This window comes from Schistocerca gregaria, chromosome 1, assembly GCF_023897955.1.
Source record: "Schistocerca gregaria isolate iqSchGreg1 chromosome 1, iqSchGreg1.2, whole genome shotgun sequence".
In the NCBI taxonomy this organism is placed as follows: domain Eukaryota; kingdom Metazoa; phylum Arthropoda; class Insecta; order Orthoptera; family Acrididae; genus Schistocerca; species Schistocerca gregaria.
Genome location: NC_064920.1, coordinates 1,043,041,333 through 1,043,113,421, shown reverse-complemented (window position 1 = coordinate 1,043,113,421; position 72,089 = coordinate 1,043,041,333). Strand labels below are relative to the sequence as shown.

General features: G+C 42.4%; 1 protein-coding gene across 1 annotated transcript; it reads left to right on the top strand.

Moving 5' to 3' along the window:
* The first annotated feature begins 24,374 nt into the window (after positions 1-24,374).
* Positions 24,375-52,387, top strand: LOC126280525 (uncharacterized). Its single transcript, XM_049979773.1, has 4 exons — positions 24,375-24,611; positions 40,633-40,749; positions 45,889-46,165; positions 52,258-52,387. The coding sequence occupies exons 1-4, from the start codon at positions 24,548-24,550 to the stop codon at positions 52,271-52,273; spliced, it is 474 nt and encodes a 157-aa protein (XP_049835730.1). The 5' UTR covers positions 24,375-24,547; the 3' UTR covers positions 52,274-52,387.
* Positions 52,388-72,089: the final 19,702 nt, after the last annotated feature.

Here is a 72,089-nt window from a genome sequence, read left to right as displayed (position 1 = left end):
TCATTCATAACTTGCTTCTCGTTGGAGGCAATTTCACACGCTGCAGTCACCAACACTCAGAGTTTCACGGAGGTTTTCCACAGCATTTGCATATAGACATCTCTCTCCTTCTCCTTCTAAGGCGCAACTTGCGACATAAACATTAAAATTCGAAACCACGTAACTGCCTGCGGTGCTCTACATCCCATTTTTTGCTCTAATGTGCAGCTCGTTCACTGCGCCCCTCCGACTAGGGCGGTAAGACCACAGTTTATACAACCACAGTTTACCTGCCACCGATGGCTGTCACATCACTGGGTGTCCTTGGTACTCAGGGAAGTCCACCTGCACCAGTGTTCTGGAATTCCTGGTGGTCGCTCCCGAGAATCTGCGGTGTTTTTGATCTGCAAACAGTACTGCGAACTGTTAGCGTCACCTGCCCTGCTCAGCACAGAAACCCGACGTATGGAATCCAACTCCTCAGCATCTGTGATTTTTTTTAGTATTTGCACGGCAGGTTTGCATCGTTGTGGTGTACAGAACAGGATCGATGATTTACTTGACATATGAAGTGTACCTGTGTCGATCCTGACCACAGGCATGCGGTTTGCTGCGATTTATTGGGAATCGCCTACTAAGGAGTGCGCCCAAGGCAGCTGTTTAGCCTAGCGGCCTCAGCTCACGTTGGGGTTTCTGCCCATGCCAACACGACTTGAGGCTTCCACTCTTACATCATTGCCCATACATATTTCGACAGATTCACCTTCAGAATCGCTGCCTTCTGGGATAATAATACACTACTGGCCATTAAAATTGCTACACCACGAAGATTTGTGATTTGATGTGATTTGAAGAGAAGTAATATAAGGAGCTCTAACATGGAAAGTAAGCGTTTCCGGACACATATCCACATAACATATTTTCTTTCTTTGTGTGTGAGGAATGTTTCCTGAAAGTTTGGCCATACCTTTTTGTAACACCCTGTATAACGGAAATTGTACGTTTCCGGTCATGAGATCCTATTCAAACTATAACGCACTCCCTCTCCTCGGCAAGTCCTAATAGTTTGTAACGGGGATTTCCGAACACCCTGTATGCACTTATCTCTGTAACAACTAGCCTGTCTTTCGGCAGTTATGTGGATAGCGCGAATACATTTTGGTTCACTAATGCAACTCAACCGTCGCCGTATGGTTGACATATGCATTAGTCTTGTACCTTGGTTTTCGAAATGCAAGGTGATTATTATTGAACTTTTCCCGCTTGAAAGGGCCCCCATAAAAACGAGTGATCGCAGGGCAGTGAAACCTTTGGAAACATTTGTAAGGACATTTGGAACCGCACAAGAGATACCATTTCACAGTTGTCGAGGCACTTTTCGAGTGGTGGTCCTTGGAATGTTCACCTGTCGTGACACAACTCGTACTTTGCTTAAAGATCGCACATTGCCTCTAGTATTTTCAGCCATGTCAACAACAACTTCTTCTGCAGTTTGTGGCGAAACTGACCGTCCGCCTCTCCCAGGAGCAGTTCCCAAATTCACGAGTTATTTCGAACTTGAACCCCGCTACGTTAGGTGTACCTCTTCGTATTGCTTTAATGCGTCGATAATCGCGAAGGTCAAGCTCTACTGCTGTTGTTTTGGTAAAACAGCTTTACGAATAAATCCCTCCTCACATTGTCCAGAGCCACGTTGACAGTCTGCAACAGTACAACAGACTGATGTTTATGCTTCATCCCCACGTCGCCGTACCAGTACCGGCGCATAGTAAGACACGACACTAACAGTACTAGCAACACGAACCCTGCAGCGCACAGTCTGAACTTTACTCTTATAAAGTTGGGTGCCCATAGTGTCTACGTTGGCTGAAGTAGCGAAAATTTAACTACAACCACCCTGTAATTTCCGAAAGAAATAAATGTCAAATTGCAACGGCACTATTAAGTAGAAGAACGAAAGCAGTTCAGGCATTCTCTGACTCATTTCCTGGGCATCATGTCCAAAACACGTAAGTAAAAGGATTCGGATTAGTACACGACTGGCCTACACGCAGCAACAATGTATTAGAGAACAGCTGTATTGTAACTGAAGCAGTACGCACTGGGGGAATATCCTAATTATCGACATCGGTCTTCGTATACAATTATTTCTCGATTTCATGTACCGCCACTTCCGGGTAATTTGGACGACGTGTAATCGCCATCATAGCTCGCTACGAGTTCGTCCAGTACGCATCTGACAGTGAACGGTTTCTTAAATTACAGCTGTTAGGATAATACCACAGGTACACAGGGCTATATTTCCCTTTCGTAAATTATAGGAACGCCCTTGTAGTTTTTAAGAAACTCATAGTTATGTTTGTTCCTTTTGCCTCTAATGTCACCCTCCTCCCCCCCCCCCCCCCCCCGCAAAAAAACCACAAACACACACACACACACACACTCAACAGTACACTTTTCCTAAATGTTTTAGATAGTTTGAAAAACTTTTTAGCGTCATCTACAAGTAACGTTTAATACATGTCGAGGTTTTTCTTACGAATGGTTATCTTTTTCTACCATTACTGCCTTACTGTACTGCAGCGCACAGTCTGAACTTCATTCTTATAAAGTTGGGTGCCCATACTGTCTACGTTGGCTGAAGTAGCGAAAAATTAACTACAACCACCCTGTAATTTCCGAAAGAAATAAATGTCAAATTGCAACGGCACTATTAAGCAGAAGAACGAAATCAGTTCAGGCATTCTCTAACTCACTTCCTGGGCATCATGTCCAAAACACATGAGTAAACTGTCATCTACAAGTAACGTTTAATACATGTCGAGGTTTTTCTTACGAATGGTTATCTTTTTCTACTATTACTACCTTACTGTACGGAGAAGAACACCGAGAGAGGTGGCGCAGTGGTTAGCACACTGGACTCGCAATTCGGGAGGACGACGGTTCAATCCCATCTCCGGCCATCCTGATTTAGGTTTTCCGTGATTTCCCTAAATCGTTTCAGGCAAATGCCGGGATGGTTCCTTTGAAAGGGCACGGCCAATTTCCTTCCCAATCCTTCCCTAACCCGAGCTTGCGCTCCGTCTCTAATGACCTCGTTGTCGACGGAACGTTAAACACTAACCACCACCACCACCTTCGGAGAAGAAAGCAATTATAATACTATTCACATTTGTTTGTTCGGTCTTTGGCTATGGATAATCAAACGAGGGCCGTTTAATAAGTAGTGCCCCACATTTTTTCTTACAACGTATTTATTGTTAAGAGTCAGAATTTGGTGACAAAATTCATCTACATGTCTGGTCCATATCCTATTTTTCTACATAGTCTTCATCACGTTCTATGGCCGCACGCCAACGTTGTGGAAGAGCATGTACTCCCTGCTGGTAAAATCTGTTGACCTGCAGGCGTAGCCATGTTTCACAGCATGACTGACACACTCGTCATCTTCAAAGTGTGTTCCTCGTAGTGAATCTTTAAGCTGCCCAAACAGATGGAAGTCCGATGGTGCCAGGTCTGGACTTTAGGGTGGATGAGGCAATGATGTCCAACCCAATTTGGCGATGTGTTCCCCTGTTCTCAGACTTGTGTGTGGGCGTGCATTATCGTATTTGAGCATGATTTCTGCTGGATTCTTGTCCGATCGAACACGTCGGGAACGGTTCTTGAGTTTATTCGAAGTCTTCACGTAACCCATTGAATTGATGGTTGGCCCACTTGGATCACATCCTCGAGAATGACGCCATCACAGTCCAGGAAGACTGTCACCATGACTCTTCTGGCAGAGGTGGTTGTCTTGAATTTCTTCTTTTTTAGTGAATGAGGATGATGCCACTCCATGAACTGCCTTTATGTTTCTGGCACAAAGTGGTGCACCCAGCTTTCGTTCCCCGTCACGATCCGTGACAGAAAGGCCCCTCCGTCGGTCTCAAAAGGCTCCAACAGTTCGAATGAAATGACCTTTCTTTGAAAGTTGTGGTCTGCTGTGAGCATTCGTGGAACCCATCTGAGCATCTTTTTGAATATATGAGAGTCTCGATCATTGCAAACGCACTTCCAATGCTGACAAAATACTGTAGAGCCAATTGTAGAGATGAAACGCGCCGGTCGACACGAGTAAGACATTCGCACGAATCAGCATGTCTGGAGCAGTGGCTGTTACAGGACGTCCCGATCGTGGCTGATCATGGAGTTCTGTTTCTGCATTTCCTGAGGCTGTAACTTTCTTTACCCATCGCCCAACTGTACTCTTTTCAACTGCAGCATCGCCATACACTGCACTCAAACGTTTATGGATGTTCACCACGGTTCCTTTTTCTGCACACAAGAATCTAATAACAGCGCGCTGCTTGTGGAATGAGTTCTATGTAGATGGCAATTTGACGCTTTACTACGGCTCTGCCGTCTGCCAGAACGGTTCGAGTCTTCACCATCACACAGAAAGAACATCAAGTGTGAAGCATCAACAAGGACGTTTGTCTGTGTATATTAATGGCTTTTTAAAAAATGTGGGGCATTGCTTATTGAACGACCCTCGCAAATTTAACCCTCTTGGTGGTAATATTATTTCATCTTCGGCTGGTATTAAAAGAACGAGAGTTTATTTCAGAGTTGCTGTGTCTGTTACATAATAGCTGAATGCCTCCAAACTGTGTCTATAATATATCCCTGGCACACTATGAGGCAGCATTCAGAGGAGAAATAGCTGGCCAATCCATGGAAAATCCATGCGTCAGAGCTCGATTTGGTCACGCATTATCGTCCATGAAGTGGAAGTGTGGAACAACTGTACGTCTGAAAAGGCACACAAGCAGTTGTAGTGACTCTTCCACTGACCCATAGTGGTATTTCTTTTTATCATTAACTAAGTGCTGTAATTGCGTAAACCCATCCCAGTTAGGCCAGATGTGTGATGTGGTTACTTTCGATCAACTTTTGCCGCATCAGAACCACCGTGTGCAATGGAGGACAGGTTTGCGTACCATGCGCATCAGGTCTATTGGTTAGTTCGCAGTCCGCTTTATTCTCTTCATGTCACGTTAGATGCTGCTAAAATGCAGCTTTTGTTTTACTGCTTCAAGTATTTCGAGGACTACAGGCTAGCAAACCGGTTGAAAATGACGACTGTTTGACGTTAGGTGATACAGTTCATAAATAAAATCTCAACATGGTGCGTTATATGGCTCACGAAGTGATGTTCATTGTCTATGAATAAAGTGTCTGTTCGAAGCATCGAGTCCTCATTTCCTACACAGAAAACACAATTTAGTTTTATGGAGGATGCATGACGGTCATTTGCAGTGTCGACTATTCTTTCTTCTTCTCATTTTCTTCTTTACACGGTTATGCTTAACCACTGAATGATGGTGCATTTAATATGTGATGATCAAAATGGAATAAAAAAGAACCACCAGTACGACACCAGAAATTGTGTATTAGTGTAACAATAGCGAAGCAGCGGGAACCTACGTGGGTCGCTAGGTTCTATCGTCGTAGGTCGTAGTTACAGCAACGTGAAGTCTTCATCCAACTCTATAGGGGCAGCTCAGAAAATTAATACTGTCACCTGAAAATAACTGGAAAAGGCAATGACTCAGACTTCCCGCAGGGTCCTCCATCTGTTTTCCCCGAGAAAAAAACTTCTTAGTGGCTGAAAAACTTTTATTCGGGTGGCAGCTGCCTACATAGAATAAAATACACACTGCTGAACATTAAATATATTCTAGAAAACGCTTTAGTTTCATTGACAGCGATCAAATCATTCCAGCTGTTTATGCAACAATAAAGTCTAGTTCTCCTCTCGCAGTTCTCTCTTAGAGACCACTCTCACCGGTTACATACTGACGGAGAAGTTGCAAGTTATGTCGGCAAAATCATTTAACAGCACGCCACAAGTGGATTTTTGGTAAGATAAAGTTCAAGTGAAGTTCCTTACTAGGAAACGAATGTGCTCGTGGCGTGGTATTTTACGTTGACATTACACGACAGATAATTTTTAATGCTTACGTTGCAGCACATAAATCGAATACATTCCTTCCAAGTCCACCATTTAGCGTGATACGGTTTCCGAGGCAGAGCGTCCTTGTGTGCCAGCACGACTCTTCTCCAGCGGGAGAGGGGACGCAGCTGTCATGTGGCTGAACGGACGGCGTACGGGCAATCCGCCCTCAACTCTCTGGTGGCTGCTTTCACTCAGATCAAAATGTAGTTCGTTTTACCAGCTGAATCACTCAAAGCGTTCCCATTTGGGTCCCTGATAAGGCTCGACAATTTTTCAGTATTCGGGGATCTACTCATGAGTGAAGTCCAGCGGAAAGTGTCGCCCTAGTCTGCGTGACAAAGCCAAGGTAACATACTAAAGACACGACATTCTAGGGTTTGGGCTCTGAAAGAACTCCTAAAGACTTCATTTCCGGCAAGAGTAATAGTTTTATACTGTTCGGGAACCATAAATCACTACGAGTTTATACACTAAACAACATATAAAAAGGATACTGAGAACTTAAATCGAAAGGTAGTTAATGCCCTACGATGAATGATGGACCTTGCCGTTGGTGGGGAGGCTTTCATGCCTCAGCAATACAGATAGCCGTATCGAAGATGCAACCACAACGGAGGGGTGTCTGTTGAGAGGCTCCTGAAAAGGGGCAGCACGCTATTCAGTAGTTTCAGAGCCAACAGTTTGGATGACTGACTGATCTTGCCTTGTAACATTAACCAAAATGGCCTTACCATGATGGTACTACCAAGGGCTGAAAGCAAGGGGAAACAGCCGTAATTTTACCCGAGGACTTGCAGCTTTACTGTATGGTTCAATGATGACGGTGTCCTCTTGCGTAAAACATTCCGGGCGTTCTACGGATCGGAGCGTGGAATATCAAATGACTTAATCCGGCAGGTAGGTTAGAAAATTTAAAAATGGAAATGGATAGATTAAAAGTTAGATACAGTGGGAGTTAGTGAAGTTCGGTGGCAGGAGGAACAGGACATCTGGTCAGGTGAATACAGGGTTATAAATACCAATCAAATAGGGGTAATGCAGGAGTAGGTTTAATAATTAAAAAAAATAGGAGCTCTGGTAAGGTACTACGAACAGCATAGTGAACGCGTTATTGTAGCCAAGATCAACACGAAGCACACGCCTACCACAGTACTACAAGTTTATATAGCTGTGGACTCTGATCACAATCTATTAGTTATGAACTGTAGATTAAAATTGAAAAAGCTGTAAAAAGGTGGAATTGAAGGAGAAGGGACCTGGATAAACTCAAAGAAACAGAGGTTGTAGAGAGTTTCAGAGAGAGCATTAGGGAACGAATGACAAGAACGGGGGAAATAAATACTGTAGAGGAAGAATGGGTAACTTTGGTAGAAGAAATAGTGAGGGCAGCATAGCACCAAGTAAGTAAAAAGACAAGGGCTAGGAGAAATACTTGGGTAACACAAGAGATATTGAATTTAATTGACGCAAAGAGAATATATAGAAATTCACTAAGAGAAGCAGGTAAAAAGGAATACAAAGGTCTCAAAAATGATATCGACTAGTAGTGCAACATGGCTAAGCAGGCCGCAGGACAAATGTAAGGATGTAGAGGCGTGGATCACGAGGGGTAAGATAGATACTGCCTACAGGAAAACTGAAGAGACCTTTGGAGAAAAGAGAACCACTTCCATAAGTATCAAGAGCTCAGATAGAAACCCAGGTCTAAGCAAAGAAGGTAAAGCAGAAAGGTGGAAGGCGTATGTAGAGGGCCTATACAAGGGCGATGTACTTGAGTGCAGTATTATAGAAATGGAAGAGGATGTAGATGAAGATGAATTGGGAGATATGATACTGTAAGAAGAGTTTGACACATCACTGAAAGACCTACGTCGAAACAAGGCCCCGGGAGTACACAACGTTCCATTAGAACTACTGATAGCCTTGGAGAGCCATCTCTGACAAAACTCTACCATCTTGTGAGAAAGAATATATGAGACAGTCGAAATACCCTCAGACTTCAAGAAAAAAACAAAAATTCCAGTCCCAAAGAATGCAGGTGACGACAGATGTGCAATATACCGAACTTTAATAAGTCACGGCTGCAAAATAGTAACACGAATTCTTTACAGAAGAATGGAAAAACTGGTAGAACCAGACCTCGGGGTAGATGAATCTGGATTCCGTAGAAATGTAGGAATATGCGTTGCGATTCTACCCTACGACTTATCTTAGAAGCTAGGTTAAGGAATGGAAAAACCTAAGTTTATAGCACTTGTAGACTTAGAGAAAGCTTTTCACAATGTTGATTGGAATACTCTCTTTCAAGTTCTGAAGGCGGCAGGGGTCAAGTACAGAGAGCGAAAGGCTATTTACAATTTTTACAGAAAGCAGATGGCAGTTATAAGAGACGAGGGGCATAAAAGGGAAACAGTGGTTGGGAAGGGAATGAGACAGGGTTGTATCCCGATGTTATTTAATCTGTATATTGAGCAAGCAATAAAGGAAACAAAAGAAAAGTTCGGAGTAGGTATTAAAATCCATGGAGAAGAAATAAAACCTTTGAGGTCCGCCGATGACATTGTAATTCTGTAAAACACACAAAGGACCTGGAAGAACAGTTGAGCGGAATGGACCGTGTCTTGAAAAAGAAGGTAAAAGAAAAACATCAACAAAAACAAAACGAGTATAATGGAATGTAGTCGAATTAAATCTAGTGATGCTGAGGGAATTAGATTAGGAAATCAGACACTTAAAGTAGTAGATGCGTTTTGGTATTTGTAGAGCAAAATAGGTGATGATAGTCAAAGTAGAAAGGATATATAATGTAGACTGGCAACGACAAGTAAAGCGTTTCTAAAGAAGAGAAATTTATTATCATCGAGCATAGATTTAAGTGTCAGTAAGTCTTTTACAAAAGCATTTTTATGGAGTGTAGCCATGCATGAATGGGAAATAAAGACAATAAATAGTTTAGACAAGAAGAGAATAGAAGCTTTCGAAATGTGGTGCTACAGAAGAAAGCTAAAGATTAGATGGGTAGATCACGTAAATAAAGAGGAGGTACTGAACAGAATCGGGGAGAAGAGTGATTTGTGGCACAACTTGACTAGAAGAAATGATCGGTTGGTAGGACACGTTCTGAGGCATCAAGGGATCATCAGTTTAGTATTGAAGGGAAGCGCGGATGGTAAAATTCGTAGAGGGAGACCAAGGCATGAATACACTACCCAGATTCAGAAGGATGTTGGTTGCAGTAGTTACTCGGAGATGAAGAAGTTTGCACAGGATAGAGCAGCATGGAGAGCTGCATGAAACCTGTTTCTGGACTGAAGACCACAACAACAACAACAGTTAATCCTAACAGTTTTTTCATGGTTAATAAAATCGTTAATTTAAGAATACCTTCCTTATATTTAAAGACATTTCTAAATCGGCACAGGGAATACTTACTGTATATGAAATATATATTATTGTTGAGTTAGAGCTGTCTAAAGCCACTCTCTAGCGTCCTTAAACACATCGATGAAACACTAGTACCTCTAGTATGTCCCAGGCACATTGTGAGAAATGTCGAAGAGTTGTAGAGGGCGTCTCGAGGAACAAATTGGGGATAGGAACCCAGGTCCGGAAGTGGGCATCCAACGACGCTACAGAACGTTGAAGTTATAGGCATCGGTGCCTGCCACTAGCCCAACATTTCAGCAGCAAAAGTGGCTTTGTACGCTGACGAATCGTAGGCATAATGTCTGTTTGTTATTCAGTGATCGTGACTGATTGACACAATCGTCAGTGGATAAGATGGAACTAGCTGCGTATAGAGACCTTTTCTTCTGTGATTGCGATGCTCCGTTGCCTTTCTCCTCCAACAGAAATTCATTGGAGATTTTAAAGGTCACCAGGAGGAAAATAAACTTCGGGCGGAAACTAGTTTCCAAACTGTCATTCACTGAAGAAACAGAGCATCGCATTTGCCGGAGTCGTGATCTTCCTACACGGTAGCTAACTCCATCTTCTCCACTGGCGGTCGTGACTATCTGTCGCGATCACAACATTATGAGACGTTCCACCTACGGTCCGTCAGCATACAAAGTTACAAGCGCCGGCACTTGAAACTTCGACCCTCTGTAGCATCATTGGAAGACGTCACCGGACACGGGTTCCTGTTCTCGATTGGTTGCAAAGATGCCTTCTAGAGCTCCTCGAAGCTTACCGCAACATTTCGGGGACACTATGTTTAACTTCCAAGAAACTTCTCAGAACATGCTTTCTAAGTACTCTGTAAGCATTGACAATATTATACTATTTACAAAAACATTCTTCAGTGGATCTAAAGTGAGTCCACAAGAGATTGTGACCTCACTGCTGTTCTCTCGAAGCGGAAGTCTGGCTGCGTGGTTGGATGTGTGTCTAAAAATTGGTAGCGAATGAGAGGAAACCTTACTTGCTTCCCTAAAAACTGTCTCTATGGGTAAGAAAAGTCTAAATACTTGGCACCAAAAATGTTACAATTAAAGAGCATAAAGGGATCGGTAAATGAAAAAATTCTTAAGCCCTGTGCCGAAAGTGCGTAGTATGTGCGAAGGTATGCTTGAATAGAGGAAAGATAGATTGTGCACGAAGCAAAAATAAAAAGACGTTAGGAGGAAAAACAGGGAGCTGTAAGATATTAAGAGCTGAGGCAACAAGCAGATAGTAAACAAAGAAGACAAAGCAGAAAGGTGGAAGGAATACGAAGAAAGCGTACTCATGGGAAATGTACCCAGTGTTATAGAAAAAGAAGAGAACGTAGATGAAGATGACATGGGAGATACGATGCAGTAAGAAGAATTTAACAGAGTACTGAGAGACTTAAATTCATAAAAGGCTCACGGAGTTGACGACATTCCTTCAGAATTGTTGAAACCGTTGAGAAAGTCAACCACGACATAGTTATTCCACCTGGCGAAAAGAGATAAGAGGCGGGCGAAATACGAGGGTGAGTCAAATGAAAACCTTAAATTTTTTATTTATTATTTATTGTGCAGAAGTTGCACAAAGCTGTATCACATTTCAACATAAGCTCCCCCATGCTCAATGCAATTCCTCCAGCGTTTACAAAGTGCATAAATTCCATTAGAAAAAAATTTTTTTCGTAGTCCGTGCAACCACACATTCACCGCGTGGCGTACCTCTTCATCACCACGGGACTTATTTAATCCCTTTGCGTCTTTAAGTGATCGAAACATATGGAAATCACTTAGGGCAAGGTGTGGTGAGTATGGTGGATGAGGAAAACACTCAAAATGCAGGTATGTGATGGTTGCAACTGTTGTACGGGCAGTGTGGAACCTTGCATTCTCATATTGCAAAAGGACACCTGCTGACAGCAGTCCACGTCGCTTTGATTTGATTTCAGACCGCAGATGAATTTTTAGGAGATCTGTGTATGATACACTGGTGACAGTGGTTCTTCTAGGCATGTAATGCTCCAAAATGACTCCTTTTCGTCCCAATAGAGAGTCAGCATAACTTTCGATGCTGATGGTTCTGTTCGAAACTTCTTTGGTTTTCGTGATGAGGAATGTCACCATTCCTTGTTCGCTCTCTTCGTTTCCAGTTGGTGGAATTGAACCCAGGTTTCGTCCCCAGCAACGATTCTTGCAAGGAAGCCATCACTTTCTCGTTCAAAGAGCCGAAGAAGTTCTTCACCAGCATCAACATGTCGTTCTCTCAGTTCAGGAGTCAGCTGCCGTGACACCCATCTTGCAGACACTTTGTGAAACTAGACCACATCATCCACAGTGTGGTGTGCTGACCCATGCCTGATCAGTAAACATACTGCAATGTCGTTCAATGGCACTCGGCTGTTTTGCTTCACTATGGCTTCAGCTGCTGCAATGTTCTGTGGAGTCACAACTCGTTGTGCCTGACCTGGTCGAGGAGCATCATCCACTGAAGTCACACCATTTGCGAACTTCCTACTCCATTAGTCGATTTGCTGCTGTGACAAACTTGCATCACCGTACTGAACCTTCATTCGTCGATGAATTTCAATAGGTTTCACACCTTCACTACGCAAAAACCGAATAACAGAACGCTGTTCTTCCCTGGTGCATGTCGCAAGTGGGGCGGCCGTCTTTATACTGATACTGCGACGGTATGTGTGCATCTGCGCTATGCTGCCACCTACAGGCCATTCTGCAATTTGCTTGTTGCACTCTTACCAACTTACAGGATAACGGCGCGAAATTTCGATTTGTTATTACAAATTTAAGGTTTTAATTTGACTCACCCTCGTATCTTCAGGCTACAACAAGAATGTAGTATTTCCAGTTTCAAAGAAAGCAATTATTGACGAGTGTGATGCTACTGAGTCTTCAGTTTAACAAGTCGTGGTTGGAAAAGCTGACACGAGTTATTTACAGAAGAATGGAAAACCTGTTAGAAGCCGACCTACGCGAAGATCATTGTGGGTTCGGGAGCAGTAGAGGGACACGTGAAGCAATGCTGACCCTACGACGTACATTAACACATATAGCTTGTAGAAAGGCAAACTCGCAATTATAGCATTTTTAGATTAGGAGGAATCTTTTAACAGTGTTGACTGGAATACACTTTTTGAAATTCTGTAGGTAGCTGGGATGAAATATAAGGAGCAGAAAGTCATTTACTGATGTAGAAACGAGACTGCACTTGCAATTGTCGAAGAACATGAATGGTTGGCAGTGGTTGAGAAGGAAGTGTAACAGCGCTGTAGCCTGTCCCGCTGCAATTCGGTCTGTACATTGAACAAGCTATAAATAAATAAATAAATTGGAATTGGAATTCATGTTCACGGAGAAGAATAATAATTCCGAAGTTTGCCGTCGACGTTGTAATTCTCTCAAGGACGCTAATAACTTCGAAGATCAATGGAACGGAATGGACAGTATCTTGAGAAGAAGTTATAAGAAGAAGATCAACAACGCTAAACCAGCTTAGTGGTATGTAAGGGAATTAAATCAGGTGATGCTGAGAGAACTAGATTAGGAAATTAGATATTAAAAGTAGTCGACGGGTTTTGATATTTGGGAAACAAAATTAATGTTAATGGCCGAAGTAGGGATGTTATAAAATTCAGATTAGCAAGAGCAAGAAAAGAATTTCTGAAAAAATGTGAATTTGCTAACAAAGACCATAAATTAGCTATGATGAAATCTTTTCTGTAGGCACTTTTGTTCGGTGTAGCCTTCTGTGTAAGTGAAACGTTGACGACAGACGGTTTAGACATGATGAGTATAGATACTGTTTCAAAATAATGCCACAGAAGGATGCTAAATATTAGACGGGTAAATCGAATAACTAATGAGGATGCACTGAATCGAAGGGAGGAAAAATTAAATTTATGGCACAACTTGATTAGAAGAAGGGATAGATTGATAGAACACATCCCAAGTCATCAAGCAATCGTCAATTTGGTAATTTAGGGAAGCGTGGGAGATAAGCATTGTAGACCAAGCTCTTAATATCATATGCAAGTTCACATGGATGTAGGATGCAATAGTTGCACAGAGATAAAGGATGCACTACCGTGGAGGTCTGCATCAAACCAGTCTTCGGACTATAGACTACATGTTTCATGATTATCCAAACGAACAGGATCAGTTTAACTCACTAAGACATACTACAAATGTCGATAAAATAGAAATAACTCGTTTGCGGAGTGTAGCTTCAAATTTAGGAAAGTCATACAAAAGGCTAATGAAGACTATACAGACAATGGTCCGACATTAGCGATCTATTTACGAGAATCATCATATTTGGGTATGAATACTGTTACCAGAATGGGGATTTTGGACACAGAACTAGCTTATGTAGTGCCCCAACGAATGGTGTCCCGTAATACCTAATTCTGACCCCAAAATAACAAGACGTTCAGAGTTCAGTTCCTGGTCGTGGTAAATATACATTTTGTGATCAAATGTAGCCGGACACTTGGCTGAAAATGTCATACAAGTTCGTGGCGTCCTCCATCGCTAATTCCGGAATTCAGTATGGTGTTGGACCACCTTCAGCCTTGATGACAGCTCCCACTGTCGCAGGCATAAGTTCAATCAGGTGCTGGAAGGTTTCTTGGGGAATGGCAGCCCATTCTTCGAGGAGTGCTGTACCGAAGACAGATATCGATTTAAGTCGGTGACGCCTGGCACGAAGTCGGCGTCCTGAAACATCCCAAATACACTCCTGGAAATTGAAATAAGAACACCTTGAATTCATTGTGCCAGGAAGGGGAAACTTTATTGACACATTCCTGGGGTCAGATACATCACATGATCACACTGACAGAACCACAGGCACATAGACACAGGCAACAGAGCATGCACAATGTCGGCACTAGTACAGTGTATATCCACCTTTCGCAGCAATGCAGGCTGCTATTCTCCCATGGAGACGATCGTAGAGATGCTGGATGTAGTCCTGTGGAACGGCTTGCCATGCCATTTCCACCTGGCGCCTCAGTTGGACCAGCGTTCGTGCTGGACGTGCAGACCGCGTGAGACGACGCTTCATCCAGTCCCAAACATGCTCAATGGGGGACAGATACGGAGATCTTGCTGGCCAGGGTAGTTGACTTACACCTTCTAGAGCACGTTGGGTGGCACGGGATACATGCGGACGTGCATTGTCCTGTTGGAACAGCAAGTTCCCTTGCTGGTCTAGGAATGGTAGAACGATGGGTTCGATGACGGTTTGGATGTACCGTGCACTATTCAGTGTCCCCTCGACGATCACCAGAGGTGTACGGCCAGTGTAGGAGATCGCTCCCCACACCATGATGCCGGGTGTTGGCCCTGTGTGCCTCGGTCGTATGCAGTCCTGATTGTGGCGCTCACCTGCACGGCGCCAAACACGCATACGACCATCATTGGCACCAAGGCAGAAGCGACTCTCATCGCTGAAGACGACACGTCTCCATTCGTCCCTCCATTCACGCCTGTCGCGACACCACTGGAGGCGGGCTGCACGATGTTGGTGCGTGAGCGGAAGACGGCCTAACGGTGTGCGGGACCGTAGCCCAGCTTCCTGGAGACGGTTGCGAATGGTCCTCGCCGATACCCCAGGAGCAACAGTGTCCCTAATTTGCTGGGAAGTGGCGTTGCGGTCCCCTACGGCACTGCGTAGGATCCTACGGTCTTGGCGTGCATCCGTGCGTCGCTGCGGTCCGGTCCCAGGTCGACGGGCACGTGCACCTTCCGCCGACCACTGGCGACAACATCGATGTACTGTGGAGACCTCACGCCCCACGTGTTGAGCAATTCGGCGGTACGTCCACCCTGCCTCCCGCATGCCCACTATACGCCCTCGCTCAAAGTCCGTCAAGTGCACATACGGTTCACGTCCACGCTGTCGCGGCATGCTACCAGTGTTAAAGACTGCGATGGAGCTCCGTATGCCACGGCAAACTGGCTGACACTGACGGCGGCGGTGCACAAATGCTGCTCATCTAGGGCCAACACCGCGGTTCCTGGTGTGTCCGCTGTGCCGTGCGTGTGATCATTGCTTGTACAGCCCTCTCGCAGTGTCCGGAGCATGTATGGTGGGTCTGACACACCGGTGTCAATGTGTTCTTTTTTCCATTTCCAGGAGTGTATGTTCTATAGGATTCAGGTCAGGTCTCTGTGCGGGCCAGTCCATACAGGGATGTTATTGTCGTGTATCCATTCCGCCACAAGCTGTGCATTATGACGAAGTGCTCAATCGTGTTGAAAGATGCAGTCGCCATCACCGAATATCTCTTCAACAGTGGGAAGCAAGAAGATTCTTAAAACATTAATGTAGACCTGTGCTGTGATAGTATGTGCAAGGAGTGCAAGGACTCTACATGAAAAACACGACCACACCATAACACCACCGACTCCGAATTTTACTGTTGGCATTTTGTAAGTTGTTTGCGATTGAATCGGTAACTCAAGAGGCGTTCATTAAATGAATGGAAGGTTAGTATGTCTCAATAGAATCACGTTAAAGTGTCGGCAAAATGAAGCGGTTGAATAGTATTTATGATGACTATTGTACGTGCTGTCCTAACTATAACTTCCTCCCGCTCTCTCCAAATAATCACTAACTTATTTGGAAGGCCTTCGTGTCTCCTTCACCGTGGCAGTGTTTCAATCGAGAAGTGTTGAAGAATGTAGGACAGGGAGAAGGCCACAATCAAGTAACCGAGAAGTCAATTATTCTTTCTATATTTTGAAGCATAAACACAAATTGAATGCGAGGGTGGGTTTACAGACTGAGACAGCACCAAGCCACAACACCGAATTGTCTGTAGGACTCGCTTCCTACCGCGATTTGTGATGTTATAATTCAAGGATGAGAAAAAAAAAAAAAAAAGAAAACTTCGTCCAGTTCCCAAGGAGTTCTAATTGGCAAAAAGTGTGAGAAATACCTCTGAGAGAAAAAGGGAGAAACATTGTTTGACCATGAGAGTGAATGACTTTAGAAGAGAAAGGGCGTCTCAGCTCATAGAGCAGACTGTGTGTGAGCGTAGTTTCGGCGATTTTGGTTACTGAGTGGATCTTCTCACGTGGTCACCGCATTCCTACCTGATGTAGGTCAAAATATGCTGCTAGACAATTTTCAGGAACGATCCAAAACCAGACGGCATCGACGAGAGCCTGCGTCTGCAAGGGGGCTTGTGAGCGTGTCTCCACTACCCGCACTGCAAAGGTGATACGCCTCCACCAGTAAAACCCCGCAGCCAGTCAACCAGTAGAGGCTGCGCCGAACTCTCCTGCTGCGGGGGGTTTGGCAGCGACTTTAAGCCCGTTTCGCTGTCCATTCTCAAGTGTCATCACACGAGCACACCGGGAAAAATGGTCTTCCTCCCTGCCAGTGGAGCCAAGAAGTCAGTTTGAACTAAGCGGCTCTGTTTCCTTGAGGCGCCACTGCATCTTGGGAATTTTTCTAATAATTTGCTTAGCGCCTATAAAAGTTAATCCGGCCTTATCATCCAATGGCCATATACCACAGTAACACATTGCTGGATCCAGAACCCCGAGCAAAATTTATTTTGTAAGAGTAATGTTCATATCAAGTTTTCCATGCCATTTAATACGACGGAGTCAAACACAAATCGTAGTCATTGTTTTCGTAATTTCCCGTTCTATACAAATCTATGATTTAATTTTAATTCATTGAGTAATTCAGTACTCTTTTTTTAAGGTCTGGTGGAAAGGTACACAAAGGTCTCGCCACGCGTGTGTGAATCATAGGAGAAATCTCAGGTTTACATACCTAAGGTTGGGCTGGGTTGGATTGTTTGGGGGAAGAGACCAAATAGCGAGGTCATCGGTTTCACCGGATTAGGGAAGGAAGGGGAAGGAAGTCGGCCGTGCCCTTTCAGAGGAACCATCCCGACATTTACCTGGAGCGATTTAGGGAAATTACGAAAAACATGAATCAGGATGGCCGGACACGGGGTTGAACCGTCGTCCTCGCGAATGCGAGTCCAGTGTGCTAACCACTGCGACATACCTAAGGAATGCTCCTGAAACGATCCAATGGAGACCACGTATTCCGTGTGTTTCAATACACTAGACAGAAGACATTGTTAAACATCTAAGTGTTTATCAGTACGACATGTACTCAAGTGAACTTAAAACTCCTGTTATTTGCTATCCCCTACCATTGGCGTACTTAACTGCAAGCTGTGGGTCCTGCCCATTATAGCGCCATTTAGTTAATCAGACTTCCAGTAGAATTCGTGCTGCTACCAACGTCCAGGAACAACGCGTTTAAAATCATTGCTGTTAACTTCTGTACGTGTACAACACGCAGATTTGAGGGAAAATTATTCATTGTCGAACTACTACGAATGTTTCCCGAGAAGAAAATAGCCAAGTCCATGACCATAGCGGAATTGTCATATGGGAGCTGTCCTGTCATTTCACTGGCAACATTTCTAGCAAAGTAAACCAAATCCACTTTCATAACCAATTAGATGTTGATTAGCAGTTGCAGTTCAGTCAGAATCCTAAGTGACTTACAAAGGAAGCAGTGATTGTGGAGTCAGGTGGGCGTGTGGCCGTGTGTAGATGTGTAACCGTTCTCAGGCTTCAGCAGCGCAGTAAAGGTGAGCCCTACAAGCCACACACGTTAGCTATATAACTTCTTGAAGTTGGCCACTTGTGGCAGGTGCACTGTCGCAGATAACGCCTTCCTGCCAGGCAGGTGATGGCTACGTGTGTTGGGGGATAATAGTTTTTCTGCGTTTTAGATTATTCGGGCCTACTTTCACGTGGCTCAGAAAGGCCATAATTGAATAGAACATGAATCTTTTCTGGAATGGATATGCCTTATTGCCAAGCGGCAAAAATTTTAGAAACAGAGGTAGGAAGAACAAGAACGGAATCAGAGGTGCGCTAAAACATTTACATGTTGATGACAGTTTTTTTTATATACTTCATTTCAGTGGTTACCAACGCTGCCACCTATAATTCGTATAACAAAGTGAGCAGGAGATATGGTCAGTTATGGAATACATTTCTGTACTTCTACGCACACAATTCTGTAACCAAGAAGTTCATACTGATCTTGAAAAGTGTTACTACACGCAACCGAACTAAAGTTATTGTGGTTTTGTGGGTACAAATGTTTTCACAACATGCATGACACTGTACAGAAAAATACGAGGTAGTACATAAACCACTACAAAAAGTGTGCACTCGAGAACTAGGTAGTGACGTCAGGAAACACCTTCTGCAGTTTAATAAAAACTACACGGCTGGCAGATACGGCGTGCATGTGCATCACATTCGCTACTTGAGGCTCTGTTTACGTAATCCACAGGAAGAGCGACTACAGCTGACTCGTTTGCCACACAAAAATGAGAATTGTGGCGTGGGACGAGTTTTTTATCCGTGAGGCTCTCCTAGACACATATCATCTCTATCACCTCGATGTCGGTGGTTGTTCTGCTAGAGGTGCACATATTTCTGGTGTGGTGAGAAGGAATAAATGATAATCTGGATAAACCTTGCTCTTTCCAGTATTGCAAAAGACCCGTAAAATCTACCTCCCTTTTTAATTAATGGTTTCCTAAACAACGACCTAATACACTTAGACAGATTTATCTCTCTTGCTACACGCCTCACTGATAAACGCAACATAATGGCGCCAAGGACTTCCGCTTGCAATTATCAGGAGCGTATTATGCGATGATGAGGTGTTAGAGGAACGCTGCTGAGTGTGACCTATTTTCATGTGGGCAGCCAGCTTTTGGTATTTCGCGTTTTCCGTAAATCACTAAGAACCGACGCTTGATCCGTTCCTTAAACAAGGGCACGTCTGATTACTTTTTCCATATTGACTCAATGCTAGCATGTGATACTTATCCAATAAGATGGCTTCGACAGAAAAGTAAGGTCTGATCTACATTCTTTCTCCTTACGTCATGCTTCAGGTCTAATCTCTAACGTTATTAATCGTATGTGAACAAAAGTATAGTGTGAAAAAGTTTAGTTATGCGTCTTGCCCGATACGCACCTCGTGTTCGTGGTTGCAGGACACAATGAAGAACAGTACAAAGACGCTGTTTACGTCTAGGTGTTCGTACATACTCTGCAAATAAATTTAAAGTACAAGGCAGAAGATACTTGGCATGGTACCACATGCAAGAGTTTCTTCTATTTCCATTTGTGTACGCAGGATGAGAAGAATGTGTGCTTAAACATTTCTGTGCTTCGAAGTACTTACGGGCATTCAGCCAGGTTGAATTTTCGACAACTGCCGATATTTCGGCGGATGCACCCTCCGCCATTTTCAAGGCTTAACTGCCAAAAAGCCTTGAAAATGGCGGAGGGTGCATCCGCCGAAATATCGGCAGTTGTCGAAAATTCAACCTGGCTGAATGCCCGTAAGTACTTTGAACATAGTTTACGCCAGGAGAAGCTCAGGTCTCACATTTCTGTGCTTGCTCTAATTACTCTTAGTGTTCTTATGAGAAAGCTTAGCGTAGGACTGAAGAATATCTACAATTCTTCACTTAATACCGGTTTTTTGTACTTCATAAGCTGGCTTTTGTGAGCTACTATCATCTGCCTCAAAGGGTCTGCCAATTTAAGTGTTTCAACACATGTGTGTCACTCTGCCATGAGGAAAAGAAACCTGTGATCATTCGTAACGCCCCTCTCTGTGTACGTCCAGTATCCTATTTGGTATGGGTCCGACTTGAACAGTACACTAAGATTTGAAGCCCAACTGTTTTGTAAGCAGTGTTTTTCTTGGATTGTCTGAATTTTACCAGTAACCTGCGAATGAACCCTTTCATATCGTTACAGATTGTTACACACACTTATTTGTGTATTGACTGAATATCCAAGAGTAAATTTCGTTTTAGACCTTATATGACAGCACTTTCCTTAATAAGTGCTGCTGTGGTACCGATCCAAATCATTTTTCGAAAGTTAAGACGTACTGCATCTACCTGACTATGTCGACCCTTGACTTTCGGGATGTCATGTGAGAATGCACAAGTTGGATTTCGCGTAATCGGTATTTCGTAATCTAGGCACTGGCCAAAGAGGAGGAGGAAAGCTTGGTATTTGACGTCCCGTCGACAACGAGCTCACTGGAGCACAATCTCGAATTAGGGAAGGCTGCGGAACGAAGTCTGCCGTGATCTTTCAAAATAAATATGCCGGCATTTACCTGTACCGATTTAGGGAAATCACGAAAAAGGTAAATCAGGATGATCGGACGCGGATTTGAGCCGTCGTTCTCCCGATTGCGGGTGCAGTGTCCTCCGTCACCTCATGAAATGTCCCCTTCGAACAATTGTACAAGACTGTGCTTAAACTGACACACAATATTTTTAGCGCAACGCAATCTGACTTTCAAATATCCCTACAAAAGAATGGCTCTGACTAACATTAACCTATATCTTTCACAAATCACTTACCTCACCAAAAATCTTCGTTACTCGAACTACTGCAATACAGCGAGCGCCAATACTGCCAGCTAAATAAAAGATTCAAACTACGGAAGGCACTAACTACTGAAAGGCATAGTTAGCGAATGAAAGATTTTAATAGAGAACAAACCATGTATTTACCTCAATAATGTTCAAAAGTCATAATGTATATAGCAGTTCATGACATCCAGTCTTACAAATTTCAAAACTCCGCCATCTCTCTCCCCACATCCACCACTGCTGGCGGCTCACCTGCAACTGCGCAACGCTACGCGCCACTAACAGCCAACTGCCCAACGCTACAATGGCGAGTATTACAACAGTGCCAACCAGCCACAGATTGCACACAGCACAGCCAGTGATTTCCATACAGAGGTGATGTTACAAATAAAAAAACCTAAACAGAATACTTACACTCGCTCGCACTTAAATGTGAATTGCAGAGTAGTCATGTAGATGTAGATTCTTTATTAAACCCCCGCGTCAATGCACACCGTCTTTGTGCTAGGTGGACTACTGGTAACACTGAGAAACATGAGTGGTAATTCCTTCCGCTGACTGCAAGAGTTTCACAGGCGATCTTCCCAATGCTCGACTTCCCTGTTCGGAGTAGTTGAGGCCTGATTGGTCTCGGTTTATCTGTTCTTATTCATTCACGTTTGAATTACACAACTTCGTCACTAACTGTCGACTTGGGCTATTGACGGCGTCACACATCACAGTCTCTGTAGCAGCGTATTACCATGTCTGTGGTAACACGCAAGTGTTAATTGCAAACAAGTTTTTAAACTATCGACTATTTAGTGACTATAAAAACGGGAAGTGCTTTTTACTTTAGTAGTATATAACTTGCGATTAAGTTACAATTACATGGTTCGAGACGTGACATAACAAGTAACCACAGAGTTATATCGCTTCCACAAATTTACCAGCTACAGTGAAGTAGGCACTGCCTTAGTAATTCTTATTTCTTAGGAACAGCCATCAAAAAGACCCTTATTGGGGAGTGACATGATGTCTTTCGACAATATGATGCCTTTCTACGTTACTTACACTTGACAGAGTCCATGTCCTTTTCTGTTTCTACCGATTATTTCCATTTACATATATTATTTTATAATTGTGCAGATACGGTTCTGCCCATTAAGGAAACACAAATTCTTCTTAACATCAAGACATTGGCGATTGCTCAAGTCAGAATTGTATTTCCATAATTACATATTAGGAAGCAAACAAGGACAGAAAGTGAATTTCAGCCACAAGGTGAAGGAATTGTTGTGTTGCCTTTTTCCTTTCTAGCTAATTGCCCAGTCAGTAGTTTGGAATTCTGTGAAGGAGCGGGGGAAAAGAATATAATTGAAATTAGGGTTTAATGTGCCGTCGACAGGATCGCCAGAGGTGAAACACAAGCTCTGAGTCATTGGAAGGAAATCGGCTGTCACATTTTCAAAGGGATCGTCTAAGTAAGTGACTGAAAATCGGAACGAGATCATAACGGTTGAACTTGCTTTCATCCACGTTTTAGCTTGCGACTGTTGTGAATATTTCTGTTTAGTGTTATTAAGAAAGGAAACCTAATGACCCGTTGTACAAGGAGGTTTCAGTAAGTAATACAACACTTTTTTTTCTGAACGCAGCATAGTTTCACCCGGGATCCAGTACACCATAATAATACACTACACCAGAAGAAATAAAGATGATAAACGCCTATTCGTTGGACAAATATATTATACTAGAACTGACATGTGATTACATTTTCACGCAATTTGGGTGCATAGATCCTGAGAACTCAGTACCCTGAGCAACCACCTCTGGGCGTAATAACGGCCTTGTTACGCCTGGGCATTGAGTCAAACAGACCATGGATGGAGTGTACAAGTACAGCTGCCCATGCAGCTTCAACACGGTACCACATTTCATCAACAGTAGTGACTGGCGTATTGTGACGAGTCAGTTGTTCAGCCACCATTGACCAGACGTTTTCAATTGGAGAGAGTTCTGGAGAATGTGCTGGCCAGGGCGGCAGTCGAACATTTTCTGTATCCAGAAAGGTCCGTATAGCACCTGAACATGCGGTCGTGCATTATCCTGCTGAAATGTAGGATTTCGTAGGGATATCTAAAATGTTCAAAGTTCTGTCAATGCGAACATAAGGTGACAGAGACGCGTAACCAGTGACACCCCACACCATCACGCCTGGTGATACGCCAGTATGGCGATGACGAATACACGCTTCCAATGTGCGTTCACCGCGATGTCGCCAAACACGGATACGACCATCATGATGCTGTAAACAGAACCTGGATTCATCCGAAAAAATGACGTTTTGCCATTCGTGCACCCAGGTTCGTCGTTGAGTACACCATCGCAGGCTCTCCTGTCTGTGATGCAGTGTCAAGGGTAATAGCAGCCATGGTCTCCGAGCTGATAGCCCAAGCTGCTGCAAACGTCGTCGAACTGTTGGTGCAGATGGTTGTTGTCTTGCAAACGTCCACATCTCTTGACTCAGGGATCGAGACGTGGCTGCACGATCCGTTAGAGCCATGCGGATAAAATGCCTGTCATCTCGACTGCTAGTGATACGAGGCCTTTGGGATCTAGCATGTCGTTCCGTATTACCCTCCTGAACGCACCGATTCCATATTCTGCTAACAGTCATTGGATCTAGACCAACGGGAGCAGCAATGTCGCGATACGATAAACCGTAATCGCAATGGGCTACAATTCCGCGAATCGCGATGAGCTAAAATCCGACCTTTATCAAAGTCTGAAACGTGATGGTACGCATTCCTCCTTCTTACACGAGGCATCACAACAACGTTTCACCAGCAACGCCGGTCAACTGTAGCTTGTATTTGAGAAATCGGTTGGAAACTTTCCTCATGTCAGCACGTTGTAGGTGTCGCCACCGGCGCCAACCTAGTATGAATGCTCTGAAAAGCTAATCATTTGCATATCAGAGCATCTTCTTCCTGACGGTTAAATTTCGCGTCTGTAGCACGTCATCTTCGTGGTGTAGCATTTTTAATGGCCAACCGTGTAGATAAAAGATTCGTATATCTGCGGGAAAACAAAAGAAACGAGAAACTGACAAAGCTGTATCACTTACTAGCTCGGGGGGTCGAGCGACGGCTTTCCACTTGACAGTGAAAGATGCTTACCACTCAGTCCATGTGATACCCTGCAACAACTGCCACGCTAGCTTAGTTGGCTCTAAGTTCACGTACGGACAAAAAAATTGTCCATTGTGTCGGTGGGAAACGGTCGTACTGTCAGACGTTCTGGCAGAGGCTCAGACATTCCGTCCATTTCCTGGAATTCCCTAGAGGTATCCGTCAGCTTCGCAGCCATCCACGTCATAGCGGTCTCGGTGGTCACACATGCAGACCGCCAAACACACTGCGGGTTCGTATGACGTCACGCCGGAGGCGTCTCCACGCCGACTACAAGGTCAGGAACCGTAGCCATTTCCTGACGATGGCCGGCGTCAAGAACCGGCGCAGCCGTGGCCGACGACCGTAACCTGGGGCCGGGCGGTCGCTCCACTGTACCGCCCCCAACCGGTAGCGGGTCGGCGGCGAGACGGTATAAAGGCAGCCGGCGGATGGCCGCGGCACACACGCACGTGGGAACACACGGCGGACATAGCAGAGATGGCAAGTCTCCGCGGAGTGGTAGCCGCTCTGGCCCTCGGCCTCTTCGTCCTGGAGATGGCAGGTTAGTCAGTTCGCTCTCTTCTCAAAGAATATCATTTTCTCAGCTCCAAACACTTTCTCTAACTCAACCAACTACAGCTAAATGCAACTGGTTCATTAACCGAAATTCTCGCGCTCGGATACCACAGCGCGATCCTTTTCAAACTAACAATACGTGAACGTCTTTTACAATATTTTCGGAACAAACTAAGAATACTCTAATTACATGTCCGAGAAGAATCTACATTCTATAAATACAGGTATGCTACCCATCTAGGCCATTGGGTAGGCTCTTGCGTTACAACTCTCGCCTTCACGAATTCGAGTCCGGATCTTGGAGTAAATTCTTTATTTTCTGATTTTTATCTGCGTAGTACACACTGTTTACTAATCGATTTGTATCCTACAACTAGATCTTATTGTTAGTGTTGAACATACCAACTACTATTCGGACATGTCAGATATAAACGTGAAGACTATTAATCAGTCAAAAATGTTACCTCCCATAGCTCAGAAGTAATTACGAAACTTATGAATGTTGAGATGTTAAACGTACTTACTTCATTCGGTTAGAGCGACTAGTTTTAATATTTTAAACGAACTGTCAGTCGCAGCACGTTCTTTCATAAAACATACGTACCATTCAGAGCAAATTCTCAATGCGACCACCCCGGATCTCCAAATTAATAGCGACTCGCTGGATCATGTTTATCTGAACTTTTCATGTTCAAAATGTTCAAATGTGTGTGAAATCTTATTGGACTTAACTGCTAAGGTCATCGGTCCCGCCGGGACTAGCTGCACAGTCCATGACTGCAGCGCCCAAGACCGATGGAGAACTCTTCATACTCTCATCTCTGTGTTGGCACTAAATAATTGCACGTCTTTTGTATTCGAGCTGATAGTTGTAATACAACTGCCGTACTACAAAATCAAAGAAATCAGATACGATCTCATGCAGTCTTTTTTTTACTGTGGAAATATTCTTGTCGGACAAGTAACTAGTCTTACCAGTTTGCCTTCCTTTTACCTTAATTTGATGCCGAAATACGCACGGGATGGAATTTTTGTAAGAGACATTTTTGTACAGTTAGCGTGCAAGGGATCAAGCTGTGACGTCTGTGTGTATGAATTTCGTTCATCCTTTGTGTGTATGGATCAGACGTTTTTCAGAGAGAATTTCTGGCGAGGAGACCAACAGACTATCAGATTTTTGTAATTTTTTACATATATGATGCGCCAAGTTCAGTGCTCTACTATTAATCAGCAAAAGCAGCTCGGCTCAACTCCCAAAAATTCTCGAGAACATAGACTTTAAAGTTTTATGAGGAATTATAATTCACTAAAGATAAATCAATTTTCCGGGTTGGCTGTGTGGCTCTGTCGCCTAGCGTTGGAGAATAATCCGATTACAAAGAATTAATCATTATTTAAATATAAAATTCATAAACTACATACCAATTAATATATACCTACCGTCATTTTAGAAAAATACATCTTCTCGTTTCTAGTTAGATATTGCCGCAGTATTAAAGATTTCACTGAAAATATAAATTCTTAATTACTGATATTTTAAAAAAGATTGTTAATACAGATTGTTTAAACTAAAAAACATCGAATTTTTTGTAAGCCTGTTTACAATATCTTACACAATGTCAATAATTTTCTTATTGACAAAGAGCGTTAAAATTAAAAAACATTTCAAAATTTTGATAATCTTTTAACATCGATAATTAAGTATTTATATTTCCGGTGCCTGCAGTGTGTTATTATAAACACGAAAACGTGCATTTTTTATTAAAGAATGATAATTACATTTGTGTTAACTGGCATTTGATGAATTTTATATTTAAAAGATGTAGGTGTTCGAACTTAACGGAAAGAATGAAACGTAAAGAACAAAGACCATAGAGACATTGGAACCAGTGATACATTGATTACCCAACTACCCGTCTCCAACGCTACCGGGTGACCCACGCAGCCGTTTCTTTGGTGAATTGTATCTCCTCGAGAAACTTCAAAGTTGATTTTCTCAATAATTTTCGAGAGTTGCATCGAACTGCTTGAGCTTCCTCATGTTTAAGTTCTGAACTTTAAGTACCGCAAGTATAAAAAATTACAAAAATCCAGTTACCCGGGTGGCCTTGTATTTTGGTGCAAGGGCCCCGTGCTCTCTAGAGTCTCGTTACAGAGCAATAACGGAATTGCCGGCCGCGGTGGCCGAGCGGTTCTAGGCGCTACAGTGTGAAACCGCGCTACCGCTACGGTCGCAGGTTCGAATCCTGCCTCTGGCATGCATGTGTATGATGTCCTCAGGTTAGTTAGGTTTAAGTAGTTCTAAGTTCTATGGGATTGATGATCTCAGATGTTAAGTTCCATAGTGCTCAGAGGCATTTGAAGCATTTTTTTGTGGTGCGCTCCCCATTATTTCTGGAGCAGCTCAGTGTAGCTTCGCTATACAACCTTTCTGTTGCACTCAGTGAAACCACGCACGCGTTGCGTACTGGCCAACTCTTCACGAGTATTAGTCGACCACAATATTATTCCACCCATGAGTGAGACTGTTTCGGCTGGCTTATTGTGAGTCATCACATAGCACATTATGATGGTATATTTAGAGCTGACCTAAGAACTGGCAGTGCAATGCCTTTTCCTTAGTCGTCACTGTATTTACGTACTGTAGCGTCACTAGGCGTTTCCGACAACGCCCAAGAGCAGTAGTATCTTGGTTGAGTAGTAAACTTGTCCATAATGTTGCGTGTCATTGTTTTTGTACAATTAACACTGTCGGAAAAATAAACTCCAGACGGACCCGAGCTGTACTGACTGCAGGCTAAAGGATGAGGAATAAAGTGTGCATTAATGTCGACAACATCAAGTATCAGGAGTGACTACTCGAACAAGTTTGTTTCCAAGCAAGTTACGTGGTGCATGTCTTGGACATTTACACAGTAGTGCAGATGTTTTCAGAGCATGTAGGAAGTGGAAGTAAGAGATGGAACGAAATGGAGTACCTCATTAAGGAGACCACGGCTCCCTCATAACAAAATATTCAGAAAATATCCATGAGAAACCTGCGAAAATTTTGAAACCGGAGACGTGTAAAGCTAACAGCCATTTTATTTCGGCAAAAATTCAAATTATCGAAACGAGGTTTTCGGAAAATTATACTACGCAGGAGGCGCCTCGTAATGTTGATAATCTAATCCTCATAAGTCGAGTCAATGACACGTTTTTTAATGGAACAATGTAGAGTATTATAAAGTATTCGATACGATATATTTATGTAATGCTGTGCAGTGTAAACACGGCCACGTGGGAACTATATGCCAACTTACAGCGCATTAGAAGCGGCTTATGAATACTATATCTTAATATGCGTACGTCCTCACGTCTAAATAAACAGTTATGATGGAAGCAAATATTCAGTCGAAAGACTTTACACAAAGTCGGAGCCTGGCCAGAGAGCTCGACTTGGCGGTGTTGAGGCTACAACGGCCGACTCCGGCCGGATTACCTTTCCGTTTTGCCACATTACTCGTATGGTTTTGCGTCAAGCTTCGGACTGTGGTGAAGCCATTTCACCGCAATTAGCTTTCTTGGGAAAGTGCTAATCCAGCAGAGCATACAGCAGAATTTATGATAAGTTTTGAACAGAGAGTAGAGCTGCGAGGGCGTGATTTAGTCGTCTATATAGCTCACTCGGTAGAGCAAAGGTTCCAAGTTCCTGTCCTGCTCTGACACAAAGTTTTAATCTGGTAGAAAGTTTCTGTAAGATATCTTGACTGCCCTAGGCAAAGAGCAGAATTAGAGTAGCGCATGAACAGGATCGTATCGATAGATCACAAGTACAGGAGAAGCATCAATATTCCCCATGATATCAGCCAGCTCCTTCTGAATTAAGGACCCAGTTTCATATTTGTTCTCTGATTGTTCCCCTTTAGGCTAACCCACTGCGGCCCATAGATGAAGAAGACATGCCTCATCATTGACTTAGTTTCCATTACATTTATGCGTCTCTATTGACATGAGTAACTCCGTCGCTTGAGAGCTGTATGTGTATTAACTACCTGTGTACATGTAGAAAAAAAACGGTATCTTCACCGAAGCTCCAGTTGTGAGCAACCTTCATTGTGTTACCAGTTGGGTGCAAAACTGTAGCTACTGGAAATTAAGGTTACTTTAAACAGTGAGAAACAACAAATTACCTTTTTTGTTTATTTTAGTGTCAAAGCTGAAGTAAACGAACACACAAATGAAAAGAAGTACGTTCTCCCATGTGTTTACTCCATTTTTGTAACAATGTCATTGGAACACAATATTAAACTCTAAAGATATGATCTTTCTTGTCCATATAGCGCACACAGAAGTATCCTAAATGACGAGAACTTACCGTTACAACTCCTGTGCAGACAGAACATTACGTAACTTTCTCGCGGCGTTCACGAGATAAAATGCTCTTAGGAGCGCGGGCGAATAATTAATGAGTGCTATAAAAAGGATGAGACAGTGCTGAAAGTGACGATTCTAAAACTTTGTTCTGCTTGTTGACATTATTGTGCTTAAATTGTGTTGCTAACAAATACTGCACGTCTGCCGCTCAGTTCAAATAGTTTTCGAGGGTTTCAAAATGTTATACTGAACGGGAAAGTTTGAATATTTCAGTTACTCTAGAATAACTTTGTAGAAAATACATCACATAAACCTATCAAGTATCAATATTCAACATATCTGTTTGGTACGTTGGGTGAATAAAACTGAGAAATGACTACCAATTGTACTTTTAGTATTAAAAACTATTGTCTACATCGTTTCGTGTGGCGACATTTCAAACACGTACTGCCCGTCCCAAAATTTCAGATTAATCAAACCTTGACATTCTTAGTTCTTATTCTACCCTTCCAATGTGGAAATCTCGAACGAACCAATAAACGTTCCTGTAGAAACATACGTCTTGAACCCAGTTCGTTAAGAACTCTGGGTCACCCGAGTGAGAAAACTAGCCAAAGCTTTGATGTTAGGGATTTTGTTCTGTTTCGATTTTTTGTGAACGTACTAGGATAGCTTGTGATTGAGCAGGACGCCACTACCAGCCCTGTCGGATATTCAAGGCTCTCCTAAGAGATGAAGAATTGGCATTTATAGCTCATAACTATAACCCAATAAAAGAGAACCAATCGCTGTTATTTGGGTTTTATTTTTACTTTTAGGTTACCAGTTTCGACGATACGTTACGTCATCTTCAGGCCTGCTTCAACCGAGTAACCTTCGTGTTGCGAGATACAGCAGCACTTTTAACAGGTCTCGTAACGATTTTATGGGCATGCGTGTTCCTTGGACACTCCAGCCAGAAGATGGAGTTACATTCGTAACTATAACGTTGTGCGCAAGTGAAACGTTGACGGTAAACGATTAGGACAAGGAAAGAATAGTAGTCTTCGATGTGTGGTGTTACATAAGAATGCTGTGGATTAGGTGGATATATCGAATACTGAACTGAACTGGACTGAACTGAAATGGAGAAAAAATTATGACACAACTTGACTAAAAGAAGAGATTAGTTGATATACCATATAGTGGGGCATCAAGGAATTGCAGTTTGGTAATGGAAGGAAATATATGGAAAAAAGTGTGGAGGTAGACCAAGACTTGAACACAGTAAGCAACTACATATGGTTGTATGTTGCAGTTGTTGCGTAAAGATGAAGAGACATTCGTAAGACAGGCTACCATGAAGAACTTCGTCGAGCAAGTCTTAGAACTGAAGACCACAATGACAACGATAGCTAACACTTTCGCGAGGCAGTAAGACTTACTGTTTATTGTGCAAGCACCAGTACTACAGCATACACCCTGTGGGAACGTAGCAGAGGTTTTTCGTAGAAAAGCGGCAAGAATTCATCTCCGAGAAAGCTTCGTACTCTGTGGCATTTGATAGATTCTCATAAAATAGAATGTAGCTTCGTGATCCTTTAAAGTCAGCATACTTCACATTGTTTGCATAGTTCGCCCCCGGTAGCTGAGTGGTAGCCGGCGCGGTAGTTCAGCGTAGTCGGTCAGAGGGTTAGCTGCCCTCTGTAATAAAAAAAGCTGAGTAAATTGATCAATGATGACCTTCAATGGTTATTATGGGACATCCGCCCCGAACAAACGCAATGAACAATACCGAACAAAATAAGATGTTTTAAAAAAAGTGGTCAGCGCGACGGACTGTCAATCCTAAGGGCCCGGGTTCGATTCCCGGCTGGGTCGGAGATTTTCTCCGCTCAGGGACTGGGTGTTGTGTTGTCCTAATCATCAAAATTTCATCCCCATCGATGCGCAAGTAGCCGCAGTGGCGTCAAATCGAAAGACTTGCACCAGGCGGGCGGTCTACCAGACGGGAGGCCTTCGTCACACACCTTTTTTTTTTATGGTTTGCAAACTTCTAAACCACAAGCAACATTGAAGTTTCGTGTAAAAATAAAATATTTCGTAAGTGTGGAGAGATGCGAGTGAAACTGGTTTATATATAATAACAGCTGTTTCAAGTATTCATACTGTCCCAATATCACTTTCAGTATCGCCGAATATTACTAATGTATCTGTAGCGCTAAATCTAAGCCGTTACCGAGTAATGTGGCGCAGTGGACTCACATTCAAGTGGACTGGATTTCAATTTATCATCCAGTCTATGATTTAGGTTTCAAGTGGTTTCCCTAAATTTCTTAAGGCAATTTCCGGAATGGTTGCAAGCCGAATGAACATGGTCTACCTCCATCCACTTCCCTGTACAGTTAGAGTTTGTATTCCGTCTCTAACGACCTCGTCATCGACGGGATGTTAAAGTAATAATCTTCCTTCCATTTTCGTTGTTGGCACAGAGAGTACCCAGCATGACACTGAATATTTCTATAGATGTTTCTTCGCAGTACCGGTGTCCTGCATTTAGTTACAGCAGTCTATGAAAGAAAATTAAAGCTGCTGTCTAAATAAACTCCATAAGAAAAAAAGAACCTGTAATTATCATCATACAAATATGAGTATTCTGTACGATATGTGAATCCAAAATACCCTTCACGTAGGACCATTCACTAAGGGCTTTAATTTTTCAATTTCCAGTAGCATCTGAAGTTCGAAATGCTCTCTGCCATACGTCTTGGGAATCGTTCTTAATCCACAGATCTGTCATAGTGAATAAACTGAAACTCTGCAGTAGTAATGAGTTGTTCTACTGCATAGTGCAGTGGAATTTCATATGAATGAGATTGCTTTCCTGCACCGCTCATTTATATAATAACCTTTTTCTTATAAATACGTTCAATTCTTCTAATCAATTTTAATTGTATTAAATGCTCAGTAGTGCTCGTCAGATAGGTACTTTGTATAGCGTTGCAGATTTAGTTACGTATTTATTAATTCAGATTAGATAGAGCACCATTGTGTTAGATATTAGGGACCTCCCTACATTCGGAATTGAAACTAGCCTTAATGGAAAAATAAATGAGTAGAACGAGTAAACTAATGCTGTCAAACTAAGGCATCTGTAAACCACTGGTAGTTGCAAAAAAATACAAACTTGTACACTATGCGTTATTGTACAACAGGAGTCAAAGGAGTGCAATGGTAGTTAACATATTTATTAAATTACTAATAAATTGGTGGATGAAAAACACCAAACAGTTTCGAAGTCCAGTTGGCAATCGCACATTGTTCTGCATGAAACTGTGGCTGTGTTACCATTAAGATCACTTACTTATTTCTACCTTTTTTCGTCTGTGAACTAAATACAGACGAGAGGAGTATAGTGAATCAGTTGCTCACGTAGTATCTTCCAATGGCTAATAGACACCTCAGGCACTTACTGACATGAGGTTTTTCTCTTGTGAGCCCCACGAATGTGCGGAATCCAAAATCGCGCCGTCCTTAGAATTTCAAGCAGGTGACGTAAATCCTGTCGCGCAGCTATTTCCAGCGGTGTTTCACTGTGCATGTCAACGTAATATTTCCCTTGCCTTCCGCTACGTTTACGACGTGACAGGTGAATGTTTTGAGAATATATTTACAAATGATTATGTTACTTCAAACTTCTAACATCGTATTCAGCAGTATCAGGAAATGTAAACAATACTGCAGTTGCCACACTATTATCACATGTTACGCACGCATTTAGTTGCATTTTGCTGGAGGATGAGATGTGGCTCGCTTTCTGTAGCAAAGTTATGATTAACAGTGAGTTACTTAGATTTATCTTGACGCTAAGAGCTTTGCAGAAACTACATACTACCTGTGTAAGTTCACCATAACACGTCTATGAAGCAAACAGTGCTTTAAAAAACGAACGGTTGTTGCCAGGAGAGAGTCAGTAGTAACTTACGACATAAAGAATAGTAAGTCTACAAACAACTTAAACGTCTGTGGAGAGAACAACAAGAAGAGTGACAAAGGTATAACAGCAAGATCGACTAGCTGACAACGGTGAAAACACTATCTGAGAAAAAGCACATAGAAGGCGCGGTTGGATGTCAACGTAACTTCGTACAGCTACACAACATTAGTGGTTACGTAAATGATTAGAGCTGCAATTCACCGTGGCAGACGTAATGGTAGCCACAGTATATTAGAATTGTTCGTGTTTATTGCTGTTGGCAGCACTGTTAAGGTGTATAAGGGAAGTGAAATTTGGAAATTTGTTGTAAGGTCTAATGGGACCAAACTGCTGAGTTCACCGGTCCCTAAGCCTACACACTACTTAATCTAACTTAAACTAACTTACGTTATCGACAACACACATACCGCTGCCCGAAGGAGGGCTCGAACCTCCGGCGGGGAGACCGCATGCACCGTGACAAGGCGCCTCAGATCGCGCGGCGAGAGTGAAAAGTGTCAGATGTTGAGTAACCACTGCGAGGGAGATGATGCGAACTCGTCTGGGCGAGCGCTTGAGAGGGGGGGGGCTCATTCTGTGCCCACATTTGGCCAGCTGGTCGAATTGTGTTGTATCCAGATCTGGAGGCCATTCGGATGTGACAGTATCACGATGAAGGCCTGCATGAGAACGTGAGGGCAGGTATAGTCGACCATATCGGATCACCAAGAGGGAAGATCGTCATATTGTACATCAAGAATATCATAACCTCTTACATGTGCTCCTGTCATCCGAGAAAATGGACTCCTTAAAACATAGGAGAGTTGCTCAGAAAGTAATGCACCGCATATTTTTTCTTTAAAATTTATTTATTGGGCATAATGAGAATTACACTACTGGCCATTGAAACTGCTACACCAAGAAGAAATGAAGATGATAAACGGGTATTCATTGGTCAAATATATTATACTAGAACTGACGTGTAATTACACTTTCAAGCAATTTGGGTGGATAGATCCTGAGAAATCAGTGCCCAGAACAACCACCTCTGGCCGTCATAACAGCCTTGATACACCTGGGCACTGAGTCAAATAGAGCTTGGATGGCGTGTACAGGTACAGCTGCCCATGCACCTTCAACACGCTACCACAGTTCGCCAAGAGTATTGACTGGCGTATTGTGACGAGCCAGTTGCTCGGCCTCCATTGACCAGACGTTTTCAATTGGTGAGGGATCTGGAGAATGTGCTGGACAGGGCAGCAGTCGAATATTTTCTGTATTCAGAAAGGCCCGTACAGCACCTGCAACATGCGGTCGTGGATTATCCTGCTGAAATGTAGGGTTTCGCAGGGATCGAATAAAGGGTAGAGCCACGGGTAACACATCTGAAATGTAACGTCCACTGTTGAAAGTGCCGCTAATGTGAACAAGAAGTGGCCGAGACGTGTAACCAGTGGCACCCCGTACCATCACGCCGGGTGATCCGCCAGTTTGGAGATGACGAATACACGCTTCCAATGTGCGTTCAACGCGATTTTTCCACGTAATCTCCATCCCGTTCTATGGCCTCCCTGCAGAGCAAATCAAGGGCGTGTATGTCCTGTCGGTACCAATCCTCGTTCTGGCGGCGGAGTCAGTGCTTCACTGCGTGAATCACCACCTCATCGTCCTCAAAATGTCTTCCGGGAACGATATCCTTTAATGGCCCAAATAAGTGGAAGTCCGAGGCGGTTAGGTCAGAGCTGTGTGGATAGGGTCACACTGTCCAGCCCTGTTTTTCGATGTGTTCAGCAGCCCTCAGACTTGTGTGGGGCCAAGTGTTATCGTGTTGCAGCGAAACATCTCCTGGGTTGCTGTGGCGCTGAAGTCGCCCGAAGCGCGTCTTGAGTTTTGTTAAGGTGTTGACATATGCTTTTGAATTACTCCTTCACATTCCCAGAACACGGTGATCGTGGCCTTACCGGCGGAAGCAATTGCTTTGCATTTTTTCTTCTGTGGGGAGTGGGAATGGCACCATTCCATCGACTGTGTGTTGCTTAGGGCCCAAAATGGAGAACCTAAGTTTCATCACCTGTCACAATCCGGAACAAGACGACCTCCTCATCAGCTTCAAAACATTGCAACAAATCAAGACAAATGTTTTTTCTGTCCGTTTTGTGATCCACCATTAGACACCGCAGGACCGATCTTGCACACGCGTTTCAATATCCGAGATTGCTTCCACACTTACTTTTCTCATTGACAGACGCAGTGCCAACTTCCAAGTCGTACTGCGTTTGTACTCACGAATGACATCAGCTCGTTGCAACCATGTCAGGTGTGACAGCCGTGGATGGCTTCCCTGACCGCTGCAAACCGTGGAGCCCCGCCGAACCGCACTCCACATTAAATGCTCCATAGACTTTTCACAAGCGTTTTGTGAATATTTCCCACAGCCTCTTTCCCTGCAGAGAAAAATTCAATGATGGCACTTCGTTTGTAACTTACATACAGACGCCATTTTGAAACTGTCCTGCAGCTACGCTATCCGTCGAAAGTGACGGGAACTTGGCGCGCTCACTCAGGACACTTCAAATAATACCTACGTAACGTTTCGCATTCGTAGCATTGTTGTCGGCAGAGAAAAAAATGCGGTCTATTACTTTAGGGTAACACTCGTACTATCATCACACTCCTATGATCGGAGACAGCAATCAGACTAGGGAGTTACCACCTCGTCCGTGTTTGTAATTAACGCCCCAACATAAAAAACAGCTGTCTGAGTGGTGCGGTGACCGAGTAACGTGCCCGGTAGTGTGGACAGTGTCGCATAGATGAATCGCTGCCTTGTACTGTCACGGATAACCATCATCGGCGAAGTTAGGACACTCTGGGAAGACATTACAGGAATTCGCAGTTGCGAATGTGGACAACCATCAGCTGTATAATGGAATGGCGACAACCAAAATTGGTGCCCGACAGGGACTCGAACCCGGATTTCCCGATTATCGCAAGCGGCCTCCTTACCATTTGGCTATCCGAGCACAATTCAAGGCCAGACCCAAACTTCCATATGTCGTCAACAATTTGTCTACAACTTGTACTCGTACATCCATTACGTGTATCGCCGTACATGGGAGACATTGTGCTCGAAAATGGTTTCCCGGTGTCGCCAGATAAATGCAATATCGTATCGTATCTTACTCTGGGAGGTGGTCCCATTGTTCCAAAGTTTTGGAGAGGCACAGCGCTTTTAGTCCTGGCATCACTTTGTGGAGAGCCGTGGAGTACGACTCCATGTCACGATCGGTAGTGACTGAGGGAACGAATGCTCAGGTGTCATATCCGATGCTGGTCCACACTGTCTACGACCTGTCCGTGTGATGTTGAGGTACTCCAGTCATCAGCAAGGTAGGCAGATATGTCCCCGGTAGAACAAGTACAGTACCAGCTCGGACATGAACTCAGTCCCTATGTCATTAAACAGGATATCAAAGACCAGGACAGGATACAAAGACTTTGGGGCATCCTTCGCAACCGAATCAGCGGGTGTAACATCATGCTGATAAGTGAGGTCATACTGACAGGTTCTTTCTAGATTTGATTCGAGTAATTCACACAGAGTGTAATAAAATGACACATTCTCTGATTCTACTGGGTTATTAAATTTTCTCGTCATTTCTAACGGAAGAACACAAGTTATAAGGAAAGCAAATTGCGACCGTAACAAATGTAACGGGCCAGCACACACTAGATGGCGCAAGTTGATGAGTATAGTTCAGAAAAGTCCTACAATAATCTTCAGCCTTCGGTATCATTCAAAATGGAGTCTGAATACTTCTGTCCCACGGTGGCATGTAAATAAGTTGAGATTTCTAAATGCGTGTTTTGTGAATTTAAATGTTTGGAAAGGCTGAACACGCATCATCTGAAAAAGAAAAGACTGAAGACACACCTTCGCTCTTTGTTGTTTCGATTTCATTCTACTAAATGTCAAAAACACTTTTCCTGCTATTGTTATATTGGTGTTGCAATCCCTGCTCATAGATTAACACGCAGGGGATCGACCCTGCACACCAAGTTATGGTCGGATGGCCTATCAAACGAAGAATCGCGTGGGTTTTGTAAAAAGTTTTCTGCACTCATCTACACAACTTTTGGGTTGGTTCCTCATCCCAACCTCAGAACAGGGAAAGGTTGAGCCATGCTTAAGACACCGGAAACATTCTGTGGGAATGCTGCAGCTTTCTTGTGTATTACACTTCGCTATTGTTTATCCCTCGAAAGAAGCTTTTCCAAGACGATCTTAATAAGTATTTCGGCTTACTTGGAAGAACGTTGTCTTTGTTGCAAAAAGTTATGGCTGTCATATCTATTTTAAAGAAGATGCCGACAGATTAGAAGTACACAACAAATAACTGAGGACTTTCAGGTCAAGCGCTAATGTTAGATGAAGAAATTGGCTGAGGAGATCAAGGCGGTTCGCATGAGACCAGTCGTTGGATTCATAACAAAAATACATAGATAAAATAAATGCTCCTCTTAATTTTAGTTTTTCCTCGTTAACACTACAGAGCCCGTTCATAGAATATTGGCCATTACGAGCGCGTTAAGCAAATATTAATAATTAATTGGCAGCCAGCGTTTATGTATCTGTGTGCATGGAAACCAGTTTCAGCACCTCTCAAACATAAATATGTTTTAGGCTATGCATTCTACGTTATTTCATAACTAGTTTCGCCACGAACTATTTCAGTCTCCAATACTCATCATACGTGAGACCGCTCGCCTCGAAAGAGGAGGAATTGTTCCATACGTACATTTCAGCACACAGGTGGAGAAAACAACCCAACGCTAAATAATATGAAATACAATCGAAGACCGCTGGTACATAATTTGTTCAGTCTCTGATGGTGTGGCGATTGGAATTAACAACATTTGCTTAACAAGGCCCTATCCGCAATTAGTATTTAAAATGCACAAAATGAGTATAAAGAATTGTAGAGCACAGAAACCGCTTCAAATATATAGTCATTTAAAAATGTTATACAGGAATGAAGCTTTTCGATGTAATGGAAGCAGTAAATTAAATTAACTTGCAGACAGGAGGTATTCCAGTCTTGCAGTAGTCATACTGCAATATGACCAATTATTAAATTACTTTAAATATGCAACTTAGAGATAGGCACAACCAGGGTACAATTTGCCCTTTGTGTGTGTTTATGTTCATAAATTTACACTTATGCAATCTTAAGGCAAAAAAAATCAATTTGATGAATATGTGATGGACGTGAGCAAACGTTAATGTACTACGATTTCACAAACGCACGATCCAAAGGGTGAAATTATACTCAACTTTTGGCAGTAAAAAAATCTTCTGCCTAAATCAAGCCTCTCGTTGAATGGAATAGAGGAATCGCGCGTTAACAGGGTCCGGTCGGCCCCGACTTCAAACCCTGAGATTTCCGTCACACTGCGATCTCGCAGAACAAGGTTTGCTCGCGTCGGCCACTATACACGTTTCTGAAAACAGGAAAACATGAGCGGCAGACACATTGTAGTATTTACAAGCTACACAAATATAAATATAGAAAAGCAGTACCTTAACATAAACATATTACAAGTTAACCCCTGAACAGAATTAAGAAGCTTGGTTTCCTTTCATAAAAAAAATATCTACATACTAAGTACTTAACGGGACAACCCATACACACAAGAAATTATATTGAGAAACAACAACTACCATTAACTGGTAAAACTAGAAAATTCTAAATCTATAACTAAATTAAGAAATGATGTTCAAGTAAACCAGCTACCTTCAGCGTGCCACTAAGCACCAAATTCAAACTTACAGATGCGGGGCGCCACTTCAGTAAAATAATTTCATGGCCGTTCCAGAACATAACTTGCCTGGCCACCACTGCAGTGAATGCTTTGCTGCCCACTAGCCCGAGCAACTGCAACAGTCAACAGATCTTAAGTACACAGTAATATTCACCATATATAGGAGGAAACACCACGAAAGCTTGGCGATTAATTTTTCCTTCTTCATGTGAAATTCACAAGCCATCCATCCACATAGCTCTCGAGGTATTAGCAAATCCTGGTCGCCACTGGCTGTGTCAATACAACTTTAATACTTTCCTTCGTTGCTTCAACTCAACTGGTCCTCACGGCATGCGGCCGTGCCAAGTGACATGGTGTTGCCAACTCCCCACAACGACAACATCGGAAGCACGTCACGTCACAGACTGACTCGGCTCATGAGCGGATCCACTCTCCTCGACTTGCGTACCCGCGCCACCATAAATAGCCTGCCTCAAAGACGCAAAGAGAACAAGGCACAGGGACAACGCTCAAAGATGGAAGTAAGAATAGATATCGCCTGGTGCCAGAAACCCACTGGCTCATCTGAGCAAGAATAGTATGAGTGATATTGAAACTTCCCCTTAGAAAAATTTATAAATGACCGTACTGATAAACCTCTTACATTATTTGCTTTTCAAACAGCTGAGCAAAACTGAACGTACTCAGACATTACTCTCTTTACTTATTCTGATCAACACTAAACTGACACACAATCTGTTTAGCGCAACGCAATCAGAGTTTTAATAATCCCTACAATAGAATAGCCCTGACTAACAATAACCTATACCTTTCATGAATCACTTACCTCACAAAAATCTTCGTTACTCAAACTACTGCAATACAGCGAGGGCCAATACTGCCAGCTAAATAAAAGATTTTAACTATGAAGTCACCAACTACTGATAGGCATAGTTAGCAAATGAAAGATTTTTATAGAGAACAAACAATGTATTTACCTTAGTAGTGTTCAAAATTCATATATCAGTTCGTGACATCCAGTCTTACAAATTTACTGTCTCTGATGGAAACACCTCCAGATCATCCACTCTCAAAACTCCGCCATCTCTCTCCCTACATCCACCACTGCTGGCGGCTCAAGTCCCACTGCGCAACGCTACACGCTGTCAACATCCAACTGCCCAACACTACAATAGCGACTATTTCAACAATGCCACAGACTGCACACAGCACAGCCAGTGTTTTACATACACAGCGCTAGGTGACGTTACCAACACAAAACCCTAAACAGCCTACTTACAATATTTGAGTTACAAGCGTAAATACTAGCTTTGTAGCTTATCAGGAGACCACTGACTGAAAAGCAGAAGCCTTGAGTTATCGATGGGGTCGCATAAAAGAAGGACAGTTTGCTAGCTTTCGGAGTTACACTTTGACGAGCTAGAGTAAAATAAACACACACACACACACACACACACACACACACACACACACACACACACACACACACACACACATGTACACATATGCATACACAAACCTGTGCCCCCTGTATAGTGCATCTAGATTTATCGACAACTCAACAGTTCTGCTTTTCGGTGAATACTCTCCCTCAGTCCTGACTTATATGAATTTCACCAGAACTTTTCACAACATTTGTACCTTAGCATTTATGTAACGATTTGTGTGAAGTTCTTTGAGACACAGTGTGTATTCACTGGGTGTCGCATAGCTCTCTGCGAACTTTGCAAGTTCGTACCCGAGTCTACGGCCAGTCATGTTTCTCTCTATGTTTAGGGTATCAGAGAAGTGCAGAGCAGCCACAGTGTCACTACTAAGCCTATAAGTCTGTCAGTGAGAGAGGTGTGAGTGGGAGGTGCCTTGTTTGCAGGCGCCGCTCTCGTCTACCAGCCAGTGGCGGTGCCGGCCCACCATCACGTGGAGTTGCGCAGCGTGAGGGAGCAGCCGCAGGGGGCGTTCCTGCTGCACTCGCTGTACCCTGCACAAGGTGAGTGCCTTCTAAAGTACATGTGGAACCCTTTAATTCATATGTTCGGACTGCTCCGATGGGAAGCGCGCTTTCCGCGAATGGCTGCGATCTAGCTTCGAGGCAGTGCACCACAACGAAACCAGCACCTCCAGAATAGGTATTCCACAAGTATCGCATTTGGGTCCGATTACGTTCTTGTTATGTGTAAGTGATGTTCCGTCACACATCCAAGAAATAGAAAGCGTTCTGTTTGCTAACGAGGTAATGGGAAAGCGTAATCTGTTGAAAATGTAAGTGTAACTTTCAAAATGGACCAGCACATAAGATTTCTTAGATTTTAAAAGCTTTTTCTTTTTAATTTTTTATTTTACGTAATGTGCTGTTTACTGTTTTTTCGTTTGGATGTCTAATAAATAGTTTAAACATAGTTCGTCTCATGTCAAGATAATCCATAGTGCCACAAAGACTTATGATTTAGTTCACGTTGAAACATTCGTGGTGCAGTTCCAAGGATACTAGCTGATCGCGGCCCAGCAGTATACTCCTAGTTTTTGTTACCTCAGTGAGTGTTTCTCGAGAAAGACATTACATTACAAATTTAATGTATTGCGAATACATAGAAAGAAGGATCCTTGGTTGTATGATTATATGATAACGGAACAGACACTGGTAGGAGATACTTCTGTAAAATATCTGCGAGTATGCGTGAGGAACGATTTGAAATGGAATGATCATATAAAATTAATTGTTGGTAAGGCGGGTGCCAGGTTGAGATTCATTGGGAGAGTCCTTAGAAAATGTAGTCCATCAAAAAGGAGGTGGCTTACAAAACACCCGTTCGACCTATACTTGAGTATTCCTCATCAGTGTGGGATCCGTACCAGGTCGGGTGACAGAGGAGATAGGGAAGATCCAAAGAAGAGTGGCACGTTTCGTCACAGGGTTATTTGCTAAGCGTGATAGCGTTACGCAGATGTTTAGCAAACTCAAGTGGCAGACTCTGCAAGAGAGGCGCTCTGCATCGCGGTGTAGCTTGCTGTTCAGGTTTCGAGAGGGTGCGTTTCTGGATGAGGTATCGAATATATTGCTTCTCCTGCTTATACCTCCCGAGGAGATCACAAATGTAAAATTAGAGAGATTCGAGCGCGCACGGAGGCCTTCCGGCAGTCGTTCTTCCCGCGAACCATACGCGACTGGAACAGAAAAGGGAGGTACTGACAGTGGCACGTAAAGTGCTCTCCGTCACACACCGTTGGGTGGCTTGCGGAGTATAAATGTAGATGTAGATGAACTTTGTGGAGTTTAAAAAATACAATTAGGAAAAAGGACAACTGGCGAACATCTTAGTTGTTATAAACCATCCCATCAGATTTTATTACGTGTGTGGAAAACTAATCAAAGAAAACTACTCACTGATTTAGTTAAGAAGGGACATACACTGTGTTTTGATTGGACTGTTGTTGATAAAGTAAGAGTTTTGTGCCTGACACTGCCTGTATAACCTGTACTACCACTTTAACCGAATGGTTGAAAGGAAAGCGCCGACCTTTACCATTTGCTATTTCAGTGGTGTAGTGTGAGCCTAAAGATCATATTTCAAAATGTTACTTCTGTTACATAAAGACTGCATGAAATTCAAACAGAAACAGACATGAGATAAAATATCGAAATATGTCAACACTGCAATTTCCTGTTCCGAGATGAAGCCACGGTAGCCGACCCAGAAATAGCTGCTTGGTCCTCTTTCAGACAAACGGTGAAGAGGCTTCTGGGCAACAGAGAAGATGATAATTATGTTTTTATTGTGAATGATCTGTTACACGGCTTCAAGAATATCGTGTGTAGGATGTCTCATAAAATTCCAACTTTGATTTCTTTATAGAAAATTTTGGAGCCGTAAGCGATGATCAGATTGAATGATCTCCCTAAGATATACCCAAGATGGAACACTATTATCAAAGTTACTTGAACCCTACGATTCTGGGTGACTACTGCTGGGGTCCTGATACGGAAAGTGATGTAAACGGGAAACGAAAGAAAAGTATGGTTGTCACATTTTTCAAGTACTAAAGAAAACTGCAGTTAAATATATGTTGTGAACTAATTTAAACCGTCTATTGGCGTCATGCCTATATGTGCATATTAAGCAGTATTGGGTTCCACATTTATGAATATGCATTTCTTTTTTGTTTTAATTTCTTAACGTTTGCCAGTACTATTTTCATTTTGCTACTTATGTAGGAAACGTGACGTGATAGAGAAAAAAAAATGATTTTACCGGTGAATTCAGCACCCCAAAATTTGGTAAATTCAGCAATTTACAAATCAGATGCAGAAAAAGTTTAAATTTTGTTGATTTTTGTATAAACTGAAATCGAAGTTGCATGTTACAGATATTCTTGAGCCTTTAAGTTGTGCAACTTTCCTGTTACGGATAACATTAGATTTTGTTAGAAGCAATACGTTCACTTCCTGTTTTACGGAGTATTTCATCGTTAGGAGAGAATGATAACGATAATAAGTGGTGTCCACTATACAAAGCTAACTGAAAGCTTTTTAAAGAAAGGGACATATTTACAACACCACAGTCTTATGAGAATTGTGGTGATAAATCAGTCATAGTTAAACATCAGTAATATTCATTAATATGATTCTAGACAGAGAAATAACTTACTTCATCCAGCTTTCAGCATTAAACTATCCAGCCATACAACAATTTTGACCACTTATCCAGTGATGTAAAGGATTTAGTCATCATCATCACATCCAGTTTTTGTTTAGGCATCCTTACCTGTTCCAATTTCAAGCAGACACCTATCGATGCTTCCATCTGTTCTTAGGACACAGAACATTTCCTTCTCCTTGAGATGTGTATCTATACATCAATTTACGTTTTCTTTCATTTTATATCAATTGGATACGTTCATACCCTTTCTTTCTCCTCTTAATTTCTGAAGTACGCTTTTGACACCCAGCTCATTTCTAATTAAGCTATTCTTTTCTCCGATCTGTGAATCTGTGACCAGCTAGTGGTTTTAGGAGACTACTCTGTGCTGTTTCAGTCCTCCTTGGTTGACTGGAGGTTACAGTACTAGTCTCTGAACCCTACGATAGCAGTGGTACTCGCGTCACGTTATAGAATTGTAGCACCGTCCCTTTCCCAAATTTTGAGGCGAGTACGGTTATGGCTTGTAACAACTGTTGAATTTTTTATAACTTGATTCTTGATCATTAGACGTAATATATGAAATCTCGCATCTCAAGTATTTAATAGTATTCATTTGTTCCAGAGGTTTATCATCAATTGTTATTTTTGCTTTTAATGTTCCTTACAATGGAGAGTCACTATTGTATTTTTATCTTTAGATATTGTCATATTATTAGTATAATCATTTGCTACCTCACACAGGGACCAAATTTCCTTATGTAATTTATCTTCCGAGCACCTAAAATTATTTGATCATATATTAACAGGAATATTTTATAATTTCGTTGTTGAGCTTACAACGATACACCACTTTATTCTGCCATTTCTTTAAGACGTCGTCTATGTATATACTAAATATGAAAGGAGACCATTGTCTTACTTCCTGAGAGACGGTTCTCGCCAACGGGCTTGTGAGCAATACGATTAACGTCATATAAAACTCAAACTGTAATCTGATCTCCTTGACATATCCTTTCACGCCGTATAGGAAAATTTCTGAGTTAGTGATGACACGGTACGTGTGTGTGTGACTATGGTTAGGTTTGTGTGTGTGTGTGTGTGTGTGTGTGTGTGTGTGTGTGTGTGTGAGAGAGAGAGAGAGAGAGAGAGAGAGAGATAGAGAGAGAGAGAGAGAGAGAGAGAGAGAGAGAGAGACTGAACCACAGCAGAAGTAAAAAAAATGCCCACATGCGAGTAGGATTAGTGTGCTTAGGGCTTCGTACATATATCATCCACTCTGGGAATCGAGAAACAAAACGATTTTTGCCTTTTATCGATATCGATACTGGCAAGATACTGGTTCCTGGATTTCCAAGACAGTATCAGACTCTCCTCAGACTAGCCCTGACGTACAAAAAGAAGCGATCAGGGGAGTTCAGTTGATGTATGTGGGGAGAGAAGATTTATTTAGTTACTAAAACATTACTACAATTACATTTTATATTTGAATGTTGTAGTTATTGTCTTTTATACTTTTGACTGGTGAGGAATGCATTGGATGTTCAAATGGTAAAAGATATTTTTATGGATATCATTAAAATTTTACAAGTTCCAGATATTTTACTTTACTTGCGCTTTCGAACCTTCCTTCTTGCCGAATTTCATGCTCCTAGGTCAACTGGAAGTACGCATAGGTTTTCATGAGTGGGTTTGCGAGTATCAAAGTATATGATATGAGCCATTCTTTTGATGCACTGACTTAGAAACTTAAATCTTTTACGACGCTAAGGGGCCATGGACGTTACTATGTAACATATATTTCATTTTGATACACCAAATTGTTCAGGAAAAAAAAAGGCTCTTAACAGACAGAGAGACAAACAGACAGAATGATGAGAAATTTTAAAAAAAATGTAATATATAATTACAGATTAACATTTCTTGGATATTTTCCTTTACTTGTACTATGAAACCTTGCTCTTGATTCTAGGTTAATGGAAACCAGCCTACAGGTTCCGGTGAGTGAGTGGTAGAGTATCAAAATATGAGACATAAATGGCCGTTGATTGCATTGACTTAGAAGCTCAAAATATTTACACATCCAAGGCACTATAGACCTTAATACGTTCCTGAGAAAAAGGGGTTTCTAACAGTCTGAGGAACAGTCAGACGGATGGACAATAAAGTCAATTTTTTGTAGACTAAGACACAGAACCCTAAAAATGGTAGCTTGAAACCCTCACCTAAATAGTACGTTGACATATTTTTGCTGAGAAAGTGCTCTGTATTTCTGAAGCTGACTCGTTCAACATCATAATGAGGGATCAGAATCAGGAGCAAAAGAACAAGGGAATAATTAAACTGAAAGAAACTGATTCCTGATCCGGTACAGTGTTTCATTATGTCTGCAGTTTTACAGAAGGCACCAGACCAAGATTTCCAGGCTCTTCATTCCCTTTCTCAAGTTAGCTGTTACGTATCCACTTGACACAAATGTTGCCCTCTTGCAGTTGCCGCGGCCCCTGAAAGCAGTCATGTCCGTGTTGTTCGCTCGCCGACCAAGTACAAGTTCGGCGGCAAGGGCGGCTACGGCGGCTACGGCGGCTACGGCGGAGGCTATCCCGGAGGTTACGGAGGCCACGGTGGAGGCTACCCTGTCGGCGGCTACGGAGGCGGCTGCAACACCTGCGGCGGCGGCGGCTACGGCGGCTACCCCAGCTACGGAGGCTCCTACAGCCAGTCCTCCAGCCAGGCCTCCAGCCAGTCCTCCAGTGGCTCTGTCGGCTGGTAGGTCTCTGCCACCTAGCTAACGAACAATAAGTAGTAATACAGTAAGCGTAGACAACGGTAGTTTTATCAGTCGACTTGGCCATTTAAGGTCCTATCCGCATTGCCTGTATGTCATGTGTGTTGCATACCTCTCGGGCGGTACCTCCTTTCGATCGCTTTATCTGCGTATGCGAGAAACGTCTCACTAGTTTCCCCAACAGACATGGAGCGTTGAACCATCTAGAAACAAAGTTAGAATATACACTCCTGGAAACTGAAATAAGAACACCGTGAATTCATTGTCCCAGGAAGGGGAAACTTTATTGACACATTCCTGGGATCAGATACATCACATGATCACACTGACAGAACCACAGGTACATAGACACAGGCAACAGAGCATGCACAATGTCGGCACTAGTACAGTGTATATCCACCTTTCGCAGCAATGCTGGCTGCTATTCTCCCATGGAGACGATCGTAGAGATTCTGGATGTATTCCTGTGGAACGGCTTGCCATGCCATTTCCACCTGGCGCCTCAGTTGGACCAGCGTTCGTTCTGGACGTGCAGACCGCGTGAGACGACGCTTCATCCAGTACCAAACATGCTCAATGGGGGACAGATCCGGAGATCTTGCTGGTCAGGGTAGTTGACTTACACCTTCTAGAGCACGTTGGGTGGCACCGGATACATGCGGACGTGCATTGTCCTGTTGGAACAGCAAGTTCATTTGCCGGTCTAGGAATGGTAGAACGATGGGTTCGATGACGGTTTGGATGTACCGTGCACTATTCAGTGTCCCCTCGACGATCACCAGAGGTGTACGGCCAGTGTAGGAGATCGTTCCCCACACCATGATGCCGGGTGTTGGCCCTGTGTGCCTCGGTCGTATGCAGTCCTGATTGTGGCGCTCACCTGCACGGCGCCAAACACGCATACGACCATCATTGGCACCAAGGCAGAAGCGACTCTCATCGCTGAAACGACACGTCTCCATTCGTCCCTCCATTCACGCCTGTCGCGACACCACTGTAGGCGGGCTGCACGATGTTGGGGCGTGAGCGGAAGACGGCCTAAAGGTGTGCGGGACCGTAGCCCAGCTTCATGGTGACGGTTGCGAATGGTCCTCGCCGATACCCCAGGAGCAACAGTGTCCCTAATTTTCTGGGAAGTGGCGGTGCGGTCCCCTCCGGCACTGCGTAGGATCCTACGGTCTTGGCGTGCATCCGTGCGTCGCTGCGGTCCGGTCCCAGGTCGACGGTCACGTGCACCTTCCACCGACCACTGGCGAACACATCGATGTACTGTGGAGACCTCACGCCCCACGTGTTGAGCAATTCGGCGGTACGTCCACCCGGCCCCCGCATGCCCACTATACGCCCTCGCTCAAAGTCCGTCAACTGCACATACGGTTCACGTCGACGCTGTCGCGGCATGCTACCAGTGTTAAAGACTGCGATGGAGCTCCGTATGCCACGGCAAACTGGCTGACACTGACGGCGGCGGTGCACAAATGCTGCGCAGCTAGCGCCATTCGACGGCCAACACCGCGGTTCCTGGTGTGTCCGCTGTGCCGTGCGTGTGATCATTGCTTGTACAGCCCTCTCGCAGTGTCCGGAACAAGTACGGTGGGTCTGACACACCGGTGTCAATGTGTTCTTTTTTCCATTTCCAGGAGTGTATAAAGCAGCACATAGTCTATGGAACGGTTTTGCTCTACACAGTTATTTTCCTGTCTGTTATTTAAAAATAAACAGTATTTACTGCAATACAGGGCGAGTCAGAAGTCCTTGGACACCTTAATAAGTTGGAAGATTAAAAGGAAAATTGAAATGTTGTGATGGGGACGTAGGTTTGATGTGGGGCCGCAACTTTTGGAGTGAATATCATTCATGGCCGCCATCTTGAAATCCGCCATACGCATACAACAAACCTGTGACTCAATTGAAGGAGACACTCTCCTCCATGTGCAGCCAGAGTGGTTGAGGCAACTACAGTTGTGCCTTGCTGTGTTGTAGCAGTCGGTATGAAGGTAGTTTCCCAACATTGAACATTAATAACTTCTAAACTGTACAAGATAGACAGAAACAAATTACACCAAGTAATTCCAGAGGTCAAGAGAGTGTTATTTGTTGTTTCATACACCCTCTCCCCATTTAAAAAAAAAGACTTGAATCCAAAATGGCGGATTTCAAGATGGCGGCCATGAATGACATTCCCTCCTGAAGTTGCAGCCTCCATGTCAAACCTGTTCCCATCATCACATTTCAATTTTCCCTTTAATCTTCCAACTTATGATGGTGTCCAAGGACTTTTGAATCGCTCTGTATTGAAATTGTGTATATTTAGTTTTGGTTTTATTCAAAAACTGTTCATTTGTAAAGTGAAGCAAAAAAATCAGAGATTCGGAAAACATATCAAACTGCTTCAATACTCCCTGAACTTATAACTATGGTTATTCGGAAAGTAAGAAACGATCGGTCACAAAATGGAAATTATAGTGAAAATCTGATGAAGCTTTGCACAGATGCGTTGGGCACTATGTCTGGTACGCCCGCATCATGTCGCTCTTTTCGGTTCTGAGCTCACAGTGAGAAAGTGAAAATGGCTAGAAATTAGCGTCTGCCGCTAAGTATGAGGGCCTGGCGAAAAATTTCGCCTGAAGCTATGCAGTCCACATAACGTAACTGTCATGCAGTTTGTTCTACACGAGAACTCTCGGCCGCACTCTGCAGGGGCAATGAAGATGCTCCTGCAGCGTTTTCGATGGGAAGTGTTTGATCACCCGCAATATGGCCCGTAATTGGCTACCCCTGAAGTTCATCTCTGCTGAAATGACCCATTGGCTACGAAGACAATATTTTGACACAGACAACGAGATTTAGTCCAGAGTAGAAAATTGTCGAAAAGCACTGGCTGTTGTCTTCTATAACGACGGAAAAATAGATGTCTAAGCTTGAGCGGCGGCTGTGTAGAGAAGAAGCGGGAAGGTGTAGCTAACCTTTGGCAATAAAACAGTTTTGATTTTCACTGTGTTTCCCATTTCGTGACCTATCGTTCCTTACTTTTCGAATAGCCCTCGTAAAACTTGTTTCTGCTAAACGTAAAGAACATTCACACTTATCAATAAGAATAGGTAACTCTTCCTTTGATCATCATGAAGAACGTTCCTATGAGTACAAAATAATAACAGTAATTGTAAAGATTCTTTATGTTTTTAGGTGTGAACTGTACTTGCATTAAAAGTAATTACTTTGATTGCATAAAATCACGTAAGTTATGCGATGTGCTAATTTTCCATAGTTATAAAGAGATATATAACACACAATGGAGTAACACTGAACGACGTATATGCAAGACAAACAAGTAAACAAAAAGCAAACACAACTCGTCGGCTCCCAGTTCCTCTCTCGTATATTCATTCTCTTCCGTTTCTCTCTCTACATATGCTAACAGTGCCACCGGTAATCCGACTATTTACTACGTCATTTATGTGGTGTACCAAAACTATGGAACCTTAGTTTTGCTAGAACGCAGGTCTATCTCACCAATCATTCGGCAGTAGCCTCAGGTACCTACAGTGTTTAAAGTGGGCGTCCTTTTCTGAAGCACGAAAATCTACTCAGTAAGAAATAACTCTATAAACAGCAGTCAGTATTACATCTATACTCTGAAAACCACAATCATGTGCTTTGGCAGAGGGCACTTCCCACTGTACAACGTATAACGCTTTTCGGCATTCCAATCGCGTACGGCCACGGGGCAAATGATGACATAAAAGTTTATGTAAGCTCTGTAAAGAGTCTAATTTTGCCTGTACCGTCCCCACCCTTGCGCCATGTAGGCAGTTGTACGAGGGACGTTCAGTAGTTAATGTACCAGATTTTGATTTTCTTTTCTGAAAGTATTCCAATGCACCTTACTGATCCCCAGTCTTTTGGCTACGAAACTCTATTTTTCAACTCTCCTTTCAGTGCGACGGTCTTATGCCACATTCCTGAGACGACCTGTATGTCCGCATCGTAGCACCCTACGCCTTGCTGCGTCAGTAACCTCCCCAACATGCATGCACTGCTTCCCACGGAGTGCATCCTACATTGGGACAAACAGTTAAAACTACGAATGTACGAGTTTTGGGTGTAACATGGATAAGGAAAAACAGTCCCATGAAATTCTGCGAGCTTCTCTCGGGTGTCCAGACCTGTGTGAGGTCTTGTGTTGTCATGGAGCAAGTCGTCTGCAGTTTCTTGGGTGTCGAACACACTGAAGTCTTTTTTTTCAGTTTCCTGAGGTTAGCAGTGGTTGGGAAGGGAGTGAGACAGGGTTGTAGCCTCTTCCCGATGTTATTTAATCTGTATATTGATCAAGTAGTAAAGGAAGCAAAAGAAAAATTCGGAGTAGATATTAAGATCCATGGAGAAAAAAATAAAAACTTTGAGGTTCGCTGATGACATTGTAATTCTGTCAGAGACGACAAAGGACTTGGAAGAGCAGATGAACGGAATGGACAGTGTCTTGAAACAAGGAAATAAGATGAACATCAACAAAAGCAAAACGAGGATAATGGAATGTAGTCGAATTAAGTCGGGTGATGCTGAGGGAATTAGATTAGGAAGTGAGGCACTTAAAGTTGTAAAGGAGTTTTGCTATTAGGGGAGCAAAATAACTGATGATGGTCGAAGTATACATAAAATGTAGACTGGCAATGGCAAGGAAAGCATTTCTGAAGAAGAGAAATTCGTTAACATCGAGTACAGATTTAAGTGTAAGGAAGTCGTTTTTGAAAGTATTTGTATGGAGTGTAGCCATGTATGGAAGTGAAACATGGACGATAAATAGTTTGGACAAGAGGAGAATAGAAGCTTTAGAAATGTGGTGCTACAGAAGAATGCTGAAGATTAGATGGGTAGATCACATAACTAATGAGGAGGTACTGAATAGGGTTGGGGAGAAGATGAGTTTATGGCACAACTTGACAAGAAGAGGGGACCGGTTGGTAGGACATGTTCTAAGGCATCAAGGGATCACAAATTTAACATTGGAGGGCAACCTGGAGGTTAAAAATCATAGAGGGAGACCAAGAGATGAATACACTAAGCAGATTCAGACGGATATAGGTTGCAGTAGGTTCTGGGAGATGAAGAAGCTTGCACAGGATAGAGTAGCATGGAGAGCTGCATCAAACCAGTCTCAGGACTGAAGACCACAACAACAACAACGAAGGTAACACAACACACTTCAGAGTTTATCGTGGGTAGAAATAAAACAGAACAGCCCCTTGCCCTTCAGAGTCCGTGAAGATCTTCACCATGACATTACCTGTTGATAGTGCGGCTTTGAACTATTTCTTCGGAGCAGAGGTGCATGACGGAACTCCATGGATTTGTGTTTTGTTTCCATTTCGAGCTAATGAATCCATCTCTCATGGCCTGTGACGAGTTTCGACAAAAAAATGTGACAATCACCAGCGTAAACAGCAAGCTGTTCCGCACAGATGGTCCTTCGATGCTCTTTATGATCTTATGTCACGCAGCGAGGAATCCAGTGGTCATGCACCTTTGAGCACTACAACAGGTGGACCAGTGTGTCGATACTACCAACAGATAAATGTGGTGCCTGTTCTTTCGCCTTCTCTCTCTACCACATATGAGGTGCTTTTACAGTTTCGCTTTTTAATCTTTTTAATTCCTTATTTTTCGACGTATCTCTCTCTCTCTCCCCCTCTCTCTCCCTCTCTCTGCTTCTCTCTCTCTTGTTCTCTCTGTCTCTCTCTCTCTCTCTCTCTCTCTCTCTCTTACACACACACACACACACACACACACACACACACACACACAAACACACACACATATGGTAATTTCAGCTGAATGTCTGTATAATTTGTGTGTACTCTATAGTGAAATGGCCAGTCTTCTCTGTTCTTCTGCGAAATATCTCAGGATTTGCTATCACTATGGAGTGTCAGTTCAAAAACGACTCTAATTTATTTACCTGAAAACGTAAAGAAATAGAATAACCGACCTCTGTATCTCCATTTACACGGGCACTTCATGTATGCATTTAAAAGCCAGTATTACAATGAATCAATAACATATTTTTTTTTCTCAGGGGTCGCAGGAGATAAGAAGTCTGTCATGGAACGCAGCTTACCAGACACAACCTCTCCTGGATGTCATCCCACTACATCACTGTTTTACATGTGTTTGTAACATATAAAAATAAAAATGTCTACTTTTAATTGTTGTGTATTTAATCAGATAAGAAAAGTCAAAAGCATATTTCTGGATATATGATGGTAAAACGAAGAATTAGATGTATTAAGCTTATGCAAAATTAAAATTATATACAGTGTAATCCGGCAAAAAACTCTTAAAACGAATGGAAAGCCACCCATTCCGCAAAAAAAATATGAACACTACATTGGATAACACAGCCGCTTGAAAGAGTGGTGCAAATTCAGCAATAATTACAAACATGTTACACTGTTACAGTGTACTTTCCACAATTGCTCGATCAGAAATTCAGTCGGAAACGCAACGACATTTCCTCAACACGGTGCTTGCTAAGTAAAGTCGTCCATGTACCCAGGTACAAAATATATACGAAACGGAAGTAGATAGATAGTAATTACTGGTACGTAAGGCTTTCACCTATTATTCTCAAAAAGTCCTTAGATATCAGAAAACTAACCTACAAGATCTGTGAAATATGCCTATCGACTTTTGCTGCGAAAATGATGATATTAAATTTAGGTAAAGAATAAAAAGAAACGTGTCCAAAATGATCTGAAGTTACCGACATGCAATTAATGGAAACGGTGAGTATTAATTGAAAGAAATGTATTTCCAGTATGGAGAACCATCTGCGTTTGTTCCAGTTTAAGAAATGGAGGCGTCGGTGACAGTGAAGATTGGCGTCGGGTGTGCTACTGTTTAAGGTGATTGACCACCAAAAGCGGGAAGTGTGGGTTCGAATTCCAATCTTACACAGATTTTACACACAATTTCATTAGAAGAGGCGTAATCATTTTTATGAACATTTTACGTCCGTGTGTTTTAGTACGTTTTTCCAGTACAAATCTTAGTATCAGCGCTGTAATTGGTAAGTCTCTTATAGTCAGGACGTAGCTGTGACTGATCCAGTCAACTGAAATCTTTCTTTGCTGATACGTATCGATTCTTCTCGTGATATACGAACCATTATACCCACTAAGGTAGACGTGTGACTTGCTTGGCCTGCATCTTCATGTTTTCGCTGAACAGTCGCAGAAACTATTTCTTCTTGTAATATTTTGGCCGCATAATTTCGATCGTCTTCAAAGTAAGCCGACAACAAAGAGAGTTAACGTAATTCCGAAAGTACTGAAGCCGGGTGCCTATTGTATTAATATGCTGGCACGAAATCATACTGAAGTCTACTGGCTGGATTAGGTTTCCGGTCACGTCTCTTTATACTGGGCTTTAATAGAGTTATATCCTGACTATAATGTGGAAATTATAGAGCCGATTTCATCTTTTTGAAACTCAGTGGTGAAAGAAGCGGGTTAATTCCTTTTGATGACGAATTTAATTAACAGAGCTAGAGGTTTCAAACCTAACTAAATCATGGAATCACAAATCATAGAATCCAGCACTTCCTTTAATAACTTCACAAACATGACCCTACAGATGAAAAATCGATATCCCAGCAGGGATCGACCACAAAGCCTCAGAATCAGTTTATGTATACGCATCATTTCCAAGGATCAACATCTGTGGCGCTTGTGTATCTTTGGTGTAAAACGAAGGAAAGCGTCAGCTGTCAGCTCACTCTGAAGATGGACTAGATGTATACGATCGAAATATTAGAAGAATAAATAAAGTATCTGTGAATGTACTCTCAAAATTAAATGTATCACACCACTTACTTGTTCGTACTTGTCTCCAAGGATTTTTCAGTGCACGTAATTGGTGTTTTGATCTACGTTGCTCAGAAGGCGATAGCGTGATCGAAAATAAATGCCACTAAAGAGTATTGCCTACACAAGAGCTCTTTGCTGGTGACGTGATTACAATTTTAAAATTATTCAGAGCTGCCTTGCAGTTTTGCATAAAAATTATCTTTTAATGCCTCTCAATTTTGTGAACATTTACCAAAGCAATATTTATTTTCTTTTTCCTTTAGCATCTTCAGAGTTGTTTCTTGGGTAACCGACTTAATGTATGTAAAACTGTGTTTAAAGGGCATAACCGTTTTGAATTTCATAAACCTTATGGCTAGAATGTATGACTACTTCGGGATTACTTATGTTAAAACTTGTATTGTTACCAACTGATTTAATAGCAGAAAGCAGATGTCACGTACACAGATACTAGCTCTATGTTTATAACAGACATTGAAGCCATCCCTGATTTTACACTTCAGATACGATCTTGTTTTAAGAATTTTTCGAAAAACATTTTTTTTTACACACAGAAAGTTCAAGCGGATTTTTTTAACAGGAAGGTTTCGACTTACACAATAACCAATGGTCTGGAAGCTACCGAAAAATAAAGTAGCAAATGATATGTTGTCGCCTTTATTATGTTCGCTTTTGAATCGTCAGTGTGGTTTTAAGGCTCTCCTACTTGCTGACATACTTCATTTTTTTCACTGAAATCTTCTTGGGTTGTTGGTAGGCATATCGCAACAGACATAGAGGAAGTCATCGACTTTACACTTAGACACGCAAACAAATACACGCTCTCACACTGTTCATACGTGCTTTTTTACTTTAACAGTGCCCTCCTATCAATGAATCAATCCAGTTCTCGCACTCTTATTAAAAGGCACATTCCGGAAGTGGAGATGCTGTTTCAGCAGGAGCAATAGCGTCGGAAGTAGTTGCAAGCGGAAATACATCCTGACAACATTTTACATACTTGCAGATTATCACTGGCCCCATGAAGTTTTCTAGGAGCAACAAGAGGTTGCCTTTGCGTCTGACGCACGCGTTCAGTCTCACGTGCTTGAAATATCTCCCTAAAAATGCACCTTTGTTATCAATTGTCTCAAGTTCTGATGTGTTTTTATCACTAATCCCACTTTTCCATTATTTTGGTTTTTCTTTGGTTTACTCTCAATATTCTTGCAATGTTGATCTGTAAATATGAGCATCTGTTTTCTGATTCTTCTCAAATGGGATCTGCTTTCCGGTATTTTCAAGATTGGTCCGAGTGTAGAAAATGACCATAATTACGAAGCAATAATTGTAATAATTATCCCGCGTATTCGGTATGAAACCTAAAATAATGCTTTAAGTGACTGTCACCGTGCATGCCATCATACTCACCATTATTAATAAGGGAGGTCATAATTTCACTCTTGTAAATTCTAGAAGTAATTGGCTGTAAAATCGTCGTATGCATGTAAAAGATCCCTATGAAAACTCAGTTTCAAATGAATAATTTAAGATCACGGATTTCCAATTTTGGTTTCGCCTTTGACCATCAAACTTATCGAGGAGTTTGTAGAGTATTTTAGGCAATGCTCACAGAAACAGAGTTGCCTATATCCGTCTTACAGTCACGACTGCAAAAATATGTTGCCTTTTATCTAACTCACTGCGTCTTATCTTGCGAAACTTTCTGTAACACCAGAAACGGTTCTTGGTTGGCATATATATTTCATTACTCTTGATGTATGGATCAATGAAAGGAAATGGATTTCCAGCATGCTGGGCTAATGATGGGACAGCAACTTGTATTGTCCAGTTTGACGTAGAAAACAGAAAATTAGCAAAATTTAGCTTGCTGTTTAATTACTTATTATTTATTTACTTAACCTGAAACTAGTCATCAATTAGATAAACCACTGAATTTTACAACATTGACTGTTTTCTACATCATAATAATCAAAGGTAAGTCTTAAATCTCCACCACGGCTCATATCCCTGAAGTTCCTTACACTCTTAGAGTTTATTTTCACAATGTAAACATTCAACAATAAGATCATAATTTTTTTGAGACATCAGTTTCCTGACTAGTTTAATGCGACCCCCAAGAATTCCTCTCCAGTGGTGACCTTTCCATCTCAGAGTAGAGCTTGGAACCTAAGTCCTCAGTTATTTACACGATGTGTTCAAATCACTGTTTTTCTTCAGAGTTTTTACTCTCTACATCTCCATGAAAGTTATTCCCTGATCTCTTAACAGATGTCCTATCATCCTATTCATTCTTCATATCAGTCTTTTCCATACATTCCATTCCTCGGCAATTCTGCGGAGAACCTTCTCATTCCTTACCGTATCAGTCCATCAATTTACAACATTCTTCTGTAGCATCACATCTCAAATGCTTCGATTCTCTTCTGTTCCGGTTTTCCCACAGTCCATGCGTCACTATCATACAGTGTTGTGCTCCAAACGGGTAATCTCAGAAATTTCTCCTCGAATTAAGGTCTATGTTTGGTGTTAAAAGCCTTCTCTCTGCCAGAAGTGCCCTTTTCGCAAGCGCTATTCTGCTTATTAAGTTCTCCTTCCTCCATCCATCATAAGTTATTTTGTTTCATGGGTAGCCTTAACCTGTCTACTTCGTGATCGTTATTCTGGTATTAAGTTTCTCGCTGTTCTCATTTCTGCTACTTCTCATTGCATTCACCCTTCTACGATTTACTCTCAGTCCATGTTCTGTACTCATGAGACTGTTGATTCCATTCAACAGATCCATTAATTTTTCTTCACTTTTACTGAGGACAGCAGTGATCAGCGAATCATGTCATTGATATCCTTTCACCCAAATTTCTTTTGTTCTTTTATTTCTGACGGGACGTCTTCGGTTTATAGATTAAACAGTAAGGGCGAAAGACTACATACCTTTCTTACACCCGTTTTAACTCGAGCACTTCGTTCTTGGTCTTCCAGTCTTATTGTTTCCTGTTAGTTCTCGTACATATTTTATATTATCCGTCTTTCCCTGCAGCTTATCACACTTTTTCAGAATTTTGAAATTCTTACTTCACTTTACATTCTCGAACGCTTTTTCGTATCTACAAATACGATGAAGGTATATTTATTTCTCTTTACTCTTGCTTCCATCATCAACCGCAACGTCAGAACTGCTCCTCTGGTGCCTTTACCTTTCGTAAAACGAAACTGATCCACTTCTAACACATCCGCATAAATCTTTTCCTATCTTCTGAGTATTATTCAAGTCAGAAACTTGGACGCATGAGCTGTTAAGCTGATTGTGCGATGATTCTCGCATTTTTCGGCCTTTGCTATCTTCGGAATTGAGAGGATGGCGTTTTTCCGAAATTCAGATGATATATAATCGACCTCGCACATCCTACAAACCAACGTGAATAGCCGTTTCTTTTTCATGCTAATTCCCACACCGATTTTAGAGATCTCGATGCTATGTTATTTGTTCCTTTTGCCTTATTTGTTCTTAATTTGTCCAAAGCTCTTTTAAATTTGGATTCGAATACTTGATCCACTATCCCTTCTATATCAACTCTTGTTTCCTCTTCTACCACGTCATCAGACAAGTCTTCGCCCTCATAGAGATCTTCTTTGTATTCATTCCACCTATCCGCTTTTTCCTCTGCATTTAACCGAGGAATTTCCAACGCGTTCTTAGTGCTACCTCCCTTGCTTTTAATCTCACCCAAGTTTGTTTCGACTTTTCTCGATGCTGAGTCAGCTCTTCCTACAGTCATTTCTTTTTCGATTTCTTCGTATTTTTCCTGCATGCATTTCGCCTTAGCTTCCCTGCACTTGCTGTTTATTTCATTACTAAGTGACTCGTATTTCTATATCCTGAATATTATTGTACTTCCTGCTTTCCTCGATCAACTGAAGTAGTTTTTCTGTTACCCGAGGTTTATTCTCAGCTACCATCGTTGTATCTATATTTTCCTTTCCAACTTCTGTGACTGCCCTTTTTGGGGGTGACAATTCCTCTTCAATTGAAATTCTAATTGAGCTGTTTACTATTGCAAAATCTATAGCCTCAGAGAACTAAGTGTAACTGTAAGCTTTCCGTACCTCCAGTCTTGTTACAAGTAAACCACCTCCTCTTGTTATTCTTGAAGAGAGTATTTGCTATTATTAGATGAAATTTATTGCAGAATTCAATTAGTCTTCGTCCCCTTTATTCCTGCTTCTGTGCTCATATTCCGTCATAACCCGTTCTTCCACTCTTGTCCCTACAATCGCTTTCCAATCTCCCATGAGTATTAGATTTTCATCTGAGTTTTGTACTGAATAAGCTGTTCAGTATCGTCATGTACTTTCTTTATCTCTTCAACGTCTCTTTGCGACGTTGTTACATACACCTGAAAGGTTGTTGGCAGTATTGGTTTTTTATCGATTCTGATGAAAACAACCCTGTCACAGAACTGTTCCGAGTAACTCACTCTCTGCCCTATCTTCCTATCATAACGAATCCTTCTCCTGATATACCATTTTCTGCTGCTGTTGAGATAAAAGCAGATCATTATAGAAAGTATAAAACTTCTAACCATTTTACTTCATTCTTTCCAAGACCTCTGCCGCCGAAATGTTCTGAACCCGCATCCGGAATATGTGATACGGGGCGATAAAATCTTTCGCTTTTCGATTCTGAAAGATTCAAATGCCCCTCCAGATGTGATGATATACATTTACCGTCTTTCCTATAAACCATCTAAAGGAAGTAACGACTTGTTTGTTGAAATTGTCTTCTTGTCCAAGTCGAGCGAACTGTCGCTGTGGTAAGATACTGGTCTCACAATCAAGAGGATAGCAGTTTAAACCCCGTTCAGCCGTGGTCGGACGGATTACACGTCATAAAACAACATTACGTCTTCACCTGCTGAGGGCAGTTTCAAGGGGAGTCGTATCTCCTTGAATGTCCGATTCACACCCTGGCTCGCAAATCACAGCAGCAAGTAATGGTGTGAATGATTCAAAGAAGATATGATCGCCCTTGTAAATGTCCACCGCAGATGGGAAGGAAATATTGGGTTTGAATGTGAAATCCATTCGACCACGGCATAACAGTCCGAAATATTTTATTAATTGTGCCATTTCTCGGTAGCGGAAGTTTACATTGTTCAATTACATCTTGGTTTAGGTTTTCCAAAACCGCAGAGCTGAAATGGTTCCTCATCCTTCCCCAGTCCGAACTCTTTTATTTTTTTTATTTTTCACTTGCTGCTTATTTTTACTGAGCCTCCACCTAACTACTTACGATAGGTCATTTATGGCCTCTTAGCAGCAGTGATCGGTGTGTGGGACCCAAGTAGATCCGAGTAGCAGCTCCATCCGGCGCCCACATCCGATCACACCGTTGACCGTGTCCCGCCACGTGGAAGCCAAGTTATTGTTCGTTTCAGTCTCTTTGGTTTTTTTTCGTTGTTTTGTTTGTTTTTGCAGATTATTACTTTTTCAAAATGTAATACATAAATTGGAAATGGAAATACATTTTTTTTTAAATTTAAGGACTCTAGCTTATACTCTAGTGACACGTCGTCGACGGTTCGTCAAAGCCTTAACTTCTATGCTTTCTTCCCTCCACTAAGTTAGTGCTGCTTCACCAGCGTTCTCCACGTCGACAGGAAGCTAAGTGGTAATCGTTTCTTCTTCATTTGCGCAACATACGCTAGCTGTAAACACAAAACGTTAAAATATAATCACACTGAGATGACCAACGTTGTGGGATAGTGACATGCACATATAGAGATAGCGGTAATATCGCGTACACAAGGTAGACTATAAAAGGGCGGTGCATTGGCGGAGCTGTCATTTGTACTCGGGTGATTTATGTGAAAAGGTTCCCGATGTGCTAATGGTCGCACGATGGGAATTAACAGACTTTGAACGCGGAGTGGTAATTGGAGCTAGACGTATGGAGCATTTCGTTTGTTAAATCGTTAGCGAATGCATTATTCCAAGGGCCACCGCCTAGAGAGTGTGCCGAGAATACAGGATTTTAGGCATTACTTCTCAGCACGGACAACTACCGGAAGCAGTAGCGTTTGCGTAGAGTTGTCAGTGCTAACAGACAAGCAGCAGAAATCAGTATGAGACGCGCGATGAACGTAGCCGAAGACAGTGTGGTGAAATCTGGCGATAAAGGCTGTGGCAGCAGATGACCTTTGCTTACACAAGTACATCGCCTGCAGCACCTCTTCTGGGCTTGTTATCATAACGGTTGGACCCTACACAACTGGAAAACCGTAGCCTGGTCAGATGTGTCCCTATTTCAGTATGCGCTGATGGTAGGACTCGAGTGTGGCGGAAACTCCACGAAGCCGTTGTCCTAAGGTGTTAACAAGGCACTACGCAAGTTGGTGGTGGCTCCATAATGTTGTAGGCTGTATTTCCTTGGAATGGACTGGGTGCCCTGAATGTTCAGCTACTCGGATGGACGTTACGTTCCAGATAACGATGGAATTTTTCGGCTGCTCCCGGCGGAGGTTCGAGTCCTCCCTCAGGCATCGGGGTGTGTGCTTGTCCTTAGGATAATTTAGGTTGAGTAGTGTGTAAGCTTAGGGACTGATGACCTTAGCAGTTAAGTCGCATAGGATTTCATAGACATTTGAACATTTGATGGAATTTTTATGGAAGACAATGCGCCATGCAACCGGATCACAAACGTTCGTGACTGCTTTGAAGAACATTCGAACACATTTCGAGCAGCCGGCAGTGTGGCCGAGTGGTTCTAGGCGCTTGGGTCTGGAACTGCGCGACCGCTACGGTCGCAGGTTAGAATCCTGCCTCGGGCATGGATGTGTGTGATGTCCTTAGGTTTAGTAGTTTCTAAGTCTAGGGGACTGATGACCTCAGATGTTAAGTCCCGTAGTGCTCAGAGCCATTTGAACCATTGCGAGCGAATGATCTGACCAACCAGATCACCGACACGAGTCACACTGAACGTTTATCGGACGTAAACGAGGGCTCAGTTTCTGCACCACATCCTGCACCGGCAGCACTTTCGCAATTATGGACGGCTGTAGAGACAGCATGCAGTATTCCTCCATGCGTCTTCCAACGACCTGTCCGCACCAAATCGACTTGCCCCACTACGCAGGGAAAAAGGAGGTCTGAAACGATATTGGAAGATATCCCATGACTTTTGGAACTGAGGTCGACCATTGAGGCTGTTACATGCGCCAATTCAAGCGGCCCGCCGGGTACATTTATTGTCTTTTTCATATAGCATAAATGATAGAACACGAGACTGCTAAGATTTTGACTTCGGCCTCGAATGCTTATGGGCTTCGATCCTTATTACTGCCAGTGTCGTGTTTTTGTATCCCTCTCTTGTTAGGTTTCAGGAAAACAAACGACGAACACAACACGTTTAGCTACACTGTCTCTGGTGGGCCACTTGAATTTGTGCAAGCAACGACCTGCTTGGCTAAATTCAACCCTAATTAACTTATGTCTCGGCCCAACCTATCCTGAATATATATAAAGACAGTAACTGCTCTCGAAAGAACAGAGTACTGTTAATGACCGTGCAGCTTTTCCTTGGAATAAATGATGACTAGCTGAAACCCTCAGCTGCCGACAGGTGTTGATATACCTTGATGTGGACCGCTGAAAATGTGTGCCCCGACCGGGACTCGAACCCGGGATCTCCTGCTTACATGGCAGACGCTCTATCCTTGTGAGCCACCGAGGACACAGATGAATAGTGCGACTGCAGGGACGTATCCCTTGCACGCTTCCCGTGAGACTCACATTCATAACTGTCCACAATTCTACATATGTAATAATGTCTATAAGGTACATTACATTTTCAGCTGTCCACATCAAGGTATATTAACAACCCTTGTCGGCAGCTGAGGGTTTCGTTAGTCATCATCTATCCTGAATACCCTTACAACCTTTCCAGACTGTTTCTGACCACCCTGTATATTGTCTTTTTAACAGTTTTAGTATGGTAAATTTACAAGAGTAGTGGTGTACTTAGTAACGTTTTCATAAGAGATGGTGAATGAGATCGTTAAAGAAAGTTCAATAAAGAAACAAAAAAAAAAAAAACGTGAAGGAGCTACAGATGTATGGTAAAAAGTGGCCGATTCGTGCAAGTCACGGTTTATTATCGCGTTTATTAAATGAGTCCTTTGCGGGGAAGAACAGGGTCCTCAGCGTCAGTAGGCACGCCTCGCAATTACGCGGCAGCTTCCGTGATTACCAGGCTGCTCGCAGTCAGCTCAAGGCTGCGCCTGGAACCGGTAGACGGCCGGGCGCTGAGAGCCTGCGAGGCCACGGTCTCTGGTCTCTGCGAGAGGAGGGCCAAGGCTGGGGCTGATGAACTTCCAGGCCGCGGCGCCTCGCTCGCCGCGTCAGCTGCGGCCGTGACCTTAGGCGCAGCTGGAGGCACCTCCCGCGCCGACAAAGGCTACACTCTACGGCTGTGATTCCCAGCATACACGAGACCATTACCAGCCAATGTAAACACTTGTTGGGTAGTACCCCCTCTGCCTCCCACCGCCCCCCTACCCCCCGTCATCAACATTTGACCAAACTGAACTTTGAAATAAATAAAAGATTCCTTGAACGCTGTTATTTTTATAATGTTAAACGGACGTAATATGTAGAAACTGGCTCAGTGGTGTGATCTGTTGTTGTTGTTGTGGTCTTCAATCCATAGACTGGGTTTTGCATCTCTCCATGCCACTCTATCCTGTGCAATCTACTTCATCTCCCAGTACCTACTGCAATCTACATCCTTCTGATCTGCTTAGTGTATTCATCTCTTGGTCTCCCTCCACAATTATTACCCTCCACACTGTTCTCCAATACTAAATTGGTGATCACTTGATGCCTCAGAGTACGTCCTGCCAAACGATCCTTTCTTCTAGTCACGTTGTGCCACAAACTTCACTTCTCCCCAATCCTATTCAACAACTACTCATCACTTATGTGATCTACCCATCTAATCTTCAGCATTCTTCTGTAGCACCACATTTCGAAAGCTTCTATTCTCTTCTTGTCTAAACCATTTATCGTCCACGTTTCACATCCATACATGGCTACACTCCATACAAATACTTTCAGAAACGACTTCCTGACACTTAAATCTATACTCGATGTTAACAAAATTCTCTTCTTCAGAAACGCTATCCTTGCCATTGCCAGTCTACATTTTATATCCTCTCTACTTCGACATCATCAGTTATTTTGCTCCCCAGATAGCAGAACTCCTTTACTACTTTAAGTGTCTCATTTCCTAATCTAATTCCCTCAGAATCACCCAACTTAATTCGACTACATTCCATTATCCTCGTTTTGCTTTAGTTGATGTTCATCTTATATCCTCCTTTCAAGACACTGTCCATTGCGTTCAGCTGCTCTTCCAAGTCCTTTGCTGTCTCTGACAGAATGAGAATGTCATCGGCGAACCTCAAAGTTTTTATTTCTTCTCCATGGATTTTAATTCCTACCCCGATTTATTTTTTCCTTTAATGCTTGCTCAATATACAGATTGAATATCATCGGGGAGAGGCTACAACCCTTGTCACTCACTTCCCAACCACTGCTTCCCTTTCATATCCCTCGACTCTTGTAACTGCCATCTGGTTTCTGTACAAATTCTAAATAGTCTTTCGCTCCCTGTATTTGACCCCCGCCACCTTCAGAATTTGAAAGACAGTATTCCAGTCAACATTATCAAAAGCTTTCTACAACTGCTACAAACGTAGGTTTGCCTGTCCTTAATCTATCTTCTAAGATAAGTCGTAGGGTCAGTATTGCCTCACGTGTTCCAATAGTTCTACGGAATCCTAACTGATCTTCCCCGAGGTCGGGTTTTACCAGTTTTTCCATTCGTCTGTAAAGAATTCGTGTTAGTATTTTGCAGTCATGGCTTATTAAACTGATAGTTCGGTAATTTTCACATCTGTGAACACCTGCTTTCTTTGGGATTGGAATTGTTATATTTTTCTTGAAGTCTGAGCGTATTTCGCCCGTCTGGTACATCTTGCTCACCAGATCGTAGAGTTTGTCAGGGCTGGCTCTCCCAAGGCCCTCAGTAGTTCTAATGTTGTCTACTCCCGGGACCTTGTTTCGACTCCGGTCTTTCAGTGCTCTGTCAAACTCTTCACGCAGTATCATATATCCCATTTCATCTTCATCTACATCCTCTTCCATTTCGATTATATTGTCCTCAAGAACATCACTCTTGTATAGACCCTCTATATACTCATTCCATGTTTCCGCTTTCCCTTCTCTGCTTAGAACTGTGTTTCCATCTGAGCGCTTGATATTTCAACAGTATCTATGAATGTGAATTAAAAAATGCTGGTAAATCGAGAAGGTAAATAGGTCTAGATGGTACTGAATCTTTATTGCGTTCATGGTGCGTTTTGAGCATATCCCATCATCAGATGATCTCGTAACGAATAATAAAGAGCGTATAATGACATCATGCAATACAGCTTCAACAAAAAAATCAAGTTATATAATTCTCAAATAAAATTAATTGTGCACAATTCTGAAGAGCATATACACTGATGACTCAAAACATTATGACCTCCTATTTGATAGCTTGTTTGTCTGCCTATGGAACGAAATACATTACTGATTCTGCGTATCATGGATCCGACAGTTTTTTGGTAGGTTGGTGGACGCATGTGGTACTAGACGTCTACGTGCAGGTCATGTAATTCGCGTAAATAATGGGCCGCTGATTTGCGCATGAGGTGACGACGCCCGATAGCGACCCAGATGGGTTCCATAGGATTTACATCAGTGATTCAAATCACTGTAACACGGTTCTGACTGCGTGACACAACTGTTATTCTGCTGGAAGATGACATCGCCGTCGAGGAAGACATCATGCATGAAAGGATGCAGGTGGTCCGCAGTTCTCCGCGTGTCATCGATACCAGTCATAGTTCAAGAGCAGGAGAATGTGTCCCATAGTACTGTTCCCATCAGCTTGCGTCTGTGACGCGCTGCACGTTTCGAGCCGTCGTTCACTTCGATGACGATGTTTATAGAGACATCCATCGGTCTAACGTGGTATCCATTGGTCGAAGGTCGAATCCCAGTGGTCCCGTGCCCATTCCAAACGTAACTGACGACGTCGTTGGGTCAACATGGGAACACGTAGGGTTGGTCTGCTGCGGAGGTTGATGTTCAACAATGTACGATGAACTTGGTGCTCCGAAACACTTGTCGTGCACAGGCATTGCGCTCTTTCTCCAGAGATGCCACAGATCACCATCTATCCCATTTGGGGAGCAGTCAAGTCTTCGAACCCCACGTTCTGTTGAGAGTAGCGGACGTCCAACCATTTGGCGCCAATGGTATTTTCACTATCCTACATCTGTCCGTAGATGCTCACGTAAACATTCGACCTGCTTCGCCAGTTTGGGAATATTCGTCCACGGGCTCTCCGTAATAATAACCTACCCTTTGCCAAAGTTCCTTATTTCCACTGATTTGCCAATTTGTAGCCCGTATCTTCGGTTGGGTGATCCCATGTCCGTGTCAGCTCCGTTTACGTGCTTCTGTTACTTCGTCACGTGCCTGCATCTGATGGTTGTGATGAGCAGTGGTGATAATGTTTTGGCTGATGAGTGTACATACATACCATGTAAGATCATTATATGCACTGAAAAGGACGCTGAATAATGACCGTCCCAATGTCAAGTAAAACATCTGCTGTCGTATGCAAGAAGTAGACCTTAGCAGTAGCTGACCACAGCCACAGTGTCAGTGCACAGCTATCAGAGAAATACCGTATTGCTAGATGGTAGCACTTCTGATGACATATAAAATTAGAAAACTAACGTGCAAGAAGGTCAACTGGAAAAACGATGTAATAGTACAAGACACTCCACTTACAAAAGTATCGTACAGAACCACATTCTGTATGATTTGTTCATAATTTCAGTAGGGATCATCACATCCAATACAAAGTTATTTAAGACACTAGTTTTTCAATAAACCAAAATTAATTAAAATAAGTGTTTCGTTTTTAACACCACAGTTGTGCAAGAAAGTCAACCGTAGAACACGGTGCAGTAGTGCAGATTTTATAAAACCGACATACTGTTGCATTCATGTTAACGTTTGCAATCTTACTTAAGGAAAACAAATCGCTAAAAAAATAACAAGTCATCATTAAGAATTCCATAAAACGTTAAGAAAGTTAAAATAAAGAATAGATGGATGGACACCATTATTCTTTCCTTCGTGTCTACAAGTAATATATTGGAAGAATCAAAGAATAACTTGCGTCTGCATCAAATCTCCTCGTTTATTATGAGTTATGTGTCTACTTGACAACTCACATATATTTACATTTCTTCTAAAATATCCAGTACTACACCTTTATTACCAGAATTGAAAATGGACATGTCGTCTTCAATGTTTTTAAGCCGATGTTGGTTCTCCTCTTAATTTCATTTGAGATTCATGTATTTTCAGTGTTTTGGTAAAGTTGAATTTTATGATACCATTATTTGCACTTCTTTTTATTATTTGTTACTTGGTCATGATCTGATGGGCTACGCCCGAAATGCTTCATCAGCACAATGTTGCATTGAATATGATCTGTAATTGTGTTAATTACTCGACTTACCACCATTTTTAAATTCATTTTCATAGCTATTTTTAAAAAGGCCAACGATAAACGATATATAGTTTTGTGCACGTTTTATTGAACCAAGAACTTATGGGACAACTGCTAACGCTTATATCTGACACACTATTCTTTTAGAATAGTGAAGCAGATCTCAGTGCATCACGATTGCTACCTACAACATCCTCTCAGAAAAGACGGTGGACACTTGTTACAAAATATTCTTTCTCTGCACCAGTTATATCCCTAGCGGCACTTGGTTCATCCATAATCTGCACGCCCATTTAAAGCAACACAACTTTAAATGTGTGCACTGGATACTAGAATATAATTTGCTTCAATAACTAGCTTGATTAGAGACGAAGAAGGAAACATAATAAGTGAGAATAACAGAATCTGGAAAGATGGCGAAGATACTTTAATGACCTGCTGAATCGAGAGATACAGCAAGCAGAGGATATCTCTAATGATTGTGAGCAGGGATTGGGTGATGAAGAGCCACTGTATGGCCCAGGGTTAGAGGGCGTTAAAAAAGCTTTAAGGAAACTGAAGAACAATAAGGCTCCCGGCACTGACAGCATTCCTGCAGAATTGCTAATATGTGGAGTAGCAACATTAGAGAAATCTCTTTTCGAACTTGTCACTCCTATGTGGAAACAGGAAAGGATGCCAAATGAATGGAATGTAGGAATATTATGGGGCATACATAAAAAGGGCGACCAAATGGAGTGTGGAAACCACAGTGGAATCACCCCTCTGAACCTGGGGTACAGGGTGTTATCTAATATTGTTTTTGATCGGCTACTCCCACAGGTGGATAAAGAAATTGGAATATACCAAAGCAGATTTCGACGAGGAAGGTCAACAGTAGACCAGATTTTCACCCTGTGCCAAATTTTGGAGAAAACTGTTGGATACAGAATTGGAACACACCGCCTCTTTATTGACTTTAGGGCTGCATACTACAGCGTCAATAGAACCAGTTGTTTCATACCTTACAGGAGATGAGGATACATGGGAAACTCCTGAGAATGGTTAAAATGATGATGTCTGGCGTAAGAAGCTGCATTCGAGTTCGAGGAAATTACTCAGACCGCTGGAAATAAAAATGGACTGCGTCAAGGAGATGCTTTAGCATGCTAATTATTTAATGTAGCACTCGCGAAGGTGATTAGGGAAGTAGGCCTACAGACCAGGGGCACTACCTTCTACACGTCAGTGCAGATTTTATCATATGAAGATGACGCAGACATCATAGCACGGACAGTACCAGCATTGAAAGAAGCTTTTACAGCCTAAGTCAAGCAAGTAAGTGATATGATAAATGAAAATAAAATTAAATATATGACCTGTCAGAAAGCATATCAACCTAATATGCCGTCAACTTTCAGTGTGAGTTGCTACACACTTGAAAGAGTTGATAGCTTCAAGTATCTTGGTTCCACAGTCACTTGCTTTAATGACATCTAAACTGAAATTAAGATTACGCTGATATCAGCAAAAAAGGCATATTTCGCCGTGAGTAATTCATTCCGGTCAAGACTCCTCAGCCGCCCATCAAAATTCACTGTTTATAAAACCCTTGTTAAACCAGTTCTCACTTATGCTTCGGAAACATGGCCCGTGACGGAAACCGATGCAAGGCTGCTCGGCCGATTCGAGAGGAAAGTTTTGAGGAGAATAATTAGCGCTGTGTATAGAGAGAGAACAATGGAGAAAGAGGTACAGTGCAGAACTGTACACTATATATACTGATGCTCCTGTAACAAAAATCATACGATCAGGAAGGATAAGATGGGAAGGTCATGTGGAAAAAAATGGAGGTATCTGAGATGATAAAGAAGATTCTCTTTGGTAGTCCAGGAGGACAAAGAGGGCGAGGTCTACCTCGAGCAAGATGGCTGGATGGAGTAAAAGAAGAAGACGTACGGAAGCTCGGATGCAGAAACTGGAGGAGGGTAGCATGTGACTGTGATGGATGGCGGAAGATCGTTGGGAACGCCAAGGTTTATCATGGACGGTAGCGCCACAGAAGAAGAAGAACTTATTGTTTGTACTTCATTTGGTTCCTGGACTCCTTACTTCCAAACTGGCAGACATTAGAAGACTTCTAGCTATCAATAGTTTGTGTCTGACAACTGCCACTAATAATAATAATAATAATAATAATAATAATAATAATAATAATAATAAGTGTAAACCCTACAGCAGTATAGTAGGAATTAGTTGCTGTTGTGTTGTGCTGTCAATTTGTTCAACCATCTGTTGCGAAGTGAATAATGAAACAACATCCGCTCCACTGCTTTAAACCGAGCGATACCCATCAGTGATTAGCACACTGCACTCACATTCAGGTGGACGGCGGTTCAAATCTGCGTCCGACAGCCCTGATTTAAGTTTTCCATTATTTCCCTACATCACTCCAAGCAAATTCCGGGATGTTTCCTCTGGAAAGGTATGGCAGATTTCATTCCCCATCCTTGCAACAATCCGAGCTTTCCCGCCGTCTCTAACGACCGCAATGTCGACGGGTCGTTAGACCATAATCTTCCTTCCTTTCTTCCCTCCTTCATTGAAGGAACTATCTGCAACACGGAGAAGTCATTTTGATGAGATATTTAAGGGTATGCGAGGAATACGTCCCAGTTTCACTGTAACAGATAGTACGGATCACGAAGTTTGTGTGTAGTGAGTGGATATGTTGGGGTGATTTGTACGTACATGAATTAATTTAAAAAGATGTAACCGAATTCTGTCTCACGTTAATGCTACTATTTGAAAAAATGTAGTTTAGGGAACTTATGTAATCAGTATTACAGTCTTATGAAGTAGTGATAATGATAATTATCTTTTAAAATGGTTTACCTTTGTAAACGAAACACAACTGAATCCTCTTGTTTTTAGTGCCCAGGAAATTAAACCTACCCCTCAGAGGAGTAATCACCGGCAGGTTCGGAACCACTGCTGTGCAGCCTCCTGCCACTCACTACTTCCTGATACTCACTTGTCTGTCACACATCAGAAGTACAATACCAGTACGAACACAGTTTTAAGAAATTCACCGTAATATCTTTTCGCAGGTGTTTAAAGTAATTAGTTTTGTAATAATTTCATTAAATGTTCTTCTCTTATGCTATATGTAGCTTAAAGTCTACAAGTAAGTAACTCCTCAAACAGTTACTTATTTTAAATGCACCTTCACAACATATATAACTGAAGTTTCTGACACATTAAGCACAAATTAACAACAATAGGGATGTCCATACATAAAACACCAGAAGAAAAAAGTGGTCTTTATTACTCATTATTAAAGCTGTAAATTGCTCTGAAGGGAGTTCAGTATGCAACAACAAAATTTATGATCATTTTTCCCAATAACATAAAATGTCTGACAAGTAGTAAAGCAAGTTTTAAATTAAATTAAACCTGAAACCACTTTTGTTCTTGAAACAACTTCTGTATTTTGTTTAAGATATCATCATCCTCAGTAGATGCCTTGGAAGGATTGGTTTGTGGGAGAAGACTGAGAGGAAGAAGGAGATACAAGGTGACAGATGACAGAAAGGGAAGAGGAAATTATGCAGACCTGAAGAGGATGGCAGAAGACCGGACAGCCTGGAGAACTACCATGTGAAAACCTGCCTTTAGGCAGAACACTGATGATGATGATTTAAGATATAGTAGCCCATAAAAGCCTAGCTTTAAGTATGGATACATATGTAGGACCGAAAAATAATATGTGTATTAATTTAAAATTAGGCCATTGTGCCATTTAGGAACGTGTAAATGGCCAGCATGTAGCCATCCACTGAAGTTAATCACCTTTACGTACATCCGAGAGCTGACTCATTGCGTATCATTCGGATAAAAAATAGTTGAAATTATCTATGGAACAGGTAACTAATTAACTACGTTTAAGTCTTCTATGTTCATCATCAAGCCTCTTTGCTGGCATTGCTCTGTATGTATCTGAGGTAACTCACAAAGTGTATGCTGTATAGAAGCATGTAATATTATATGATGTCAACTCCAGAACCTCTTCGTAGACTGTTGAGCATTCTTTCAACAGTTTCACAATACTTTACTTCTCTCATACGAAATTGATTGTCCATAATCAGTCACAATGTAAAGCAACAAAAAAAAAATGTTAGAGTGATGAGTTACTAAACGCTGGAGTCCAGATGAAACAAACAAATAAAGTTAGTTACAGTACATTTGACTTAATGTAGCGCAGAAAAAGTGAGGTTTATAGATAAAAAAATCTTTGACCACTAACACTGTCATCAGTATAATTAGGTAGATTATAAAATTATTTCCTAATGTAAATGTAAATCATACCCGATGACAACTCCTTCAACTGCGTAGAAAAATTTAGGAATGTATAAGAGCATAATGTGTGTGTGTGTGTGTGTGTGTGTGTGTGTGTGTGTGTGTGTGTACACACATCGCACTTATCGTCCACGGAATATTCAGATAAAAGAAGTAAACCAAGCTCTGCCATGGCCAAACTGCTTAGAGAGAGTATATAATGGTACATAAAGAATATCGACGTGTGTTAGCAAACAGTTTACTCAAAATAATAAACGGTAATATATTTGTTAAGGTTCTTCTCCACTATTTTTGATTATGATTTATACTGTACGTTTTTTTCACTGAAGTCTCTTCATTTTCAGAGAAAACTATAGTTCAATGGTTTGAAACGTTATTCGAAATGGTTTGTATAACAGTATCTTGTCTTACAAATAAATATTTTCAAGACACAAAGGACTGAATGACACTACCTGTTATTGGGGATTGATTTAAATCAACTGGAAAAGTTGCAGATGTCTACCAGTCCAGTATTCGAACCCAGGTCTCGTGGTTGCTAGGCAGATGCGCTGACCACTGCGCCATCTGAACACGGTAGTCCTAGCAGTGAACGAACTACCTTAGCAAGTCTCCCGTCTGACCCAAGTTCACAACTTATCCATTCATTACAGATGTAGTGCCCTTTGCCCATTATCCTCATTACTCACGGGTTCGAATCTCGGTCCGGCGCAAACTATCAGCTTTTGCTATTCTTTTAAATCAGTGACCGCTATCAGCTAATTTCATTCACTCATTTGTGTCCTCATTGATTCATAGGGGCTGCAGGATCATTACTGTGTTTCTTCTTGCGTACATGGCTGAAATGGCCCTGAGCATTATGGGACTTAACATCTGAGGTCATCAGTCCGCTAGAACTTAGAACTACTTAAACCTAACTAACCTAAGGGCATCACACACGTCTATGCCGTAGCCAGTATTCGAACCTGCGACCGTAGCGGTCGCGCGGTTCCAGCCTGAAGCGCCTAGAACCGCTAGTCCACATCGGCCGGCCTTGCGCACATGTCCGACACCTATTTTCAGCTTTCCCCA

Coding starts and splice junctions, on each gene's coding strand:
- LOC126280525 (XM_049979773.1), top strand. CDS start 24,548: ATGGCAAGTCTCCGCGGAGTGGTAGCCGCTCTGGCCCTCGGCCTCTTC. Junction 24,612..40,632: donor CTTCGTCCTGGAGATGGCAG/GTTAGTCAGTTC, acceptor CCTTGTTTGCAG/GCGCCGCTCTCGTCTACCAG. Junction 40,750..45,888: donor CTCGCTGTACCCTGCACAAG/GTGAGTGCCTTC, acceptor GCCCTCTTGCAG/TTGCCGCGGCCCCTGAAAGC.